This window comes from Danio rerio, chromosome 23 (genome assembly GCF_049306965.1).
Source record: "Danio rerio strain Tuebingen ecotype United States chromosome 23, GRCz12tu, whole genome shotgun sequence".
Classification (NCBI taxonomy): Eukaryota; Metazoa; Chordata; class Actinopteri; order Cypriniformes; family Danionidae; genus Danio; species Danio rerio.
The window spans coordinates 43,764,439-43,836,527 of NC_133198.1; the positions used below are offsets into that span (position 1 = coordinate 43,764,439).

Genomic DNA, 72,089 nt, shown 5'->3' on the forward strand with positions numbered 1-72,089 from the left:
ATTAAATAAATGAATTACCTGTTTGTAAACATTCAGGATGCGCGCACAGTGAGATTGCAGAAAACAAATAGGTGTGCTAGCATTTACAGCGAGGGAATGACATTGATGCAGTACAGAGTTTGTTGTTGTCTTAGAAATAAGTTATATTGATTACATGTTATTTACATAATGCTTTCAGCGTATTATAACAGCTTGTCACCCAGTGATAAGCACAGTTATTCTGCAAAATTAACGTTAAAGTGAGCGGCGTTTACCTGACAGGTCCATTTGCCATAGCACCCTCCCAATGGATATTGGATAAGACGAAATCGCCAAGCACCCAGCCCGAAATATACAACAATCTCATTGAAGTGTGTAGAAAAAACGTTCCATGATTACCAGATTCAAAACTTTGTAGTGCTAAAAATTATTAGCACTACAAAAATTATCGAGATTATGCCTAGCCAAAGACAAGGAAAGAAGATGGAACTGAACAAGGCCTGGGTAATTAATCATCAACAAGCAAAACAACTGCATTCTGACAGCGAACTACACCTGTACGGCAGAGTATGTGAACGTACATAATTACATTTCATTCTCAGCATTCAGTTTCCGCAGCTTATTTCACCTTATTTGCCTGTTTTTGTTAAAATTATTTCTGCAATCAAAAGCGAGTATTGTGTATGATTTAGCATAACATGGACTTACCTAATATAACATGAGAACTGCAGGGTCGAGCATTTTTAATTAGGTCCTCACTCCATTCAGCTCCCTTTCAGTCAAAGACGTCTGCGGTTGACATTAAAAGCAGTGTTTTGTAATATAAAAGTTACGTTTTTGGCATCTTACTGCAAAACACGACATGTTTGCTATTGCAATCGGTCTTTTTTTGCAACTGGGACCCACGTGACTTCATATGTGACGTAGGTTGATATTCCTCTATACTAAGACTATATATATATATATATATATATATATATATATATATATATATATATATATATATATATATATATATATATATATATATATATATATAGGACTAACATAACTTGTCAATTAATAAAATTTATTTTTAATGATAGCACTTTAGCATAAACAAAATGTACAGCCTTTGATATATAATATTGTCTTTAAATAATATATTTAATTATAACCATTGGTAATGACTACATATATATATATATATATATATATATATATATATATATATATATATATATATATATATATATAATTTCTTTATTTTTATTATTTTTTTAAAACCTTTTTTTAAATACCTAAGTGCAAAAAAAATCTAAACAAATTTGCTTTGCAGCCGATACGGAGTATCGATTCCTCATCATGGTGATCAGCCGATACCACGTACCAATTCTGATGCTTCAAGCTATGACTTTGCCATTGTATAAAGCTCTTTTTCCCTCTAAGTATGATACTTAAGTGGAGATCTCTTCTTACCTAAGAGAATAAATGATGTTGCATTTAATCCCTCAAACATGTCTCGTATAAACATTTACTGTGGACATGTCATGTCAGAGGCAGCTTTACAGAAAATAAACAGTTCAATTCAATTCAGTAAACTTTAACTGAAACAATTGGTCAGAAAAATGACTAAACGCAATCACAGTGCAAGTGATGGAAGAATAATTTAACGAGTCTCAATCAACAAACAGTTTGGAGAACATATTTGATGCATAAGAAGTTAAAATGTGTCTTCCTCTGCTTGTAAACTCGTAAACCAACACTTGTTATCTGCCAGATTGGCAAGTACGATCAGGTTATGAAATGAGATCATCTCCGGCGGATCAATCGGAGCATCTCTTAAATTTGTATTTACTCCAGAATATTGTGGCAAGATATAGAACTTCCAACTTGTATCTTATATATTAACTGTACAAGCTAATCTTTAGTAGGAAAAAACATTTGGTCACACTCTTTTTTTCAATAACTAAGACACAGGGCCGGATTAATCAATGGGCATTACGGGCACAGGCCCAGGGGCCCGTCCGCTTGTAGGGGGTCTACTTAGGATAAGTGCAAGTAGCGCCTCTCGCTGGAACAAACTAGTTAAGCGGTTCCCGCTTAACACCGTTTGACAACATAACTAAAGAGCGCAACAGACAGCAGTCTGAGTGGCGTATCTTGTAAGGCGCATGGTAACATCTTTTGACACGACTGATCGTGAACCCGGTTCGGATCCACCGTCTGATGAACACGTTCTTCTTTTTTTCCCAAACTACATATCAGATTTTGCCTATTCTTTATCACGAGGAAGACAAGTAGGACTCATTAAATATTATTTATATAATATCATATAAATATTATTTAAACATGAAATCTAACTTTAAAAGTTATTTATAAAGTAAAGATGATTAAAGATTAATTGGAGCTTAGCAGACACCCACCTCTCCCATGCGCAGTCAGTGCAGAAAGGGAAGAGGCGGGCGCAAAACAGGAAATTAAACAGCGTGAGCTCCCTTAGAAATTTAAAGGAAAAGACACACACTAACAAACACCTCAGGTATACTTACTAACACATTAGATAAAATACATATTTTGTGTGATTCTATACTTGAAGCGAATTATAATTTTCATACCTGTTACACTTATGTCAAAATATTTCTCTTTACTGTAAATGACTATAGAATTTTAAATGTGTAACACCTGCTTTCATTAGACTTTTTGTTTTAGCTGTTATATACTATAATGTGTTTCTGTTACAGCATATTATTTACAGTAAATAACTAAACTAAACTATTATGCCTCATATGTTTCATTGGCAGTTTTTATTGATCCCTAAGATATGATTGACTTGGATTTAAGTTGCTACGATTTAAAAATATAAATTGCAAAAATAGCTTAGATGTAGCTAAGCTACTTTTGCCATGTAGCTTTTAGCTTAGCTTGCTACATTTCCCAGAGGGTAGCTTTTAGTGTAGTTAAGCTACGTTTTAAGTAGAGTAGCTAATAGCTTAGCTCGCTACATTTTCTAAGTAGCTTACCCAACACTGATTATAAGTTTGTAGAAGTAATACATTAAATTAAAAATACCCTTAAATTTAAATTTTAGTTCTGCTTCCTTGAACTTGAACAAGTATATTAAAATCCTCTAACTTTCACTAGTTGTATTAGTATTTTTGTTTTCAAAGTGTGCTTTAAATGCTTTAAAAATGAGTTAAATACTCTTAGTAGACTAGAAATATATGTACTGTTTACCATTTGTTTAAAAAAATGTGGGCAATACATTATAGATTAATTGTATTTAACAAATATTACATTAATCATTTTTTAATTCAACTATAGGGGTGCGACTAGGTATGGGGCCTACAAGACATTGTGCCCAGGGGCCTCTGAATTTATAATCCAGGCCTGCTAAGACGTTCAATAAACTACCATTTAGCTGCTTATTAATAGTTAGCAATGTAGTATTTTGGTTTAGGTATTGGGTTGGATTAGAAATGTAAAACAAGATCATACTTTATACATACAAATAAACAGTATATCTTAATAAAATGCAGGTAGTAAGTTAGTGGTAAACGGTGTAAATTGTTACGCAAACTAACGTGTTAGCAAACATTTATTTGACTAAGTTAGCTGCCCTCTCCAGACTTTTACAAACCCTTTCTCTTGGAGTGCTTGACCAAGGATGTTAGTCAGTAAGAGGATTGAGCACAGGCCAGAGATTTCCACTGGCCCTATTAACAGAAAGTGGTTTCACCTTTCTCTCAGCCTGTTCCACTCATAAAATACGCTACAAACACTCCATGGGATAATTAGCTCGTCTTTGTCTACACAAAATGCCACATTGTATGGTTTTCGTGTATATAGCAGCGCAAATTCGACGCGAATACATTTTTAAAGTGTACACTACATAGTACACAACTCTCAAGTACATTTCTGAGCACAAACGCTTACCGTAGAATTAACAGAAGAGTGGGCAGATATTGGAGTAATTTGCTTGTACTTTTAAACTTAACAGAGCTGAGGTAAAGCAAAGCTTGAATCATTTGTCAAAAAAAAAAAAAAAACTGTGGAAGGCGGACAGCTCTCTCTAGTGTTCCCGGGCAGTATTGCATAATACTTCTTTATTTATAATGGAATACAAGGGAAATACCTTAATCAAATTGATGGCAAATTTAAAGGTTTAACCTGGAGGAGTTTGATGTAAAAGTGAAAATTTTAAGAGAAATTATGAAAATTTTTAACAGTACATTTCCTAAACATTGGTAAAGGAGACAGTAAATGCAAAAACACATAGTTTTTATTATGATAGTATTATTATTTATAGTATTATTATTAAAATGTAAAAATTTTAATAATAATAATAATATTAATTAAAATAATAATAATAATACTTTTTATTTATAATTCTCTTTTATTCAATTTAAAATGCTATATTTTAAATTTGAGCTCTTTAGATTTTCAAATCTAAAAATAGCCTAAAATACACTTTTAAGTATTTCTTTTATCACATTTGATCAAAATAGTTCAACTACTGCTTGCATACATATTTTATATGACAATTTTATACAAATAAACTATTATTTTCCACTTAAACAGGAAATAACAGATTTATACTGTCAAGTAATTGTTTTTACAGATCATTTTTTATACATTAATTGCCTGATTATATATAAATGTTTTATTGGCTGATAAAAAGAGATTCTCAAAATCCCCTCTGCAAAAAAAAAGTATGTGTGAAAGACATATTTAATGGAATATTTACTTTTTTACTTAAAGTTACTTTAAAAATATAACAATCCTGAATCCTGTCCTAAAAGTAATGTAACACATTTGTAGTCATGTAAAGTAATATGTTACTTTAAAAACTAACTTTGCCTAACACTATTTTTTTTGTACAATATATTTATTACTTTTCCCAAATTGCATATCACAACAGATTACACAATTATAAAATAATAATCATGAAGACGCAGCTAACTTTTTATCCCCTATTCTCCCTCACATCAACCCATTCCTTTCAAAAATTAATAAACAAATAAACGAGAAAAAAAATTATATGTTTAAATCAGGTAAAGAGTGTTTCTTGAGTCTATGTCTAGAATATGATACTCCCCATAGTCCTAAGCTTGTTCTTTTTGTAGTAGACTGCTAACATTCAAAATAGTACTTCATGAAGTTATTAAAAGGTCTCCAGATATCTTCAAACATATTTTGTTTCTTTTTGACAATGTATGTGATCTTTTCCATTGACATATGTGATGCCATTTCAGTAATCCACTTTCCTATTCTAGGTTTATTTATATTTTTCCAATTAAGAACAATAATACGTTTAGCTTGTATAAGGGCCTACTCACACTATGCCATCTGTACCGTGCCCAGGCCCGTTTCCCGGATCGTTTGAGAAGTGTGAGTGCGCTGAATCGGACTCAAGCACGATACACTTCTATGAATCTGACCTCTTCGCTTTGTAAGAGAAGGATCTAATGGTATTTTGGTCACCCAACACTACTTACTGGCATGCTTTGGTAAAAGTAGAAACTTATAATTAAAAAAAATTATATATATATATATATATATATATATATATATATATATATATATATATATATATATATATATATATATATATATATATATATATATAGTTGAAGTCAGAATTATTAGCCTCCTTTTGTTTTTATTTATTTTATTTTTTTTATATTTCCCAAATTATTTTTAACAGAGCAAGGATATTTTTACAGTATGTCTGATAATATTTTTTTTTCTGGAGAAAGTCTTATTTTTTTTATTTCAGCTAGAATAAAAGCAGTTATTAATTTAAAAAAAACAAACATTTTTGGGACAAAATTATTAGCCCCTTTAAGCAAATTTTTTTTCGATAATCTACAGAGCAAACCATCATTATACAATAACTTGCCTAATTACCCTAACCTGCCTAGTTAACCTAATTAACCTAATTAAGCCTTTAAATGTCACTTTAAGCTGTATAGAAGTGTCTTGAAAAATATCAAGTAAAATATTATTTACTGTCATCATGGCAAAGATAAAATAAATTAGTTATTAGAAATGAGTTTTTAAAATTATTATGCTTAGAAATATATATATATATATATATATATATATATATATATATATATATATATATATATATATATATATATATATATATATAAAATTGTAAAATATTTATTATAATTTTAAATAACTGTTTTCTTATTGTATGTAATTTCAAATAAAATTATTACTCCAGTCATCATTGTTTTTATTACTATTACCACTGCAAATTAGTATTAGGAAACAACAATAATAATATTAATAACAATAACAACAATATTATTATTATTATCATCATTAATAACAATAATATTAATAACAACAACAATAATAGTATAAATAATAATAATATTAATATCAATAATAATCTCAACAATAATATTAATAATAATAATAATTAATATTAGACTGATTTCAGAACGATCATGTGACTCTGAAGACTGGGGTTATGAAGCTGAAAAATCTTTAAAATCACTGGAATAAATTATTAAATTAAATTATATACTACTGGGCGACACAGTGGCGCAGTAGGTAGTGCTGTCGCCTCACAGCAAAAAAGTCGCTGGTTCGATCCTCGGCTCAGTTGGTGTTTCTGTGTGGAGTTTACATGTTCTCCCTGGGTTCGCGTGGATTTCAAAGACATGCGGTACAGGTGAATTGGGTAGGCTATATTGTCCGTAGTGTAATGAGTGTGTCTAAATGTGTGTGTGGATGGTTCCCAGAGATGGGTTGCGGCTGGAAGGGCATCCGCTGCATTAAAATGTGCTGGATAAGTTGGCGGTTCATTCCGCTGTGGAGACCCCGGACTAATAAAGGGACTAAGCTGACAAGAAAATGAAGAAATGAATATATACTACTGTTGAACAGTTATTGAAATCTTTAAAGTCACTGGAATAAATTATTAAATTAAATTATATACTACTGGGCGACACAGTGGTGCAATAGGTAGTTGAACAGTGTGTGTATAACCATTAACATTTCATAATTTTTTTCTGTACTTTTGCTGCTTGTTCAAAATACTCATTTAAAATGAATTGAGAACACTATTTTTAACTGGGAAGGGGGGGCGCTTAATTGCTTTATGTTCAATACACTTACATTTGTTAAAAACAATTAAGTGAACTTAAGCGATTTGTGTTGAGACAACACGCAGGAATTGTATGGAACCCAGCATTTTTTTACAGAAAGTTCTTTGCAGAGGTGCAATAAATATTTCCAAGTGGTACTTTAAATAATTGCCTTTCTGTGTCACAAACTGACTGACCTTTAGTATCTATTCGTGCATAATAGTGTGGGGGAATGACGCAATGACGCTGCATTTCTGTGTGAAACAGCAAACAGCAGCATTCAGTCTTCTACCTCCTCAGCTTTTAAAGGGGACAATACAACTGTGACTTGAAAGACAACAAAACATCAATATCATAAAAGCAAATAATGCAAATCATAAAACGCATCCTAATTTTAAACAGCAATCTTTAAATGTATTACATTATTTAGAGCAGCTCTACTACTCACACTTCCCCTCTGACGTCACCTCATGAATATTCAGCGTCTCGTGTGCATAAGCAGTGCCTGGTACTCAAAGAGATTAAGTTGACGGTCTCACTCACACTGGAGAATACATGAACAGTTCACAAAACAGGTAAGGAAACATCGCGATATTTAATGCTTTTATGACAGTAACTGCACCAAAGATGTACAGTGATCATTATACTAGTATGCTACATTTATACAGGGAGATAGCTGTCCAAACTTGTCAGATAAACAACTTACGGTAAAGCCTAATGCTGTGGGATAGATGTCAATAAACGTTTTCATGTAGAAAAAAAGCTTTAGAGAATTCTAAATTAACTTTTCACACTCCTATTTAAATGGGGTTCCCCTCTACAACAGCAGTTTCTAGTTGAATATTATTTAAAATAAATAAAGTTACATTATTTTATCTTAATAGACACAATTGTAAAGAGCTTTTGGGTGTAATAGATACAAATGCTTATATATTTACATTAATAATTCGCGTACTGTTTAAATGACTGTACTTTTACATTATTCAATTCGATATTGATCTTTATCCCCTTTGTAAATGGCACTAAAGTGTTGTTGGAGGTCTGTTATGATGACATGATGAGTTCTGCCGCAAGTGGCGCTGCGGATTTTCCACCATCATCAGCGGATGGTACCGAGGGGAGGAGGCGACCATCTCCCGGACAAACCTCCGCCAAACCGGCCTTAAACCCCCGCGGCAGCCGCTCCGCATCATCCACTGCGTCAAAGCCAGGAGCAAAATCCACTAAAGGACGTGAAGGAGAGCAGGACACGCGTGTGGTGAAGCTGAGGGGTGCGGCAGCTGTTCGTGGTGCTGAAACTGAGGCGATTTTGGAAACCGAGGAGCGGATTGACCGCGCTCCGCCACCGGACACCCGCCGCGCGCTGCGTTTTCCGTGCGTAAAAAGAGACTCGTCTGCGGAGAAACTCGACGGAGCGCCCGGTGGCGTGAGGGGGGGACAGGCCGCTGCGGGAGGAGAGTACGTGGGCTGCGGACCGGCCTTCTGGGGCGGAGGCTGTTTGCAGTCAGAGCTCATCCAATATCACATTAACAAGCGCTTGAGGAAAAGCGGTAGGATGCAGCGGCAGACACCGGGAGAGACGCAACCGGGATCGGGAGCGCAGGCCGAAGAGGTTATGACACAGCAGGATGAAGCCCTGCAGGAGGAGATCGAAAGGCTGGAGGACGAAAACGACGAGCTTAAGGTTTGAAAGCCATGCCGTTATTGTGTAACAGGATTATTTTGGATATAATTGCAAACTGTATAAAACGTCGTCATTGTGGGGAAAAGATAGATAGATAGATACACTGTAAAAAATTTCCAGGTTTTCACAACAAGTTACTGTAATTTTTCACAGTAAATTACATTAGTATCCCTTCACAGTATTTAACTGAAAAATTCACAGTAATATGTTGTATTCATAATTTTATTGAGAAATTACGGCAGGTAGCATGATTACAGCAAATTACTGTGAAAAGGGCTATATCTTTTGCACGTTAGTTATAGAAATTCAAACCTTTTTTAATTCAACGTAGAAATTAATACAAATGAACTTTTAACAGATAATAACAGAATGTTATAGCCCCCAAAACGATTTGGTTACCAACATCTTTTTGGTTGTACTGCACCTTTATTTAATTTTATACAGTTAACATAGAATAGGAAATAATATTTAATGAACATAACTGTGTGCTTAGCCAAAACATAATCAACTGGAATAAAAAGTAATTAATTAATGAAACCAAAGACTGTTAAACAGCCAACAATTATTTCAATGTCAGGGTAAATGTCTGCTTTAGACGGTTTCATGAGTATTGGGCACCTGTCATCGCCTGGAGGTCACTAATCTTTAATTTAGAATTAAATATATATATATATATATATATATATATATATATATATATATATATATATATATATATATATATATATATATATATATATATATATAAATTTATTTATATAAATAAACCACAGATTAGAGTTTTAACCAACTACATTCTAGCATGAAAAACAGTTAAAACATCATTTTCGGACGCATATAGAGCCATCGAAGACGGGGCAATTGTCCCAATGTCTAGCCTGAAGACAGGCGCCTCTCGGCGGATACATGAGTAATGAGCGCCGTTACCGCCTGGAGGTCATAGATCTCCGCTACCGGCAAAACACACTTAAAATTACACACAATCTTTACTAACAATCCACAGATTTGAGTTTTGAAGAACTACATTCTCGCATGAAAAAGTGTTAAAACTTTATTTCATTACATATTACAAGCAATATTTATAATATTATGTGCCTTCTCATCCACCATTACAGCTTAATGCAGCTTGGTGCAAAATGAATCCTGGGAGGAAAAAATAATAATTCTCAATTAATACACTCCAAACGAACTTTATTCTTATTGTTGAAATCAGATATATGTAATATTTTGAATGGCGAAGAAAATAATTGACTTTATATTTCAATCAATATATTACTTTTGCACTGCTTCGGTTCAGGACTCGTGTGACATTGAATCAGATTCAGAAATTTTATCAGACGTGTTCATGAGCTCATAGTCATCAACAAGCAATTCGTGTACAAGCAGTACACGAACCAAGCAATATGATGAAATATTAATGAATTATATGTTTGCGTCTTACAATATTATACAAAACGGAATCGTTTTCAGGCGAATTCGACTCTTTACTGTTCACTTAAAGGAGCCGAATTCAACTCTTTACTGTTCATTTAAAGGAGCCGATTCATTTAACAGAACTGACTCGACTCAACCGCAAACAAGCGCCATCACCAAAGACAACTCGTCAACTCTTCACCCAACGGATTCATCCTAGGTAAGTGTTAAAATATGGCTTTTGTCCGTTAAATGTGTATTTCTGTATAGTGCATGTCATTTAGCAGGAATTTACCGAGTACTTCAGTTGTACTCGCACGTACAGGGTTTAAGCGCGCCTTTTTTTAAAACAAGAAATTAACGACGCCAGATGGTGATTGTAGTGTTTTCTGAGGTATTAGCATAACGTTAACGTTAGTTCCTGAAAAAAGAAAGGGAATTTTCTTTAATTAACTTCTTGTTAACTGCATTTTCTGTTTCAGTACAAGACTGAAGTAAAGGTGAAATGACTAAAGTTAAGGTAAGCTCTGGCCTTCACTTAAGTTAACGTTACGGTTAGTCACCATCATGTAAGTTACGTTAATTTTTTTCACTGTAACGTTAACGTTAAGTTAGTTAAATAAACTCATTATGAAACAAGTCTTAACTGTTTTATTAAATGAGGCTTATAATACAATTCAGTTGTATTCTTTTAAACTAACACTAACACAGTACATATTGTATATTTCTCACTGGTGTTAATGCAGTGCTAACATTTACTAATGAGAACTAATTGTATATTGTCACTAACTGTAGATTTTATTTTTTGGTGTTCAGGTGTACCTGATAATAGCTGAAGTGTGAGGTGAGTGTAAATTCTGAGCACACAAATATAACCTAAATTCATTATCACAATCTAAACCTATATATATATATATATATATATATATATATATATATATATATATATATATATATATATAGAGAGAGAGAGAGAGAGAGAGAGAGAGAGAGAGAGAGAGAGTATGTGTGTGCGTGTGTTAGGTTGAGTCTTATTCTAATCTTATTATATTCATATTTTTTTGCAGCCACAGCCATTGATGTTGAAACACTGATGCTACCAATCAACCCTCGCTTGATTATTAAAGGTAATGTTGATGCCTTCCTCATTTTATTAGATTTTTAAATGTCAGGTTTTTTACAGATTTGTTGTGAGCAGTTTCTTGTACAAACTCTTTTTCTTCTTCCAGAAGTTCCACCAGTACCTCCAGTAGTAGTAAATATTAGACAAAGATTTTTTTAAACTATAGTTTTTATTTTTATTAGCAATTTTACTGGGCATGTGTGTTTGTTTGCTTGGTTTTCAATAGGCAGAGCATGGAATGTCAACTTTGTTTCTACAAAAAAATGTAATTATTCACAAACACCTCTAATTTAGTCCTTCTTTACCCCTTTTAGTCTTATTCCTTGGACTCGGAGGGTCGAGTGGTCATGGGACCTCACCTGGATTTCACAACTGACTTTGGATCTGGTCTGAAACTGAAGTATGCTGAAGATGCCTTTTGCACTCTGGAATTTAAGGTAATGTCAACAATAAATATTGTAACTGAGGGCTTGTTTTGGGGGGGTTAAACAAGGAATGTATAGGAGCACAAGTCATGACTCCCCTTGTTATAAAGGGCCGTGTTGCAGACACAATTTGCTTGTCTGTGCTGGAGACCAGAGGGGAAGCTGTCTTTAAAAGGATGGGGCTCTTATACCATATGTGAAGTTACCTATTCAGGTGAGTGGATTACATGCAAGTCATTGCAAATGCATAAATAGTGGGAATTTTTTACTGGGCAGCACAAATTAAGTGAAACTCAAAAAACGTTGAAAAATATTTGGAATATTTGCAAAAAACTTGATTGAAATGAATACAACACAAGTGCTGTATCACTTCAATCAAGTTTTTTTTTGCAAAATTTTCCTAATATTCAAATCATGAAAAATTAGCTTGATGCAAGAAACATCCTGCTAGTATTCAAGAGCAAGTACTGTGATGCATGTGTTAACTTTGCAATAAGTGTGAACCCAGCATTAGATTATAGTCTGTAAACAAAAGGTGTAAATCAAATCAACTGTTTTAAAATGCTCTGCCTAGGTCATTAAAACCACTATTTGTTGTTGGACTGTTCTTGATTGTGTGTTTGTGATGGAAATGTTTTTCAGATGTTTTTGTTTAAATGATTGCAGTTTGACTGAGCTACAGTATTGTCAGCATGTTCAAACTGAGCTAACAGTAATTTTGCTCTGTAGTGCAGCAGTAGTGTCCCAGTAGTGTTGTACGAAGCTAACTGTTTGTCTGCTCTTTTGCTTATAGGTTCTTTTTGGGAACCAGTTTGGAGATGGAAGACAGACAAAGTCAAAGAAGCAGAGAAGACACATCAACCAGCAAGTGTGTACAATGATCAGGAAAATTATTGACCTTGAATAGACGACTGCCTAATTTAGCAAGAAGTTTTGTCTCTCTCTCTCTCATGTGTGTGTATATATATATATATATATATATATATATATATATATATATATATATATATATATATATAAAATGAGAGAGAGAGCGCACTCTGAAGCACTGCTTTTTATATGTATGCTACATATGATGTCAGATTTTTTTGTTCTTATGTTCTTATAGTATTTTTTGAGGCTTCACCTTCACCTTTTGAAAGTTTTCTAAATGTTTACACAGATGTCATTAAGCTGTTAAATAAATCTGTAAAATGTATGTGTGTTTGTTTTTATTTTGATTTTAGAGTCTTTTCAGATCACCCAATAATGAAGATTCTGTCGTCATTTACGCATCCTCAGGTTGTTTGGACACAAAGAGGAATATTTGATATTTTTATTCCTGTGTTTAACAAAAAAAAAACGTTTTTAACAGAGCTGGAACAACCTGAGGGTGAGTAAATCAAGATAGAATTTTCATTTTTGTGTGACCTAAAATTGCTTTTAAATTTTACAGCACCAAACTGTTAAATTACAGTAATCCGGGATATAACTGTAACTTTACAGTTAAATCAGGTATTTAAACTGCAACCTACTGCTAAATCACAGTAATCGTTTTGCAAATTCACAGTAAAATATAGTTAATTCTACAAGATAATACTGTGAAATTACAGTAACGGACTTTATTATCTACTGTAAAGTTACAATATATGGTTGTAATTTCACAATAATTTTATGTGACAAAACCACAGTAAATTACTGTGAACTACCTCACAATAATTTACTGTGAATTTACATACAGTAATTTACTGTGAAAGTAATGCAATTATTAGCCAGTAATTTACTGTGAATTTAAGGTCAAATTTTTTACAGTGTAGATAGATAGACAGACAGACAGACAGACAGACAGACAGACAGACAGACAGATAGACGGTTGGATGGATGGATGGAGGCAGACATAGATCAATAGATAAATAGACAAATAGAAAGATAAACAGACAGACAGACAGACAGACAGACAGACAGACAGACAGATAGATAGATAGATAGATAGATAGATAGATAGATATAAACAGACAGACAGACAAATAAATATATTGATTAACCGATAGACAGACAGAAACAGATTGATAGACAGAAAAATACACTGAAAGATAAAAAAAAATAAAGTAACTGCCAGCCATCCATACAGACAGACAGACAGACAGAGGCAGACAGATTAATAGATACATAGACAAATAGAAAGATAAATAGACATACAGACAGACAGCTGGATGGATGGATCGATGGATGGATCGATAGAGGGATGGATGAAGGGAGACATAGATAAATAGACAAATAGAAAAATAAACAGACAGACAGACAGACTAACAAACCTGTCACCTGTAAAGAGGTTTGATAATAATACTCTGATGTCATCATTATCTCAAAATATTTTGACTGAAAGATGCTCATGTGACTTTCATAAAAAAATGCTTCCTTCTGAAATTGCTCATAACCATACTAGAAATAAAATATTGTAACAATTTAGTTCCTGTTGGAGCACAAAGCATACTACAGTTATGAAAATGGCCTTGGTATATGCAAAATACGCCCTCAAGAGTTTGGCAAACACTCGTTACATGTTATTTGTGGAATATTGCGCTGTTTATTAAAACAATATGGAAATGTATTTTCTTCTTAGAGCTGCAATAATTGTAGAGCAGAAAGCTAAAAAAAAATAAGCTTTTAATAACATTTTATTTTTATAAGGGATTTTTTTTATATGGACTTAAAATATAATAACAATATGTTCTGGTATTTATTGTGATAACAATATTAATAATGACAATCATTTATATGCATCGTCAAGAGACAAAAAAGTCCCGAACCTAAATGTATACGTTTTCATATATTTTTTAATAAAAAAAAAAATACACCAAATGTTTTCAACCTTGCTCCTGCATGCCTATTATCCTGCTGAGCTTAGCATCAACCATAAACAAACACCCTCACCCTGAAACAGCTAATCAAGCTTTTCAGGATCATATAAAATACACAAGCAGATGTGCTGAAGCTGGTTGGAAATACACTTTGCAGGGCAGAGGGCCTCCAGCAGCAGATCTCAAGATGTTGGTGTTGTGATCACACACTCTAATGTTATTTCTGTTTAATACCTACTAGACTCTAGGGGCGCCATCACACATAAACAACATACTGTATTTGCATTACAGAGGAAAAGAAGTGATGGAAGAAAGATGATAAATTGTTCAAACATGAGGACAATAAACAAATGCGTGTGGCAATATATAGATTATTTGTGTTCAAGTAGTCCCAAGTATTTTAATAAGACTTGGGACCGGCCACTTTATTAGGTACACCTGACTAGTACCGGGATAAACCCCCTTTTGCCTTCAGAACTGTCTTAAACCTTCGTGGCATAGATTCAACAAGGTACTGGAAATATTCCTCAGAGATTTTGGCCCATAATGACATGATAGCATTACGTAGTTGCTGCAGATTTGCCGGCTGCACATCCATGATGTGAATCTCCCGTTTCACCACATCCAAAGGTGCTCTATTGGAGGCCATTTGAGTACAGTGAACTGATTGTCATGTTCAAGAAACCAGTCTGAGATGATTTGTGCTTTATGACATGGTGAGTTATCCTGCTGAAAGTAGCTATCAGAAGATGGTACAACTGTCATAAAGGAATGGACGTGGTCAGCAACAATACTCAGGTAGGATGTCGCGTTGACACAATGCTCAATTGGTACTAATCGGCCCCAAGTTGTCCAAGAAAATATCCCCCACACCATTGCACCAGCAGCCTGAACTGTTGATGAGGCAGGAAGGATCCATGCTTTCATGTTGTTGATGCCAAATTCTGACCCCACCATTCGAATGTTGCAGCAGGCATGTGATTGGCTGATTAGACATTTGTGTTAATGAGCAGTACCTAATGGCCGGTGAATGTATATTTATAATGGAAATCTAATTGATCTAGCCTCTATCGGTGTATTGAATACTGTAAAATGTTGATTTCTTCTTCATTCTGAGATTTAAAACCACATTGGGTTTCAAAAAAACATAGTTTTGTGTATTTTCAGTACTCGAGTGATTATATACTATAAAGTCGTGCTACTGTAATTGTTTAACTTAATTTCCAGACACTAAGTCCATTAGCAACAGAAGACATACAACAACAGAACAATACAAACCAAACAATATAGATTAAAAAAGACGTGCAATGCTTCCTCAAAGGTGACTGATAACACACATCATTTTTAATGGTCTACAGAACAAACAATCCATACAATGGCTTGCCTAATTAACCTAGTTAACCTTGTTAAGCCTTTAATTGTTACTTTAAGCTAAGTACTATATCTAGAAAGTTCTTAACAATTATTAAAACTATTATGTTTAGAAAAGTGTTAAACATCTTTCTATTAAACAAAAATTGGGGGAAAAAATAGGGGAGCTAATAATTCACAAGGGCAAATAATTCTTTCTTCAACTGTACACCAGTATAATGCAAAACAATAAGATATCACTAACCCCTCCACCCATCCACCCACCCATCTTTTATTCTTATTAATAAGCATGCTCTGGTTTTTCATAGAGCACGATTGAAGAGATGCGGACGGAGATGGAGGAGATGCGCGACACCTTCTACGAGGAAGACACGTGTCAGCTAGATGAAATGCGGCGTGAGCTGGAAAGAGCGAATAAGAACTGTCGCATCCTTCAGTATCGACTCCGCAAAGCAGAGCGTAAACGACTACGCTATGCGCAGACCGGAGAAATCGACGAGGACCTCCTGAGGAGCTTAGAACAAGATTTAAAGGCAAGTACCCATGTTTTTATCTGGCATTCAGAGATAGTTCATGATTAATTATCCGTCCCCCAGGGAATTTACATTTAATTACTAACTTGTCATTTATCCAAAAGCATCAGTGCATTTATTACAGTCTCCCCCGAGTAACCTAAGGTTAAGTGTTTTTCTCAAGAGAACAACAATGATATTTATGATATTTAACCACAGGTTGCCAAAGATGTTTCTGTGAGACTCCACCATGAGCTGGAAAACGTGGAGGAGAAACGAACAAAGACTGAAGATGAAAACGAAAGGCTGAGACAGAAACTTATCGAGGTGGAAGTCACCAAACAGGCCCTGCAACTTGAGCTAGATAAGGCCAAAGAGGTAGGGGGGATACAAATGCATCTAAATATGCTTTAATATAACTATATATATGTATACATAGATATATGTCTGTTGTATCCAGTCTCAGAAACGAAGAGGAAGCAAAGATGCACAAAAGCCTGAGAGGAAGACCCAGACTCCTACAGAGGTAAGAACAATGCAATAACGTTGATCAGTATGTGGTCGTTTGTTTTAAGCGATTAAAAAGTGATGAAGTTTCAAGGTTATGCCATTATTTGGAAAGATATATAAAGTATTAAAACAAAATTTCAACCAACAAAAATTGTATTCACCCAAAAATAACAATTCACTCACCCTTGTTTGAAACCTGTTGCAAAGAATAATGGAAACCTGTAACCAATGACTTTCATGGTATTCGTTACAGGTTTCTGTGCATAAATATTGACCTTTTAAATGTCTATTAAATGTCTCTGAATCTAACATCCACATACCTTCAACACAACAGGAGGACAGTGAGGACCTGAAATGCCAGCTGGCCTTCATTAAAGAGGAGGCTACCTTAATGAGAAAGAAAATGGCAAAAATCGACAAGGAAAAGGACCGCCTGGAGCAAGAACTTCAGAAGTATCGATCCTTCTATGGGGATTTGGATAGCCCTCATCCAAAGGGGGAAGCTGGTGGTCCACCCACTACAAGGGAATCAGAACTGAAACTCCGCTTGCGGCTGGTGGAAGAAGAGGCCAACATCCTTGGACGAAAAATTGTGGAACTGGAGGTCGAGAACCGTGGTCTGAGAGCAGAATTGGATGATCTTCGTGGGGATGAATCCTCTAATGGGGGCTTGTCCGGTGCGGAAGGAGGAATAGGGCGCGAACAGGGTTCAGAGCTGTCGGAGCTGAGGCAACAACTGCAGTTGGTGGAGGATGAGGCCGAACTTCTGAGGAGGAACCTCGCGGATGTAGAGGAACAGAATAAGAGAGTGACAAGTGAGCTGAATAAATTGCGCTTTAAAGAGGGTACAAGGCATGCTTCAGGTAGTAATGCAACAGGTTCCAATAATGGTGGAGGAGACAGCTCCAAATCTGAGGCCTTGCAGGAGGAGCTGAAGGCGGCAAGGAAGCAGATCAATGAACTGAGCGGGAAAGTGATGCAACTACAATATGAGAACCGTGTGCTGCTTTCTAACATGCAACGATATGACCTAGCATCTCATCTAGCCGTGACGCCACGTGACAGTGATGCAGAAAGTGATGGTGGTCCTGCAATCGGAGGACGTAGAGGAAGTGATGATGACTCTTCCTCATCTCGCCTCCCTCCCCATCGAAAACGCGAGGGTCCAGTTGGAGGAGAAAGTGACTCGGAGGAGGTCCGCAATGCTCGGTGCCTCACGCCAACTCGTTCGCTTTATTCTCCTGAATCTGCCCGCCTCCTCTCACGCTCCATACGGGACAGGCAACAGATGATTGACATCCGTGCTGAGGCAGAGCGATTGGGACGGACCATTGACCGTCTTATAGCCGACACTAGTAACATCATCGCAGAGGCTCGGGTCTTTGTGGCTAACGGCGATCTTTTTGGTCGTATGGAAGATGAGGATGATGGTGGTCGGATCAGAGAGCATGAGCTACTCTTCCGCATCAACTCTCAAATGAAGACCTTCAGGAAGGAGCTCCAAGGGTTTATAGACCGGCTGGAAGTCCCAAAACCTGAGGAAAGAGATTCAGAAGAACCATTATCTGTGAGTCTGGCAAGAATCTGTGTGTCTATGTGAAGAATATGTATTGTTTGTGTGCAAAAATTAATGGTACGCTTTAAAGCCGGTGTCCTGACATTCTATTCTACCCATCAGATTACGCTAGCAACACTTTATTTAAATGGTTCTGAGGTAGGGGTTATTGATTAGGTAGGTTAGGGCAATATTACAGCTTCATATCGCACTACTCCAAATTGACTAATATTTACACTGGTAGCAAATCTGATGAGTAGCATATTGCGTCATCAAAATGTGCTACCTACTTTTTGAATGGGAGGCAGAACAATCTGACAAGGTAGGACAAATCGTCAGAACACCGGGTTGTCCAGAATTGTTTCTGCAGGACCACTGTTTAACAGAAATTAGCTCAAAACCTAATTACCGAAACAGCTAATCAAGTACTTCTTCACACACTTCACAAGGTTTACTCTTAAAAAAAGAGTATCTTTATAGACATCAGTGGTTCCAAGAACCTTTAACATACAAATAATTTTTCCATTCCACAAAAGGGTCTTTCTAGTAGTAAAAAACTATATAATTTATCCCCACAAAAATGGTTCTCTTCAGAGCTATTTTCCGAAAGTTCTTTGGGAAACCAAGTGTGATGCTTCTTTGGTGTCACTATTGCAACATTAAATTTTTTTGACCATTGGAGTCAAAATTTGGATGACATTGGTCCTTCTGGAGCAGGATTGGGCACTTCTGCTTCATAAAATAAAACTTTGGTGGAAAGCTCCTAAAGCACAGGCTCCCAACCCATTTCAGCAGGTATTTAGGCCCAACCTGGATCAAATGCACCTACCTGTCACTTTCTAGCAATTCTGAAGACATTGATTAGCATGTTAAGGTGTTTGATTAGTGTTGGAGCAAAATTCTACAATAAGTGCCACGGTCACACTAGAGTTTGGGTACTTCTGTTGAATGGCGTTGTGAAAAGGGCTGGGATTAAGTAAGATGATTAAACATTAAAAAATCTGGTCCCTATTTTAAATTTCTGTCCAGAGTGGTCATGTTTTGATCGTTGATTGGTCTCACGCAATCACGTGATTTGATTTTGCAGGTCAGAGTTCACCAAGCTAGAACTTTCCAACACAGCGAACTTGGGCTGGAACAATGAATGGATTAAATCGATTAAAATCGATTACTACAAGCGTTGGCAACAAATTTCATAATCGACTTAATGTGTCGCGCGACATGGGGACGTTTGATTATTAAAAACAAAACAAAACAAAAAAACAGTTTAGTGGCAGTAAAGAGCAGAGTGAAAGCACTCTGCCTCTCTCGCGCACTGATACAGAGTTTGGTGCCTCATAGACAGGGTTGAAGAGGAAGAGAGTTCAACAGCTGGGTGCATCACTAAAGAATCCTACTTTTGTTCCGTTTTGAAGTGAGGACCGTAAAGTTCCTGGTGCTGATGTTTTACTTGTTATCCAGCTTGACAAGCAAGACCAGTTAGTGTTAGCTTACAGCGGCAACTTAAAAATTTAAACTCAAGACGTGTCATATTATCACAATTATGCAGTGTTTATGTTTTAGACATGTAAATATACACAACTACTAGCAGAACAGTACATTTAGAGTTTGTAAAACACACCAGGGAGTCTAACAATCCATTCAAATATAATTTGCAGATGTGATTCATTCATATCAGACAAATGCGCAAGCTTTTTTGAATAAGGGGTTGAAAATGAATGCTCTTCTTGTTTGTTTGGTTTTTTTATCCGATTCATCAATTAATCGAAGAAATTATCAACCGATTAATCGATTATTAAAATAATCGTTAATTGCAGCCCTACAGCGGACTGCAAAACTTGTCACATGAGCTTGCGTTTCCGGTTCTTTGCGTTCACATGCGTATGAATGGAAGTCTATTGGGCGAAAAGTGCAGTGTGACCGGGGCTAAAGTGGACCACTGTCCTAAAGAAGTTTAAGAAAGAAGTCTCAAACACAATTACTTGAGGGCTACAGGTCTACACAATTTTTCTCCAACCCTAACTAAACACACCGGATCCAGCTAATCAGGGTTTCATGATTACTAGACTTTATTCAAAGGTGGCCCTATACCCTTAAATAATGCACTATTCGAGGGAGCATCCATGTGTAGTGGCGTCCAAAATTATTTCCGCAAGATGGACCCACAGCAGAGTCCTTTGTTTGTAGGTCTCTACTTTGTTTTATTACTAATAGACATATGGGAAATTTCAGAGACATCATTATAGAAACGTCAGCAGGTTAGAGCTGGTTACTAAATTTCATAACTCAGGCTCATTCTGAAAATGTTTCTGGAGACCAAGAATTATGTAGCCGAAGGTACATACAGGTACAGCGAACGCTACGGGGCGGTTTGTCGCCATTCATTTTGGCGCTTACCGGCTGACTGCTTACCTTCATGTGGATGGCTTTCCCGCTGCAACCAGTTTATCCAGTTAGCTCATCGTATACGTTGCCGGACTTGAGACGCAGAGAGGAGCTGACCACGACACCGATGATGATCAGGGTTTGAGTCCGGGGAAGAGCGTTTCCAGATATCAGATAAGACAAAAACAGAATCCAAAAAATAATCAGACAAGAATCACCAAAAATCAGACAAGGGCTTTTTTTTTCTGGACAGCTTTTGTAAATTTTTGGTTGGGTTTAGTAAAGTAAGCAGGTGGGCGGTGGGTCAATTGGTAAAATTGGTTGGGTTCAGGGAAGGAGGAGGGTGGGTCAGCCGATTGGCCGGTCGCCCAGTCAATCATTCAGCCAGTTGGACAGACGGTCATTCAACAGCAGCCTCTGGTGGGTTCACATGGGAACAGCACGGGCACAAACGGCACTCGTGAGAGGCATTTGAGATGCGAAAAAGAGCACAGCTTCTCACTGATTCGCGTAAACAAAAACTGCAAAAATAAAGTACCTCCCGGGACTTATTTCACGGTTTCCAGAAACGTCCACAGGGCTACATTTTCAGAATGAGCCTTGGTTAAAATCTCAATATGTATGTGGTCCTTCAGGATTTGAGTCTGAGACCACTGTCCTAAAGCCTTCCCTGCTGGAAAATCCAGCTGAAACCAGCCTAGGCTGGTTGGCTGGTTTTAGCTGGTCAACCAGGCTGGTTTTAGAGGGGTTTTGGCCACTTCCAGGCTGGTTTCCAGCCATTTCCAGCTAAAACCAGCTTGACCAGCCGAGCAGGCTGGGAGCCCAGCCAAAACCAGCTATGTCCAGCTTAAACCAGGCTGGTCAAGCTGGTTTTAGCTGGATTTAGCTGGTTATTTTCCAGCCTGACCAGCTAAGACCAGAGTGGAAATGACTGGAAACCAGCCTGAAAGTGGCCAAAACCCCTCTAAAACCAGCCTGGTTAACCAGCTAAAACCAGCCAACCAGCCTAGGCTGGTTTAAGCTGGATTTTTTTAGCAGGGTAATGGACAATGCAGACCTTTATTTAAATTCAGCATTTAAAAAGAGAATTAAATTACAATGCACTGCAAACTAGCACCACATATTTCAAGGTTTATTTCCTGACTGCTTGAACATTTAACAAAGTAACAGAATAGTTTTATAACTTGCCAAGAATTGTAAACTATGCAAATAGAAAATGTTAATGGCCATAATGTCTGAACCTTTTTCTCTTTCTTTCTGATCCTGTCTTCCCACGCACCCTTGTTTTTTAATGCATGTTTGTTAATCCTGTCGATTATTCACCCCAGATGTTTCAGCCCATCATTTTATTCATCCTCATCCTAGTGTTGTTCTCCTCGCTCTCTTATGCCACCATTTTTAAACTTGTATTTCTTTTTACCCTCTTTTTTGTCCTGTGATTACCATCCTTCCACTCATTAGCATAGTTTCGCCCTTTGTTTTCGTTTGTTTGTCAATGTTGTGTATGTCACCATGGTCGAAGAATCTCAGGATGGTCACTTTCCAAGCACAGACAGCACGCTTAAGCACAGAAGACTGCATAAATGCTGGAGACTGTTTTACCCAAATCACATATATATGGCTGCCGTTGGAAGGTACATTATCAAGAGTTTTATTTTTGCAACTAAAGACTACTATACAACATCAGAATATCTGCGTTTGTGAAGACATCAAGACCCTTAAACCTCTGGAAACGGCATTACCAAGAAGGCATTTATTCAGAACTATGGCTACAAGTCACAATGATGCTTGCTGTGCAACCAAAGATTTTGCAATGGAACAGTTAAGAAACCATTTTAGGGTATATCAGCCAGAATTCCAGTCACATCAGCTGGAATGACCGCCTGTCAGAAGCATGCAAAGGTGAGTAACTAATGAAAAGTGTTGTTGTTTTTTTATCTTTCGAGTGAGATGCTAATTTAGCAAATTTAGCTAATTAGGCTAAAAGTGCTCCCGCCAGAGCAGGAGATCGGCTTAATGGATTTTAAAACAAGGTAAAACACAACTGTTTAACTCTAGATGAGTTGTAAAATGGACCTACTTTCAAAAAAAAGTTAGCATTGGACTGAAGAAGCAGGAATCTTGGACTGATTTTCAAGAACAACGATGTTGCATCAACAGATATAGAATACAGATTATATAAGGTTGCAACTTGAACCTGAACCAAAATGTTGCACATAAATATTCATGTGACATGCTAAAGAACAGCTGTGGCTTGCTTGTGGATGGAGTCCAAAGCTTTACCTTAAGTGATTTTGTACATGATATTAGTATGCACAAATTACCTTCTCTATTGCACCAGAGCAGGATCAGTCTACTGCTGAACGTGCTCCTCATGCCTGCAAGCATGTCACAGAGCGGTTGGGATATATTGCCCCATGATGATCAGCAGTTTGAACATCAGAGCTATTTATGAGTTTATTCAGATTGATGGCATCTTCAATCTCAGTCTTAGAAGACGGATTTGAGCCTTCTTAAGTAATTGGCAGATGGAAATCCATAATGAAAATCTGTGGAAACACTGAATTACAATTTATTGTGATTACAAATATTTGTTTTGGGAGATAACACTAAAAAATAATCATATTTTTTAGAGCAGGTTTCTTTTAGGGAATGTTTAGGGAAACTTGCCAGCTAAAAGAACACTGCGTTTCTTATATTTCATAGTTTTTAATGATCTAAGTGTATTGGCTGCTTCCGAAATCGCATACTTCCATAATTCTTTCTAAAAACAGTATGTGAGAAGAGTAGTATGTCCAAATCCCTATCTGCACCACTGCCTCGCCCTATAATCATTTAGTGAGGGAAAATTAAATTGAGAAAAGATTTTGGGGTGGTATGAGATGAATTTCTTTGCGACTTAACATGCTTAATGTAATTATACCTTTTACTACTTCATACTATTTCAGTTGTGTTCAGAACTGCGAAACTGTATTTTTTGAAGCATGTTGATATCTTTATGAAAAAATATCTTTAATTTGTTGATTGAAATATTTTCCACATTTTATCACTTGCCTGTTATAAAATATAGTTGGATTGAAGGGGGCCGCACAAAAGTTGAAGCCGCATACCCATCAGTAAATGTGCAGTTGCGCCCCTGACTGTTTTTCAACTGTGAGCGTACAGTGCACACATGCAAAAACGCGAGGCGCAGCAGGCGGTTAAAACGTGAGGCACGCAGGGCGCATAAGCAGGATGCAAAATGCTCATGGCCATTAGTAAATCATTCAGTTCGATTCGTAAATCGTTAGTTCAATCAATCGTTTAGTGTAATCGGCCCCTAAAGGGACTAAACCAAAGAAAATTAATGAAAAAATGCAATATATACAATAATAATCTATTTATTATGGACCCACCGATCACTAAAGCAGTCTTTAAAAAAAGAAATAAATAACTGTACAATTCATTTTAGACAAGCTTTTAGTTGGTCAATAAAAAAGCAACATGTCAACAATGTGCCTTAAAACACTTTTTCAGACCAGCATGGGTTGTTGCTAGAGCGGATACGTTTGCGGCCAGAAGTTAACAAGAATTATTTCTATTAGTTATTAAATTTCTCATTTGTTGTATTTTATTAACGTCTACCCCCACCCCAACCCTAAAACAAACCGTCACAGTAATTTAAAAACAGTTGTTGTATCGAGTATTAGTTATGTTATCTATTAAATTACTCAATAAAATGTATTTTTAAAGGGCCATGACACCCCCACTTTCAGTTTAAGTCTACTTCAGAATTTTTTCAAAAGATGCATGATTAATGGGCGTGGAGCTCAGCGAGCATAGGGCAGGAGTGGGCGTGGCCAGCAGGGGAGAGAACAACTGCTGTTGACACTTAGCTCACAAAATGAGACACAAACCGTGAGGAGACGCATGAGTTTATAGTTCACAAAGTTAAAATGCAAAGAAATAAACAGTAATTTAATGCCCTGCAACATTTGTTATTCGTAATATTATATACACATAACCATAATTTATATCATTATAAAGATAAGTGTGTTCATGTAAACAATATAAATGAGGATTCTCCCTCAATCCCCGGGTCTATTATAGATCTGAATGCAGACTCAGTGCAGCAGGTCTCCTGACCTGCCTATTTTAACCATTAGCCCTGCTGGTAATCTGGAGGATTTAGGCAAACACAGCAGCACAGTGATGTGTCTGAATGTGAACGAACTCCTGATAAAAGTCAACGTCCGCCATTTTCCAATTCTCGCACTGCTCTCCCGACAAAAATGTTTGCAGCACACACACAGCTTTGCTGTATGATCGGCCCAGACAAGATCGCGGGGAAAAAACATGCAACAAACCCCGTGGATCATGGAAACAAACACATACGAGCCTTCATGAACGGCTACAGCGTGCCGTGGGTCCGTGACTCCGTGTCTCACAGCTTGCTTGAAACTGGCAGGTCTGTCTTGCCTTCGGAAAGCATGTGCTCTCATGAATAATTAAGCAGCCGGCTCTTCTCATAGGATAAGAAAACTCCGCTATGAATAATAATGAGAAACCGACGCGTCATCATTGCACTTGCAGTACTGCGCCACGTCGCCGATTTTGATCCCGCCTCAAAAATCATTTTAAACCCGGAAGCTGAAATGAGCTGACAAAAGCTCAAAATTATCCAGTTTTCCCCACAATTAAAGCTGACAGGTGCTAACATTGTCTTAACTGATGCTCAACACACACAAATCTGTTAATATATAAAAAAAAGTTCTCCAGGGTGTCCTGAACCTTTAACACCCTTTAACCCCACCCCAACCCTAAACCCAACCCTCACAGTACTGTAAAAATATTAATTATTGTAATACAGTGTCATAAAAAAATACTGCTTTATTAATGTGCATATTGCACTTCCGGCCTGCCGCATACCCGATCTAGACTTTACCACCAGCATGCCCATAGGCTATGCAAATGCAAATTAAACAATGTGGCTCAGGATGTAAAACTTGACATCTGGCCCGGCAGAAACTAGCAATAAAAACTTGCGTGAGACTTGCGCCATATTGTGCCAAGTCCCACAGTCTCTCCATCTCAGTGGCTTTTGCTTTGTTGTTTTCTTCCTGCATTATTGTGCCCGGAAACTATTTGAGTCAGCGGCCAATATTAGGGCTGAACCATCGGCCGTCTGTTTATTGCGCAACAGCCTCATGCGTCAAATAAATACAAGTGTGAGGCGTCCATTAGGAACCGCGGACAGCACACTTAGTATCTGCTAATTCCGTCGGTGGTATCTTAAAAATAAAATGAACAGTGTTTTGAGAGTCACAAATAGCGCAGTTGCCTGTTGGCATTAGAGGTTGAAACAACTGGAAAAGGAGTCACAAGACCACAATCTGCCAAGCCCTAAAAGCAGACTAGCAACAAGGCAGTTTGACAGAGATAGGGGAGAACTGGGCATTTTAAAATAGACATGTAAACACTCTCCTTCTGCCTTTGTAATTTTAACCTAGAATGTCAGTGACGTCGGTCTCCTGCATGGAGACCATGAATGCTGGAATAAATCTGACATTATGACACCGGACACCTGGCAGGTCTGACGTCGCAGGGGTAAATACTTTAGTGACTATAAAGCCCCAGGGCCCTCTCAGGACTACAGTTGTTTACCCCCGAGCTCCGGACAGGGCCATAGGGCCGGACAGAGGAAACATTTAGGATCTAATACACAGGATTTTTAACATCACGCTGTGGGGTACGAACATCAGTGGTCTTTCCACAGTTACACGCAGGAGCAGTCAAAGGGGAGGTGGTACTGAAACAGGAGTGATCTTCATACATGCGACAAATCTGTACGTGAACAACATACGTACGTTCTGGAGCAGCTGTTTCAGAGCATCGCAAGTTTCTGGAGGAACCAATAATAAGATCTAACTGGTAAGGATTGAGAAAGCACGTAGGCAAGAACAGAAACCTCTACTTTTAAATCTCTTAAAGTATGAAATAATTGCTAATAACTCTTTTGAAGCTACAGTATTTCACTTTTCTGTGATATTTAACTTGGGTTGACGTTATTAGATCTCCTAACATGAAGAGTCTTAACATCCTTACAGCTTACACTATGTATTTAGGTTACTACCTCTTGTGAATAATTGATGGAACGGTCACTTAAATATCGTTGGTAATAGTACTATTTTAATCAGTTACATTTGTGTTCAATAACAATACATGCTTGTTGTAAAGAAAACACATACCAACCCTTTATGTTTTAAAGCTTATGATGTATATCGCATGGTGTATAAATAGTCTCCGTCCTTACATCATCTGGCTGTTCATTGCGGAAATTCAATGCCTTAAACTGGGTGTCAAGTTCCCTTATACCTGTCGTAAATCAAAGCTGTGCTGCAGAAAATCTCAGTGACGTTACCATGGAAAGGATGCTACTATTTTAAGCTTACCCAAGCGGGTAAAACTTCCCGCAACTGTTTGGAACTTTCACCTCATCCTTAGCCCAAAAGAAATGGTAAATCTCTAGACTAAGTGTTTTTAAATCTTGCAAGGGGAAACCGTTTACTCCTACCGTGCCCTTGATTAAGATAGATCAGGCTCTGGGGAGACTGAACATGATATAAAACTGACTTCAAAATCCCTGAAGTCCCTTTAGGTAATTTGAGCATGTCTAATGAAGTTGGTGTCTAAAGAACGTGCTGACAATTTTGACAGGTAAGAGCTACTTTGAAGGACAAGGAATGCATATAGAAAAGCGTCAAGAGTTTTAAAGCAGGTGTCCAGACCACACAGCTGGGATTTTGCTTCCTTCTACGAGTCTATCTGAAATGCAACAGAATAAGATTTAACTTGAAAAAACAAACTACAAAGCCACGGTGGAATCCCCCAGAAATACCGAACTACTCTCTGTTTCTGTTTCTCAGTGATGAATCTCTTTTTTTGTCTTTATAGAGGTCTTGGTGGACTTTCCAACGTGGTCACTCCAGTGACCTTTCAGAAATTGCTGCATAGGTTTCTGAGCGCTCATAGGCTAAAGAATGGCCACATTGGAATTGCACCGTGGGCTGGAGCCTGGGACTTGCGTGTGGGGTGGAGAGAGAGCTGACCTGCCTGACAATTTTGACTCAGAGATGCAGGAATGGGAAGATCAGCTACAGGATATGCAGAAGAAGATTGAAGAGGTGAGACAAACTTTCATCTGCAGTGATGCTAGACAAGATCGACTTCCATCCTTCTCTATATGTAGAGTCCTTATTTAAAAATGTCATTGACTATAAACACTGCATTTGTTTTTACTAGTTAAACAACTGAGTTTTCCCATTGCTGAATCCTTTCAGACGATCTCTGGGTCTGACAGGAGCAATATCAGCTTAGCTTAGCATAGATCATTGAATCAGATTAGACCATTAGCATCTCGTTCAAAAATGACCAGAGTGTTGATAATTTTCCTTTTAAAGATAGATAAATGGCTGAATCTGGTGGAACTGGTGGAACAGAGGCCAACTAATGGCGTGCTGTGCAGGTAAACCTCACTTCTCTAAACCTGACAAATGCTACAGGTCATGGTTTTTAGCCTTCTTGTTAGAGCAACCGACTCCCATGCGGAGTGTCGCCGGTTCAATCTCAGCTCGAGGCGAGTTGGGTGGTGCAAGACTGGCGGGGTTATATTGGTGCCATGAACTACATGGGAGTGAGGTTTAGGGGGGTGATTGTAACAGAGGCCAGCTAGTGAAGTGCTTTGCAGATAAACCCCATTCCTCTGAACCTGAAACGGTGCTCTAGCGACTAGGGCTGTACAATTAATCGAAATCCGATTTCGATTTTGGCTTTTAACGATTATGAAAAACCATTAATCGAGATAAACGATTATTCCATCACATACTGCCCCCTTTCCAGTTGTACACGTGTGAAAACTCTTTGCCTCTGCAAAGCTCAGTTCCACGTGAAAATGACTAAAAGCATGTGCTGTAATGTAACTTTTGCAGCACGGGATGCGCATCATTCATATTTTTAAAAGCGCAAAAGAGCACGTGCTGTTGTGTGTGTGCGCGCCGTGCTTAGCCTCGGACAGATAGCGTTTGTGTGTGTGTTTGCGCGCGTGCCGCGCTTAGCCTTGGACAGCAGAGCACACACACATCTCACGTGTCAGAGCGCAGTGTTTAGTGATTATTCATATTAACCCTCATTTGTGTAATAAAGAAACAAGTTGAGAATCAAAAGACACGAGAAAGAGAAACCATATCAGAGCCGCACTATTCTTAAAATGACAGGGTGCGGTATTCCTGCTGCTGCCGACTGTTTTTTTATTAATTAATAATAAAATTGAAAATACAGTGAAGATGCTTAAAGCACAGTTTTAACATAACAGATTTAATAACTCATTTCTAATAACTGATTTCTTTTATCTTTGCTATGACGACAGCACATTATATTTTACTAGATGTTTTTCAAGATACAAGTATTCAGCTTAAAGTGACATTCAAAGGCTTAATAAGGGTAAATAGACAAGTCATTGTATAACAGTAGTTTCTTCTGCAGACAATCAAACATATGTATTGCTTAAAGGGGCTAATAATATCGAGCTATTAAAATAGATTTCAAAATATTCAAACCTGCTTTTATTCTAGCTGAAACAAAACAAATAAGAAGAAAAAAATATTATAGGAAATACTGTGTAGAAATCCCTCCGTTAAACATCATTTGGGAAATATTTATATATAAAAATAAATTCACTGGAAGAGGAATATGTTTGACTTCAACTGATAATCGTTTTGAATAATCGTGATTACAATTATGACCAAAATAATCGTGATTATGATTTTTCCCATAATCGAGCAGCCCTACTAGCGACAGACACTAGAGACCATGGACTTTAGCCTACTTGCTAGAGCAACCGACTCCTATGCAGAGAGTTGCTGGTTCGATCCCAGCTCAAAGCGGGTTGGCTGGTGTAGGACTGGCACAATGATGTTAAACAGTGGTTGAAAATTTTGCAACCATGGAAATGATTCACAACTATTTTCAGGCACTTTCAGATGCTAATAGTCTTATTTAATTCAGTGATCTATGCTTAGCTAAAAGATCTACCGCCAAACCCAGAGATCATCTAATTGTATTCAATGGTTAAACTCGACTGTTTAATTCTAGGGGAGATGTAAAATGGGTCTATATTCCAAAACAGATCTAACATCAATGCAATTTTGTAAATACTACAGGCCACAGAGTTGTTGATGTTTTGATAGTGGCCGCTAAATAAGATTGCGTTTGACTGAAAGAATCCTGACCCCCTGTTGCCTAAATTGGCTGCATCTCTTGGATTTAATAATAGTTGCTTTGCTCTCCATCTGGAATCATGACTTTGACAGATGTTTACTAAACCCAAAGGGAAGTGTCAACAACCCAAGAACGTACACAAACTCTCTCTCACACACTAAAACACACAGAATGCCAAAGCATTCATGTTGAAATAGGCCAATCAAGTACGTTCCTATTGGTGGTTGAATTAACCCCTGGGCAAGTAACCCCCTTCCCTCTGTTTGACCCTTTTCTAATGGAGAAACCGCATGTTGTTTATTCATGCAGTAGATTATGCAAGTTGTATTTGCTGACTTGTGCATTACAGATATTTTTCTTTTATGTTGGTGAGCAAAGAAATCACACTTCCCCACTGCTTTGTCTCTAATATTGTGTATTTATATTTCAGTTGTATAATGAAGTGAAAGCCAGAAGAGAAGCCAGTGAGTCCAGCACAAACAACAAAAGTCTGGACATTACATTGCTACCAGTCAACTCTCAGTACAGCCAACAGGCCAATGGCTATCATGAAGCTCATGGTCACCCCAGCAACAATCTCATGATTCGTCGATGCAATGAAGTAAGAGCGGATCCTTCAGCTATGCAAAGCCTTGGGTTTCACCACTCCAGTGATTACTGTAATGGCTCCAATAATTACATGCTTGATTCCATGAGCAACGACAGCCATTATCCTGCCAGTTGTCACGATTATGCAAGGAAAGATGCCACCCTACAAATCCTTAATGGATACCTCCAAAAGGGCCAGTATTTTGGAAAGACCCTAGGAAACAATGGGGCTCAAAATGCAGTGAGTATTTTACGATTGATCAATCTCTCTGCATCAAGAGTATATTCTTGCATATATATATATATATATATATATATATATATATATATATATATATATATATATATATATATATTCACCTTACTTACCATTATAACCCCTCTTTTTTGCACTTAGAGCCCCAAGGTATATCCAGTTACAAACAGTTATCAAAATAACATGAAGACTAGTCCTGTGACAAACAGGTAAATCATTCTCCGAATCCAATACCAATTTGAATCTTGGTCTTGTTTCTAATCTAAATATCTAAAAATCTTAAATTTTGAGCATTTTCAAGACGAGTCAGATGCTTTGTTTTAAGTAATAATAAGTTAAAATTAAGTGTTTTTTTTTTTTAAACAAGCTCAATTATTTGCCAGTCGGAGGTAAGCAAAATTACCTTTGGAACAAATAAGAATATTTCACTTACCCCCCTGGCAGATTATCTTGCTTGTTTTAAGGAAAAACTCACTTAATTTCGACTTAGTATTTCTGAAAACGACACAATATTTTAAAATTGTCTAGAAAATCCTTCTTCATTTAAGATATTTGGACTACAACAGGGTTTTTCAAAGTCTAAGACAGTGGGCCTCCCTTTTGACACAACTTATCCATTGGTGCCCCCCTCCTCCCAAACACACACACACACATATGTGTATATATAAAGACACAGACAGATGTCAGACTGTTAACTCACTTTTATCATCTATTGCTTGAAAGTGCAATTATTTACAGAGTAATAAGAAGTATTTTAATATAACGTTTTTAAAACTAGGATGATTGTTCAATATGAATAGAACAGATCCAAGAACTGTCCATCCCAGTCAAAACAGTCGAAGTTTAGCGGGTCTCATGCTGTCATTAGCCAAAATATCTTGACAAACCACACATAAAGGTCATGGTTCATCAGCTGGTCCTGTCCACATAAATCCTAAACTCAAATACTGATCATCATATCGCCGTCTTTTGGGTTTAAGCCCTGAACTTGAAGGCTTTGAATCGGGGGGTCTCAGAAACCGATCCATTGTATTAGCAGGCATATACCTGTATTGGCGGGCTTGCCAAACAGAAGCGAATTCACAGCTATGGCCTTCTGGGTAAAAAAGGTTTTCTTATTTTTGACGTGTTAATTTTTTTAGCTTTGTTTAATTAAAACGTTTAAATATAATAAGAAATACATATAATAATTAAACTTAATAATTATATTTTTATTATATAATATTTTTTCCCGCACCTCCCCTGACATGCTCTGGCGCCCCCCAGGGCGCCACACTTTGAAAACCCCTGGACTAGAAACAAGACAAAAACTCTGCAAGAAACGCATGATTGTGGTGTTTCTTGCTTTTGGTGATGCTTATCTATAACTACTACTACTTGTTTTATCACTCCAGGACTGCCTCTTGTGTAATATCGGATGAGTTTGAGGAGGTTGAGAACAAGAAGAACAAGAAATCAAGTTGGGATGACTGCCAAACCCGCCATGTTAGCTGGAAAGAGCCTGTTTCATCAAATGACCTCCCACCCAAAACTTCCAAACTGTCAATCAAAAAGAGAGATGCTTCACCTGTAAGCTCTCGAACCGCTTACCAAGAATCACCACAGCAACCTGACAGAAAGTGCCTCTTGCTTGACAAGAAAGCTGAAAGCCCATCTGTGTTGCGCAAGTTTGGTGCCATGTTGCAGGAGAATGAAGGGAAAACCCTGATAGAGGATGGCCTTGTGACCAAAGTTGTCTCCAATGATCCTCCAAGGCACACAAACACTCCCATTTGCCAGAGCAAGTTTGACCCCAAGCGGGTATCCACACGTCCCGTGCAGAAATGCCTCACAGACTGTGATGTACTGGCAGCAAGACTGGAGCCCAGCCAGGAGCAGCCTCGGGCAGCTGGTCCTTCTAGAAACCTCCTGAATGGAGACAGAGACAGTGGGAGGGGTGGTTGTACTCTTGAACAGCATGGCCTGTCCTATAACTTAAGCCCATCACCGTCTCACCTTAAATCGGGTTATCAGAAGGTACCTCCAGGGTCTAAATCCCACAAAGCAGGCTTCCAAGGGGAGGATCTACTTTCTGAATACCAGATGGTGGAGAGCATTCTTAGAGCAGGATCTCAAAACTTAAGTAAGGTACAGGCAGGGATCGGTGTGGATAGAATGAGACAGGGAAGTGACAACTTGGAGCAACTTCTGGAAATGATGGAATTGGAGAACAACAGAAGTCAGAAGGCCACATTCGCCCCGCAAATGGACACAAAGCAGGTGAAGAGCTCATATAAATATTATCTACACACATACCAAATTACAGTGCAATATTAATCTTTGTCTAAATCATGATGCAATTATAACACATCACATGCTCTAAGCCAATGTCCTGAAGAAGGTCCTGAAGAACCAATTTCCCAAAGTGTTCAGTTAAGTGTTCCACCACACCAAGGGCCTGTACCATTAAGCCAGATTAGCTGGTTAACCAGTCAAGTTTCAGTTTTGTCTGCACCAATACTGGGTTAATTTAGCTTTGCATTGTAAGAGACCCTGGCAAGAAAGAATAATTAAAGATGACCTACCTTTATGGTACCTAAATTGCAGGTTTGGTGCAATGCACTAGGCATGGTTACCTTGAACCGAACCAGAAGTGCAGTTGTCCCCCCTCCACTTTCCTCTGAAATCCCGCACTAACACTGCATCTTTACATTCCGAGCCCAAGCACGCTTGCCTCATCAATAATACGACTGTTCAGTTTAACAGGAAGAGACGCGCTCTCGCTTAGCATAGTGGACATTGCTCTAGTTATATCGTTTAAGTCATTTGGGATGCAGTAACACACAGTCAAATATTTTGCCGAACAGATCCACAACTTTTGACTCTCATAGATTATCATAAAGATCCTTGTGCTGTACAAATTAGAAGGTTTGGCTGAAGGTGCAGCTTAAGTGCAGCGAGGGGTTTGCATCTTTAATAAATTATGACAGTTAGTGTTCATTAAAAAGTAAGAATGATTAATAAATCCTTATGAAAGTAGCGTTGCGTCTTCAGTTTCAGGATCAGGTACGCTTTGCACTCACACTACAAGCATACCGCACCAAAGCCCAACTGAACCACACTCTTCCAACCAGGCCAGGGCCAGCCCGCTGAACTGCGCCGATTCAGAGCATTCACACTTGTCAAATGAAAAGAGAAACACGCCTGGACATGGTTCAGTTATCATAGTGTAAGTGCACTCTAAAGCATTCAACTGTGTAGTGCAAGGGTGCTCAACCATGTTCCTGGAGATCTAACTTCTTGCAGAGTTTAGCTCAAGCCCCAACCAAACACAACTAAGCAGGATCTAAAGGAGGACTTGATAATTAAAGACAAGAGTGCTTGATCAAGATTACCGCTGAACTCTGCAGGAGCGTAGATTCCCAGGAACATGGTTGAACACCCCTGGTGTAGTATTCTGAGTTTAGTGTCATCTCAATTGGAACACTAACTTTTTACTAAACAGAAATTTAATCCGTTTCCCTGAAAATATTTGTCCGATCAGTGAAATAAAGTACAAAACTACCAAATAGTACCTGTGATGAGTACAACTGCATTCACCATTAAAAGGTAGCATAATCACTTACATAGAAGAATTTTGTTTGCACAATCCAAAATAAACAAAGTAATGCAACCTCAGTGCCCAGTAGCTCCACCCCTTCCTCTACTTAAAACTGTGAGTGATAAGTTCATGAAATGTTCACTATTCCACACTTCTGAAGACTGATTTATACTTCTGCGTTGAGTGATCATCGTAACCCATGGCGCATGCCTTGCTCGTAGTCGTGCAAGTGAGTTTTTATGTTCCTCTTTGTTGAGTTGTACGGATGTTTGTTTTTCTGAACACTACCTTAATGTACAAGTAGCTAAAACTTGCTTATTCAGAGGTATAAATTGGTGGATGAGCAACAACTTTAATCATAAGGTAAACAGAAAACAAAAGTTTCCATCTGGAGCTTCTTTATTGGACTCGATACTCTTGCGTCATCGGGCTCACAGCTCTCGGCACCACCTCTACCAAGCTGACCAATCACAGAGCTTGCACTACCCTGCTGAAAAATACAGCTTAAACCAGCCTAGGCTGGTTGGCTGGTTTTAGCTGGTCGCCCAGGATGGTTTTATAGGGGTTTTGACCATTTCCAGGCTGATTTCCAGCCTGGTCTTAGCTGGTCAGGCTGGAAAATGACCAGCTAAAACCAGCTTGACCAGCCTTGTTTAAGCTGGACATTTAAGCTAGTTTTGGCTGGGCTCCCAGCCTGGCTAGGCTGGTCAAGCTGGTTTTAGCTGGTCATCTCCCAGCCTGACCAGCTAAGACCAGGCTGGAAATAGCTGTAAACCAGCCTGGAAATGGCCAAAACCCCTCTAAAACAAGCCTGGTCGACCAGCTAAAACCACCCAACCAGCCTAGTCTGGTTTAAGCTGTTTTTTTCAGCAGGGTACACTTTGTGACGTGTAGTTACATCTTTTGAGAGGTGTGCGTCAGCCATGCCAAGGGCTTTAAGACCACGCGAAGACTGCGCCAGACCAAAGGCATGCACTTGATGCAGAAGTATAAATCAGCCTTGAGTGTACAAAATAGTGTAGAAAAGGGAGCAACAATGTGATTTGGGACACACCTCTTGATCTGACTAGGTTAGAACTCAACTCTGCAGGGTAATGTGTTCTCCAGGATTGAAACTGTGCTCTTTCCCATTCTCTGCTACATATTCAGTTTTTTCTAACTAACCAACAAATAAAAAAGGGCATAATATGTTGACACAAAAATCGAATATACTTAACTAATTGTTGATCATGTATCCATGAAGATACTTACATTAAAACTTGTTCCCTTCCAGGTCCAACGTGAGTCGTCTCCTGTCCACAGCAGTAGCAATTTTTCACGTCCTGCTCGACCAGCCAATCAGCGCCGTCCATCTAGATGGGCTAAACACAACCCACCATGCAAGATCATTCACACAAGCCCTGGCCTGAAAGCCAAACGGTTCTTGAATTCATATTCGCAGCACACAGAAACCATCATCATGTGACCGACCAGGATAGAACACACTTGAACGGACACTTCAAAGGACACTTAACGGAAGAGACAAACCTTTGACATTTGTAGAACACAATCGACTTTTTTATATATACAGAAGCATCACCACAATGTGATTTCAAAGAATCTTATTGCAGCCCACTCGGATGGCCCGTGGCGTTTTACTTAACTTCAAAAGGACGATGTTTTCATTCAACTCTGCGCTGTTTGAAGTGCTTTGGAAAGAAACTCCAGTGGAGATTCTCCGACCTGGTGAACTTCTGTGCCTATGAACCCTTCATTGCCTTTTCATTTCGTTCTGCCATTTCTCATTCGGTTTTGTATTCTTTTATTCTTCTTTTCTATTCTTCCTGAGTGCTTTGTGTACAGTGCATTTCATGCGGTGTCATGTAGGGCATTTTTGTAACCGTATACAGTGCGCATGTATGCTACACGCATAACATGTATTTGAACATACATGGCAACGACTTCTTGAGCCTTATCTATTATGCATTATCTGTACAGGTGTGTGCAAATGTTTTGATGTTCTGTCCATTTCGGTCCTGCATTAGTGCTTCATAATATTGACAAGTCATAATGGCTCATGATATTTTTATAAGCCTTATTTGACTGCGCCTGACGTGGGATGTAACTATGTAATTTTTCTTTTTTGCGGGAACATGTCTGTATTCTCCAGCCTTGTAAAAAAACAAACGCCAAATGAAGTGAATTAACCTTTCGACATCTGTGACAAGTATATGATTTCTTTTGACCATATTATAACGACGAAATGCTTTTGGAATGTTAATTTAATGTTGTGATATGATCCTTACAACAACAAAACAAGTGATGCTTTGTGTTTTCCCTTTCTCTGGATAATAAACACAAGTGCTTTGACAATTTAGCCCAATCTGAAATCTTGCTTTCTGGATTTAGCGCTGATTGCTAATGCTACCGCTAATCTTCCTTTTCTGCTTTGTGTGCTGTTACTTTTCCTTGCAGTCTGGCTAGCTGGTTTTCACCTGGTGGACAGACACACAACAAATCCGCCGACTCATGGAGTCTCCTGAGAGTCATAAAGACATAGGATTGGTTTCTATTGACTGGACCACATGACGGGAATGTGTTAGCATCCACTCTGAACACGGCGCTAACCACATGTTCCCACAACCATCCACAGTAACTGTTGCAATGGCATGCAGCATGTATTCTTCAAACTAAAACGTGGCAATTCCCGCTTCATCATTCTCTAAAAACCAACATAATGTGCTTCACGTCAACAGTAAAACAGCCTCTCTTTAATTAGCTCCTTGTTAAGCAGCATTAACATCGCTCTTGCCCTATGTTACTAAAAGCTATCAGGAAGCATCCTATTCCTCATTCAGAGTCCTAATGTAACCCACTCTTACTGAGCTTTGCTCTCTCTCTCTCCCGGTCACTCGACCCGCTGCTGAAATGTTGCACCTGTGCCTGAAATAGGAAGCGTGACGTTGTTTTGGTGCCAGAAATCTTAGACCCGTCAGTGGAGGGCTGAGGGGGGACTATGGTGTCCAGGGGCCATTTCTTTCTCCCTTACTCTGAATCTGTACATGTAAATGAGTAATAAAGGCTTTTCTGCATCATAATGAGTCCCTTGAAGCATGTTATGGTATCTTAATGAGATCTTTAGATGTTTATATATGACCATAAAACCACAAGAAGGGCAAATCTTTTAAAAATGAGTACTTTACTTCATCTGAAAGCAGATACATAAGCATTGCATTGATGTGATATATGATATTTGGCCAATCAACAAGTAATTAAACATCTGTAATCAGGGTTCTCAATATATATATATATATATATATATATATATATATATATATATATATATATATATATATATATATATATATATATATATATATTGAGAATTTTTTATTTAAGGATGTTCAAATTATGTGCTTTGCAAGTCATATTATAACTAAAAAGTAAGCTTTGACAGACTTACAGTAGGAAAATTACAAAATACCTTCAGGGAATATGATCTTTACTTAATAATCGCATGATTTTTGACCCACACAAGGATTTTTTTTAGCTATTCCCACAAACATACCAACATAAGATTTGTGATCCAGGATCACATATGAAGTCTGCACAATATATGTGCCATGATTTATTTTGATTAATCTGGAATTATTGTTTGTTGCACAACAGTGATAGTTCACCACTCACACATTGTGTGGTTCAAACTGCAGTCCCTCTGGTTTCCAGCTCTGAACTTAAAGGTCTAACTCAGGGGTGTCCAAACTCTGTCCTGGAGGGCTGGTGTCCTGCAGATCTTAGCTCCAACTTGCTTCAACACACCAGCAAGAATGTTTCTAGAAAGCCTGGTAAGAGCTTGATTAGCTAGGCCAGCTGTGTCTGATTGGGGTAGGAACTAAATTTTGCAGGACACCGGCCCTCCAGGACCAAGTCTGGACATCCCTGGTCTAACTAATCCTGACATGTTTTCCTCAAAAACAGGTGAGTAAAATATCTCTAAATTTTCATTAGGGTAGTGAAGTAAATAACCACCTAAAACCAGCTACAACCAGCTTGTCCATCCTGGTTTAAGCTGGACATAGCTGGTTTTAGCTGGTCATTACCCAGCCTGACCAGCTAAAATCAAACTGGAAATGGCTGTAAACCAGCTTGGAAGTGGCCAAAATCCCTCTAAAACCAGCCGGGTTGACCAGCTAAAACCAGCCAAACAGCCTAGGCTGGTTTAAGCTGTTTTTTCAGTAGGGAAGCTAAGGTAAAAGTGCTCCTGCCAGACCCAGATATCAGCTTAATGCAGTAAAAATAATAAAACTCAACATTTTATCTATAGGGCATTTGTAAAATTAGCCAAAAATTTCCAAAAAAAAAAAAAAAGTGTAATGTCTCTTTAACTTCCACCTTCATTACTATGAAAACCTGAATATTTTCCGAGTAATGCTTGCCAAAACCTGCTGATATTATAGAGGATGTTTGCATGTGATCTTTCAGTTGCCAAGTAGAACAGTCTATTCTTTAAGATACACTGAAGTTATAGCAATGGCAACCCCTTTGCAATGGCTGCTTACAAGGAATGATAACAAGGCAGCTGTACCGTCTCCATGACATCACAAAGACGTCTCTGAGGTATTGGTGAACTACTGATGTCTAATCCTGCACAACAGCACACCGACCATTTGGCTATATAAAGCACAGTAAAGGAACACTGGTCTCAGATCATCTCGGTCAGCGTCATGTATGGAGATCTGCTTGAATGTGTAAGAGCTGCCCAGTAACACACTTGTGATGTCAGAGAGGAAAGACGACCAGTAAGAAGTCCTTTAGATGTCTTGCAAAGCATCTCCTCCTGGAGTACATTACATAATAAAGAGAGATGTTACATCCAAAATAAATGATCAGATTCTGGTGCTGGAGAGTCTAAAAATCTGGACATTAGAACACAGAGGAAGGATCCAATATCTACAGCACTGAAGCTCGATAGACATGCCAGCTGGGACTCGAACCAATGACATTCTTGCTGTGAGGAGACAGTGCTAACCACTGAGCTACATAATTTGCGATCTAAAAAAAGGTATAGGGCTATGTTTTCAGAATGAGCCTATGTTGGATTGGTGCTTCTACTGCGACCTCTGAAGGTGTTCCCTGTCGGACTTGAACCTCAGTCTGCTCCGCTCTGCCTCCCAAGTAACGTACATTATACATTAATGTAGCCCTATATACATTTTTGGAGATCGCAAATTATGTAGCCAGAAGTACGTTTGGCTGCATTTTATCTTTAAAACGAACGCTTCGGGCAGTATGACGCCGAAAGGCCTTGTCTGGAGGGGAAAATGTTTAAATCACATGCCATGGAGGTGAAAGATGCATTTATAGAGTTAATCAAAAATGTGTTACATAATCTCCAGAGCCTGTGATTATTTAGCCAGTAATGCATAAATATTTACAAGTGAATGCCTGGCAGACACAAGAGAACGGTGTGTCCTGTTGTAGACAAACCAAATATACTGGCATGCTATTGAGTTAAATAAACCTCAGCACTCAGGGGAATGTTGTTAACACGGCCATTCATTTAAGAAGATCATAAAGATCATTACAAAAAATAAGGTCAAGAATCTTGGTGTGACTCTGGAGTGAGATCTGAGTTTCAATAGTCATGTCAAAGCAGTCAGTAAATCAGCATACTATCATCTCAAAAACATTGCAAGAATCAGATGCTTTGTTTCCAGTGAAGATTTAGAAAAACTTGTTCATGCTTTTATCAGCAGCAGGGTGGATTACTGTAACGGCCTCCTCACTGGCCTTCCTAAAAAGACAGTCAGACAGTTACAACTCATCCAGAATGCTGCAGCCAGAATTCTGACCAGAACCAGAAAATCAGGTCACATCACACCTGTCCTCAGGTCTCTACACTGGCTCCCAGTTACATTCAGAATAGATTTTAAAGTATTATTACTGGTCTATAAATCACTAAATGGCCTAGGACCTCAATACATTACAGATATGCTCACTGAATACAAACCCAACAGATCACTCAGATCATTAGGATCATATAAACTAGAAATTCCAAGAGTTCAGTCAAAGCAGGGTGAATCTGCCTTCAGCCACTGTGACCCTCACTGCTGGAATCAGCTTCCAGAAATGATCAGATGTGCTCCAACATTAGGCACGTTCAAATCAAGACTGAAAACACATCTGTTTAGCTGTGCCTTTACTGAATGAGCACTGTGCTGCGTCCGACAGATCGCACTATCATGTTTTTCTCTTCTTGTTCATTCTTTTATATCACATTTTACCTGTTTTTATGTTTTTTTTAATCAGTTTTATTATTTGTTTTTATTTATTTATTTTTTTACTTGTTTCTTTAATTCTTGTTTATGAAAAGCACTTTGAATTGCCACTGTGTATGAAATGTGCTATATAAATAAACTTGCCTTGCCAATGTCCACTATAGCACTCCTAGTGGCAACTCCGAGAATGCAATAACTACACTGAGTTTTTGTTTTGTTTCTAGTGTAAATAACTAAAAACTTAAGAAGCATTTTCTAGACAAGCAAAAATATTGTTTTGTTTTTAGAATTTTTTTTTTAAACAAGCAGAATAATCTGCCAGTGGGGTAAGCAAATCTGTATTCAAAGAGAAATCTAGATTATTTTACTTACCCCATTGATTATTTTGCTTGTTTTAAGGAAAAACTCACTTAATTTTGACATTGTTTCTGAACACAAGACAATTATTTTTACTTGACTAGAAAATGCTTCTTCATTTAAGACTTTTTTTGATATTTGGAATTGAAACAAGACAAAAACTCTAAGTAAGAAAAGCTTTATTGTAGTGCAAGTGTCTTAAAAATGGTGAGATACGGATGCACTGTATGAATGTGATTTTGTGAGTTTTTTCTCCTGCATCAGGTCAGGGTGAGAGTTTACTATGGTACTATAATATTATTATTAAAATTTTTTAGATGAACTAATTCGGTAAGAGCATTTGAACACTATAATCAATCTTTTGTTATTACTGATGTGTCCATATACTTTAAAAATTCCCCATAGAAATGCCAATAAACAGTGCTAACCTAATTATTTAAAGGTGCAGTAGGTGATTGTCTTCAGAAGCATTTTTAGTTGTGCTGGTTGAAAGTCTCTTGACAGTCTAATAGTAATGATTAAAGTAAATGATCTAAATGAATTTTTATGTATTTTTATATTTTGGGTGAGGCATAAAACAAAAAAATGTTCATCCAATTAAATAGAGTCGGGCCGACATCTCTCATAATAATTCCGATAAGTAGCCCAATCTGTCTGTCAGCAACTGCAGATTTGAACAACTGTGCAGCCTTTTGTACACAGCTCCGCCGACCGCCGTGCGTTCACGAGAGAGACCATGCGCGATCGGTAAAAACCTGCTGAATCAAAACCTTTTAAAAACCTAAATCAATATAGGAGTTACCTTTGCACGCTGGAGAAAGGATGACACCATGTCTGAAGGATTTCTCTTAGACAGGTATTGTTTTAAAACTGTTTTAGCTTCACGCAAAGCTAATGTAATTGTAGATGTTGTTGTTACAAATGGGTTATATCTTCAAAGAAGTGTTGTTCAGCCACTAAAATCTTCAGATGAAAGATTGATAAGACTATTTTTAGTTTCATAAGGGACCTTTTACAGCATAGATAATGTAGATTTTAATTAGTTTAACAACAAAACACAAGTAAACACCGCTATTCCGCCTATAGTCTCTCCCTATATTGTTTACCATGCAACTCTAATAATCGCTCTGAAATAGCATGTCAGTTTGGCTTGCACGCCGCCGGAAAAGCACTAGTCGCTTTTAACACATAAGAGAGGGTTCTTTTGCTGTGCTCGTGTTTAAAGGGCCATGACACCTCCCACTTTCGGTTAAAGTCTACTTCAGAATTTTTTCAAAAGATGCATGATTAATGGGCGTGGAGCTCCGCGAGCATCGGGCAGGAGTGGGCGTAGCCAGCAGGGGAGAAGGGGAGCGAACAACTGTTGTTGTCAGTCAGCTCACAAAATGAGACAAACCGTGAGGAGACGCATGAGTTTATAGTTCACAAAGTTAAAATGCAAAGAAATTAACAGTAATTTAATGCCCTGCTACATTTGTTATTCGTTATTTCATATACACATAACCACAATTTATATCATTATAAAGATAAATGTGTTCATGTAAACCCTTACCAAAGACTTCTACCTCAATCCCCGTATCCAGCAGACTCAGTGCAGCAGGTCTCCTGACCTGTCTATTTTAACCGTTAGCCCTGCTGGTAATCTGGAGGATTTAGGCAAACACAGCAGCACAGTGATGTGTCTGAATGTGAACGAACTCCTGATAAAAGACAGCATCCGCCATTCTCTAATTCTCGTGCTGCTCTCCCGACAAAAATGCTAGCAGCACACACACAGCTTTGCTGTATGATCGGCCCTGACAAGATCGCGGGGGAAAACATGCAACAAACCCCGTGGATCATGGAAACAAACGCATATGAGCCTTCATGAACTGTCGGTCTGTGTCTCACAGCTCGGACTTGACTCTGGCAGGTCTGGCAGGTCTCATGAATAATTAAGCAGCCGGCTCTTCTCATAGGATAAGAAAACTCCGCTATGAATAATAATGAGAAACCGACGCGTTATCATCGCACTTGCAGTTCTGCGCCACGTCGCCGATTTTTATCCCGCCCTAAAAATCATTTTAAACCCGGAAGCTGAAATTAGCTGACAAAAGCTCAAAATTATCCAGTTTTCCCCACAATTAAAGCTGACAGGTGCTAACATTGCCTTAACTGATGCTCAACACACACAAATCTGTTAATATAAAAAAAAAAGTTCTTCAGGGTGTCCTGAACCTTTAAGGAGGCATGGCTCTAGACGACAGGAGAGGGACTGTGATTCAGAGATTTATGCTAAGCTGTTAGCATTGTGGAAGATCACCTACTGCACCTTTAACTTATTTGTGCTTGATTACTTGCACACTTTCAAACTCCCACATTTCTCCCTACTTATTTAATGCTATTAACATTTGAAACAAGATGTCTTTGTCCTAAACTGCATCTTTAAGAGTAAGTTCACCACGAAAGGAGCATTCTCTCATCATTTATTCACCCTCAAGTCTTGGAAAAATCTAAACCCATAAGAAATACATTGATCTTCCGAACAAAAAAGATCTGTTAATCTTCTCCTCTGTTGAATATTTATTTCCCTAACACTCAGAAATTGTTCATTAAGAGATACTGTGTGATGTGAACTGAGCAGTTTAATAAGAATTTGGTTTTGATTTAGAAGACAAACAGATTTAATTTCAGCTTTTATTTATCATGCGTATTATAAATCTCTGAGATATAATTTGAACAAATGGGCAAAAACATGAGAGTGAATTAGTGATAACAGAATTTTAGTGTCGGGCTGAACTAAATGAGATATCAAAAATGTTTTACTCTTGACAGTTCGAAGGTCTTTGCAGCAATCAAACATTTAACTAATTTTAAATATAAAAGAAGCCTTTACTTGATAAAGCTCTAAAAATGGCCTGTTTGGATATGAAGCTGGATGAACTATCATAAGTCAATCACTAATAGCTAAATACACAATGCAATATAGTTCTGTACAGAGATCATTGCCATCCTCCGATGAATTTGAAGTCAAAACAAACACCACTTTATAAAAAAGAAAAAAAAAGAAGAAAATAAATCCCTGCAAGCTCTGAAAGAGATTAACCCTCAGTCAGGTAAGTTAAAGTAATACAAACAATTAACCTAAAAGTAACGTAACACATTACTTACCATTAAAAAAGTAGTGAAACTAGTTATTCTTGAGGGAGTAACTGAGTTTTGTAATGCATTACTTTCAAAAGTAACTTTTCTCCTCATCCAACACTAGTGTATAGCATCCACCGGGATGACGCGACGGCAGCCATTTTAGCGCCAGACCGCACACCACACACCAGCTGATTGGTGGAGAGGAAACAGAGCGATAAAGCCAATTATGATATGGGGACGCTTAAGCCTGGTTTATACTTCTGCGTCAAGTGACCGGTGTAACCCACGGCACATGCAATGCGCGTAGCCGTGCAATTATACTTCTGCGCGCTGTCTCTGTTGGTCTGCATTAAAGGGCCATGAAACCCCCTCGTTTCAGCAGGGTGTTTTCACACCTCTACTTTGGAAAAAGTCAGAAAAGTGGGCGTGTCCAGCTCTGTTTAGGGGGGAGTGTCGGAGGAAGAAAAGAGGCTTGGTGTGGGAGTGTCTATTTGGGCGCGCTGAATTTCAGAGTCAAAACACACAACCACAGCGGACAATGTGACTGTGTTTAAATGGACATCTGTAGTCAAATTATTTGCCAGATTATTAAATGGTGGACTTTAACTGCAGTTTGGCTCTTTCATTCAGGGAATTCCTTCATGTCCCTCCCGACAAACGTGATATTTGATTCGAGGAACTGCTCTAAGCGTGTATTTTTCATGCAATGTTTGATACCGCACGGCGAATGAGAGAAAAAAAACTCAGCATTTCCCGGAAACTTAGATGCACACGGCAGGTAGCGTCAGAAAGCCGCGTGTGTTATTCCGGTCACACAATCCAACATGAGGTTATAGTTTGGTTGTAACTGTTAGTGCTAACTTGTTTACACTCGGTGCCAGAGGTGTGGACTCGAGTCATGTGACTTGGACTCGAGTCAGACTCGAGTCATGAATTTGATGACTTTAGACTCGACTTGACAAAATATAAAAAGACTTGCAACTCGACTTGGACTTGAACATAAATGACTCGGACTTTGACTAGGACTTGCCCCTATTGACTTGTAAAGACTTGCTGCTTCCCATGAAAAGCCCAACGATAAAAAAGTATGTTGACATGGACCGCTCTCTCTCTCTCTCCGTTTATGTGTGTGTGTGTGTGTGTGTGTGTGTGTGTGTGACAGCATGCCGCGTGTGTGTGACAGCATGCGCGCGCGCGTGTGTGTGAGCATGCGCGCTTTCGGCATGACGTCCAATCGAAGCACGGTAGATTGTTTTGATTCGACAGTATCCAACGTGACTACTATGAGGCGCCGGAGTGGACAAAATCAAGCGAACGCAGAGAGAATTTGAATTTGAACTTGAGATCGAGCCAATACTCGCGTGCCAATACTCGCTCTCTCTCTCTCTCTCTCTCTCTCTCACATACAACATACACCTCTCTCTCTCTCTCTCTCTCGTGCATTCAGTCTCTTTGCGTTCGCTTGACTTTTGTTTACGATGGCGTCTCATACCTTTAGTGCTTTTGCTCTCACGGGATCCTCGTGTTAAACTGACCCTTCGCTAAGCCACGCCCAAAAACTGCCACCCACCAATTGCGGCTTACCAATCGTAGCTACGGGCAGAGGCTCTGTCAAGCTTTCGAGCGAGGGAAACAAGCCAAATCGTTGCGCAATTGGATTGTGAAAATCTGACACCCGCTATCCTAAAAGTTTGGACTGGGTGGTGGGATTTTTTTCCCTTTTCAAAACCAAAGCCCAAGAGGAGAAATGCCAGCGTGGATCAAGCTGTGTGAGGGGCGGTAAAGGAGTTAAGCTAAGTTGGTTTTGTTTTCGATATTCACATTCAGTGATAGGTGCTAATAACTCACACTCCTCTTATCCTAAACAGATCTAAACTGTGTTTCTTATAAAAAAAATAAAAACAAAACAAAGCAGGTTATGTTTCCCAGCGGTCTTTTTCTTTTTTTCCACTCGATATTATGAGCCAGGGCTCGACAATAAGGACTGCCCGATGGCCCGGGGCCAGCGTGCGAGACACTCGGGCCAGTGTACAAAATGTTACTGGCTTGATCGGGCCAGCTGCTGCCTTTTTGCCTGCCAGATCGAGCCAGAGCTGCGTGCTGCGACTGTCTGTCAATTGTGTGCAAATACAATCTTACGGTGCTTTCACACATAGACGTTTGTTTCGGAATCTGTCTCGTTTCACCCGTTAGCGCGTTTTTTTTTTTTTTTTTTGGCATATATTCAGCAGTTGCGCTCGCTTCTGCGCCAAATCAATCAGTCCAAGATCGCCTGAATAAGACGCGGTCTCTGTCCTATTGAGCGGATCGATTGTAGCGAGAAAACAAAACAATGCAACGAACTAACGACCCAGGCTATATCACAGTGTATCATGATCGTGTAATAGCCATATATACGGCTATATGAAGAGGGAATGATGAGCAGGGCGAGATGTCATTCTTACCGGTAAATGCGAAAGTGAAAGCATGCTGAAATATTACCGAGAGCTGTTTATCCAGCCTGATCTCGGTTTATCCGTCAGGAAAATTGACCGAAATTACTATCTGTTAATTTTTCCATATTTTAATCGTATAATAGGCCTATGTTGTATTAGGCCTGTTGTTTTGTTCATTTCCGCACTGACAGCTCGAAAGAAAGATTTACATTGATCTGATGCAGTCTCGGTTCATCTGCTATGTCTCTCTATAATTTAAGCCTAAAATACAGAATTAAAGTCAACGTTTCTTTAATAGATTGATTAATTCAATTGATCGATTTCTACAAAACCTGACAATTGAAATGAGGCTCTGTATATATGAGAAAGTCTGACCTCGATTTGTATTCGGTGACGATGTCTGTGGGTTGTTAAAATTAAAGTGCACATTTTCACTTATAAAATATTCTATACACAATACACAAAAGTTTGGGGTCAGTGTGATTAAATATGTTAAAACAAGCTTCTTCTTCTCACCAGGGCTGCAATTATTTCATCATAAATACAAATTGTGAAATGTTGCACTATAAAATAACTGTTCAAAAGTAGTTTATCATTTAATTTATTCATTTATTCCAGTGATTTTAAAGATAAAATTTCAGCTTCATTACTCCAGTCACATGATCCTTCAGAAATCACTAATATTAATTATTATTATATTTATTAATGGTAATAGTTATAAAATCAATAATGTCTGGAGGAATTATTTTATTTGAAACTAAATACAATAACAAAGCAGTTATTTAAAATTTTAATAAATATTTAACAATTACACGTTTTTTACATTTATAAATATAGCCTTGATGAACTGAATAGTTTTCCTTAAACATTTTAAAAATTACCGTAAATATATATACAGAGTTATTAGCCCTCTTTTGTTGTTTTTTTCTTTTTAAAATATTTCCTAAATGATGTTTAACAAAGCAAAGAAATGTTGATATTTTGTCTGATAATATTTTTTCCTCTGAACAAAATCTTATTTGTTTTATTTTGGCTAGAATAAAAACATTTTTTAACCATTTTAAGGTAAAATTTATTAGCCTCTTAAGCTAATTGTTTTTCAGACTGTCTACAGAACAAACCATCAGTATACAATAACTAGCCCAATTACCCTAACCTGCCTAGTTAACCTAATTACCCTAGTTAAGCCTTTAAATGTCACTTTAAGCTGTATAGAAGTGTCTTGAAGAATATCTAGTCTAATATTATTAACTGACATCACTGCAAAGATAAAATAAATCATTTTTAAAAATGAGTTATTAAAACTATTATGTTTAGAAATGTGCTGAGAAAATCTGTTCTCTGTTAAATAGAAATTGGGGAAAAAATAAACAGGGGTGCTAATAATTTAGGGGAACTAATAATTCTGAAATCAACTGTGTGTGACACATACACACACGCACATTCAAATAGCGATTAACTTCTTTTTTTTTTTGGTGGGGCCAGTGAAAATTTGGGCAGGGCAAGTAAAAATCAGAACCACTGGCCCGATCGGGCCAGTAGAAAAAATCCTTAGCGTTGAACCCTGTGAGCACTGCTTAGTTTAAACCCTCGCTATTGTAACGCATATAAATACATACACTAATATTTGCTGGTAGGAAAAATCTATTTGTTCACTTCTGTTATTTATACTTTAATGTGCATTTCAATTTTTTTTCTTCCACTTAATAAATATAAGTGGATAAAGAGCACACAAACATGCTGACAGTAATAGGTACTGTACACTGTTATGGGTCAATGATGCTAATATTCGGCACAAATCCATCAGTTTCTTAGGTTATTAGATTATTTTATAATTTCACCTCTCCTGCTGTGCATGAACTATGCTGTTGAATGTTCAGCGTATGAGGTGGCTAGGCTAACCTTGCTTCAATTTTGATAAAATTATTTTCTAATCAGTTGCTATTATGTTGTGAATATACCCCTGTAATGTATACTGCAGTCCTCTTTTGTCTGGCTTTCTCAGATATCTCACCTGTTTGCCAAAAATGACTAATTAAATCCTTGGGAATGTCTGACACCAGCGCATACACACTGTAATAGATGTGCCAGGCATGAAAGCTTGACAGGCGTGGCAACAGTAACTAAGAAGGGCGAGGCTTAGCGAAGGGTTATTCCAAGAATGTTAATATGGTTTCTTTCTTGCTTTACTATTTATTAACAATACACAAAAAACTAAAAGGTTAAGGTAAATTCTTTAATAAATTCTAGTGTTTTTGAGTATTATACTTGTTGTATACTTGTATTTTACTTATGTTTTAGGCTAGTATTATTTATGACTTGTTAATTAATGCTTCATAATACAGTAGTATTACCAATAGTGAACAGATAAAATAATACAAAGTGTAGTTTTACTACAGTAAAGGTGTAGTGATTTGTAGTATAAAATACCCTATATTGTAAAATAATACAGCACTGGGTAATTTGTTTATATTACACTTGTGTTACCATAGCAATTATAGTATTACCACAACTGATCAATTGAAGTTCTTTACTGTAGTAGGCTACTGTTCAAAACACAGTACATGCCAATATACGTGTTCAGGGGCCCTGTGGAACAGCTTTCCTCAAAATGAAGAGGATGACATGGAAAATGTCCTCCACAATCTCATCAGTAAAGTGGAAGCCAGCAGACACTAGTTTACTTTATTTTAGCTGCCATGATAAAATGAGATTGATAGTGAGATTTATTTGAAGAGTGAATAGTACAGTAGGCTATAATACCTTATCAAGTGTTTCCTTATTTTTATCACAGTTACATTTCTGCTTGCATTAGTTTTTGTTTAAATGCTTTTAAAATAAAATGTATTCTTTACATCCAACATCTATTCCAGAGGTGCCTTATAGTGGTGTAAACCCCTTTACAAGGGGTGTTTCCCCTGTGTAAACTCTAGCCACCCCTGTGGCCAACCCGATATGATTTTGCTGTTGACATTATTTACTTAAATCTACTTACATAAATGCAATACAATGCAATATTTTAATAAATAAATAGCAGCCACTAAATTATTGTGGATTGGTTGGTGCCACTGACGTAGCTGGCCTCTTCTGGCCCCCCTAAGCAAATTTTCAGGGGGGCACCACTGGTCTATTCTCTGTCTTTAAGTGTTTGAAACTGAAAATATCTCATCATATAAAACAACCAAAAATGTTATGGTTTATTAGATTAAACATTTAATATGTAAGTCTATTTTAGTATTTTGGTTATTGTTATTAAACAGTGCAGCAATATGAATCATATCAAAAAGCATGAAAGGAAGAGGGAACACGACACAAATTGTGAGTTTGCATATAATCTCTGAGAGTGCTCAAGAAAATTTGTGTGTGAGCAGTGCATATTTGAGAGCGAGAGAAAATTTGAGAACTCGCAATCAGTTTTGTCCACAAACAGAGGAAATCCGTGCACGAGCATCACACAAGGTAGAGAGCAAAGCTCTTCAACGTTATGTGAAGAAAACAACTTTATTGTTTGTATGAAGTAGCCTACTTCATTAACAATATGTGCTACCATTTTACATTGCTGCTAGACAGATTTGCAACTCCATCTCTTTAGCACACACGAGATTCAATTGACAAAATTCCAATTTCACTCAATTTAACTTTGCAGCATATACAGGAGTTGGTCTACTGCTACCACATTGAGGTTATGTAATTTTGGTTAATCACAAGTTGATCACCGAAGACATAACATAGCACAACTAAACTTAATGAATTAGACAGCAGTAGACCTGCAATTTCTGTGTGATGTGAGGCAAAATGGAGTCTTTTTTTGGTGGAACTCGTTCTTGTGCATTATGCTGTGGAGACGAGACGCAGCACTGTTCAGTACTTTTTCAGAAAATTGCATTTGTATTTTTATATATCTGAGCGATGTTCTTTCATAAAAAAAGGTTTGTTTAATTAATACAGATCTTACAACCATACCTAATCTGTATATATTTTATTTTTCTGTTAAAAAGACTCGAAAAGACTCGAAAATCAAACTGCAGGACTTTGGACTTGACTTGAGACTTGTTGCCTTTGACTCGGGACTTGACTCGGGACTTGCCTGTCTTGACTCGGGACTTGACTCGGGACTTGAGGGCAATGAATTGAGACTTACTTGTGACTTGCCAAACAATGACTTGGTCCCACCTCTGCTCGGTGCAATAGTTTGTTTGATACGAATAAAATACGAACTGAATAAACAAAGAGCACTGGTCGCTCACTTACCAAATCTGTAGAGACAGGACAATCACCAGCAACTAGAGCCGCGTCCTCATTAAGAGGAGACTAAAGCGAATCAGGATCTCAGCGTTTGCAGATGAGAACAGCTCTCAGGTAAACAATAATCCTCCTTGGACACGCAAGTTATTGTTGTCGCGCGTCGCGTACACTGTTAATCCACACGTGAGTCTGAGCTCTCACAGAGAGAAAATGAAAACTAAACTTAACTGCAGCAAACTATAAAAGCAACACTTCACGCTTGTTTTGCCAACACAACGTGGCGTCTCTGCCATCTACACTCTGACAGTAATGAATATTAATGAAGTTGAACAATAGAGCGCGCTGATTGGTTTGAACCAAGCCTTACTCATGCATTAATGTATCACACTGTAAGACGTAATAAGACACACTCTGGCACAGACGCCCAGTCTACACACTGGAACACAGGCTATTATGTCATGGTCGTGACGCAGCTTCAAAAATTCGTTTCAAACCGGAAGTACGAATTTGCTTGAAATAACGCAAAAACAACCAATTTACACTTTTTAGTGAAATATAGGTGTCCTAATAGTGTTTTTAGCAGTGTGGAACACATATACGACTGTCAACAGCTCAAAAAATATGTTTTGGTGTTTCGTGACCCTTTAACACTTCCGAAATACTAGTTGGCAGTGAGGTGTAAATGTTCCTCTGTGTCGAGTTTCTTCGCAGCTGTTTTGCTTTTCCTGAACACTTCCGGGATGTACAAGTGGCTCAAACTCGCTCATTTTGAGGCAGGAACCGGCGGACGTGCAACAACTTTAATTGTGAGGTAAACACAAAACAAAACTTTCCATCCGGAGCTCCTTCATGGGACTCCACACTTTTAAACAATCGCTCCATTGGGCTAGCGCCGCTCGCGCGGACTCATCAGCGCTACCAAGCCAACCAATCACAGAGCTTGCGCTACGCGTTGTTGCGACGTGTAGTTACATTTTTTGAGAGGTGCACGTCAGCGACGCCGACGGCCACGGCGAAGGGCTATGCTTCAACGCCGTAGCATACGCCGGTGTTTGACACAGAAGTATAAATCAGCCTTTAGGAGGCCATGATGGACAGAAGCCAGTGAGCAGATTTGGCCAGGATGCCAGGGTGAAACCCCTACTCTTTTTTTCAAATGATTTTTAACGACCAGAGAGTCAAGACCTCGGTTTAACGTTTCATCCAAAAGACGGCGCTCACTGAGCAGTGTAGAGTCCCCATCAATGTAATGGGGCATCCCACACAGACTGCAGGTTTGGCGCCCCCTGCTGGCCTCACTAACACCACTTTCAGGCAGCAACCTAGTTTTTCCATGTGGTCTCCCATCCAGGTACTGACCAGGCACAGCCCTGCCCTGCTTCAGTGGGTGACCATGTGAGAGCTGGCTGCCAGCCAAAAGTGTTATCCTTTACTTGAATGTGTTGCAATTTGACCACATGATTAGAAGTTTAGCCCAGATTTAAATATTTTGGTGCTCTAATGATATTTGGTCACACTTTACAATATGGTTTCAATATGGGTGCCGCTTGTACAGTTCTTCTCAGCTGTCATCCAATCCATCCTCTGCACTTCAATGACCATCTGGTTCGGCTCAATGCCAAAAACGACCTCCGTAGACTACAGCGAATAGTCTGGACTGCTGAACAAATCACTGGCACTACCCTTCCTACACTTCAAGATCTCTTCCAGAGTGAGTAAAAGGGCTCGCAAAATCACTCTGGACGCCTCGCACCCAGCACACTACCTCTTCGAACTGTTACCGTCTGGTCGGAGCTTCAGAGTACCAAGCACAAAAACATCCAAACACAGGAAAAGTTTCACTCCTCGGGCCATCTACCTCATGCATTCCCCTACTGTGCAATAAACGTGCAATCCTTTCCCATACACACTTGTACACAGCACCCTATATCAATATACAATGCAATACTTTCTACATTCGCATTTGTACACAGCACCTTATAATCTGTATATTTATAACAAATTTGTACATACAATTCAACATCTAGATTTCTTGACTAACTGCATCTGTTTAATGTTTATCATCTTTTTTCATATTTATTTTGTGTTGTCAGTAGTCACTTTATGTACACTGAAAGCTTCTGTAGCCAAAACAAATCCTTGTGTGTGTAAAGCACACTTGACAATAAAACTGATTCTGATTAGTTAATGTATTAGCTACATGAACTAATAATAAACAATACAGCATTTATTAATCATAGTTCAACCTTTACTAATGCATTATTAAAATCTAAATTTGTGCATGTTAACATTACTTAAAGCACTGCCAGTTAACATGAACAATAAACAACTTTATTTCCATTAACTAAAGTAAAAAATATATATGTACTTTATTTTTCATTGTTTGTTCATGTCAGTAAATACCTAATATTATACCTAAAAGATTAACTCACATTTACTAATACAACCTTATTGTAAAGATATTATTATTATTATTATATATTATTAATATATATATATATATATATATATATATATATATATATATATATATATATATATATATATATATATATATATATACTGTATATATATATATATATATATATATATATATATATATATATATATATATATATATATATATATATAACATTATTATTTTTTAGTCCGATATAATTCATTTGTATTTTGTGTCTTGTGTTTTTTTTATGTTTTTTTTTGTTGGCCTATAACATCTGAAAAAAAGAACAACAAATAAAAACTAGCCCTTTTACTAATTTGGGTAAATTCATATTCTAAAGTAATGGTGATTAATGTACAAGGCTTCTTGTGGAAAGAATTAATGAAGCGCATTACAAAACCCTTAGACTGAAAGTTCCTCATTGACGAAAGCACATTCACATATTACAGCAGCAAAAACACCTGCAGGCAATATATTTTTACACCTACAGGCCTCACATTACTGACCGACACTTTTACTGCAGTTATGTCATCAGGAAACGTTGCTCTGGTGAAAAAAAAAATGGAATGGTCACTAATGGAAAAAACACCTGGAAGAAAAATAGTTAAAACAAATATATTCATATATATATATATATATATATATATATATATATATATATATATATATATATATATATATATATATATATAWATATATATATATATATATATATATATATATATATATATATTTATATTTATATATATATATATATATATATATATATATATATATATATATATATATATTTCTTTTTTTTTTTTTTTTTTTGGTGGGGGGGTGGGTATTACAGTTTTAATATGCATTGACATTCATACATTTTTGGGCCAAGTATGGCAGATTCAAAATACCTGAGGGTTTAAAATATATATAATTGTATTCAGAATTATTGCGTTGGGGCAAACGCCACCCTCTATGGACGCACCAGCCCTGGTTGTTATCGCAGAAACGCTTCCTGGTACATGGAGCCAATCCGCGAATCTCAGTATATTATGTTAGCTGACCAATCAGAGCCTCTTGAGGGCGAGCTTTTGGACGAACAAGGAATTACGACAGTAGCTTTGAGTAGCTGTATATAATTGAAGTAATATATATATATATATATATATATATATATATATATATATATATATATATATATATATATATATATATATATATATATATATATATATATATTTATATATATATATATATATTTATATATATATAAAGCATGTATTTTACGAAAGAAGCATGAGCACACATTGCTTTGCACCCCATTAACACAACCAAGCCGTAAAAATACACTCTGGACCACCCCTTTAATAAACCAGCCTGATCTCACAAGGAAACGAAAGGATTTTAAGTTTTGTCAGTTTGGTGGCTAATTTGTACGAGTTCAGTTGTACGAAAATGTACGATTTTAAAAAGGAGGCGTGGCACCCAACCCCACCCCTAGCCCAAAATCATAGTAAATTGTACAAACTAGATCACATGAATGCATACCAATTAGCCACTAAATAAAAAAAGTTACGAATTGCAGTGAGATTGCTTTGAATAAACTGTGATGTACAGCAATGAATTTGTGTGCTGTTATTACGATGATATGTACTCCATATCTAATAAGATCTGTATAACTTACACATGTTTAGCAAATACATTCTTTTTAAGCTTCCCATTGAAAAACAGCTAGCTACAATGGCTGCTTGAGGTTTGCAGCTTTGGAATGACGTATATTTTGTGAAGATTACTCATGTTCTTTTTGATGTAATCTATTCGTAAACACTGAAATGTTAAAGTCAACCCAAGCTCATTCTGAAAACGTAGCCCTGTGGATGTTTCTGGAGACCACAATTTACGTGGCCGGAGGTACTTATGGCTGCATTTTATTTTTTTAGCAAACGCTACAGCGCGGTGTGACGCCGCTCCTCTTCATGCTCGTCGTGTAGAGGGCTTACCCGCTACAATCAGTTTGTCCAGTTATCTTGTCGTGTTATCTTGTCGGCGGAGCGGAGGTCCGGAGGAAGAGAAGCAGGTCGCGGCGACGACTGGGTTCGAGTCCGGGGAAGAGCGGTTCCAGAAATCAGGTAAGACAAAAAACAGAATCGAAAAAATAAAGCAAATGGGTTCATAAAAGGGCGAGAATGCAGTGAAATTCGAAAACGCGGTCAAATCAGCCGAGGGCTTTTCTTTTTCTGCACGGCTTTTGTTAATCATCACTTGGGTTTAGGGAAGGAGGAGGAGGGTGGCTTGGTCGGCCGAAGTCATTCAGTCAGTCAGTCAGATGGACAGACGGCCGCTCGACAGCAGCCTCTGGCGTCTTTTTACGTGAGAACTGCACGGGCGCGAACGGTGCACGCTCGCGAGAAGCATTCGAGACTTGAAAAAGTGCGCACATCTGCCACTCGCAGATTTGCGAAAACAAAAACTGCACATAATATTATAATAATATATAAAATAATACATATATATATATATATATATATATATATATATATATATATATATAATATTTACCTTAAAATAACAATTAATAAATTAAAAACTGCTTTTATTGTCGCCGAAATAAAACAAATAAGATTTTCTCCAGAAGAAAAAATATTATAGGAAATACTGAGAAAATTTCCTTGCTCTGTTAAACATAATTTGGGAAATATATGAAAATATTCACAGGAGGGTGAATAATATTGACTTCAACTGTATATATGTTGCATATAGGCAGGAAATAATTCTCAAAATTTAGTGTGCATAAATTACAGGCATTAAACATGCTGTAAACCCAAATTGTGGGCTGAGACCATGTCATTATACATCATATTAGCAGAAAAACTGATCTAAGATCTGTTGTAAATCTCTATCTGAAAGTGATGGTCACAGGTGCTGGCAAATGCCAATTAGAGGCACAAGGCTCCAGAGAGTTATTAATCGCTGTAATAGCTGATAATAAGGTGGCAGGAGCTCTGAGGGTGTGGGTTAACTGACAGTATGAAGGGGATATATTATGCATGCTGGACATTGCATGACTGTGGCATGAACAGGTGGGTCAGGCACGTGTGCTCCTCACGTTGATACCCCATCCCTCTCTGACCTGCGGTTTAGGGTCACACACACATGCACATATGCAAACACGCGCACATCCTCACTCAGTACTGAAATAGACATCCAATAAAACAGAGAGACACAACAGAGAGTGAAATAGAAAGTGTGTTTGCGTAATAGAGTACTGACACATACAGTGGATCCAGTGAAGGGAATGTAAAAGTTTTTACAGAATGGGAACGTTGACCAAGAAATCAGTAATTAATAAATAAAATAAATTAATCGAGTGAAGTAAATGTAAAGATTTTTATAAAATGGGAATGTTTCACAAAAAAATCTTAATCAAATAAAAAAAATAAATAAATAAAATAATTTACTATTATTAGGATGTAATTGAATACTGATATATACAGAAGATTTACACTCACCGGCCACTTTATTAGGTACACCTGTCGTTAACAAAAATTTCTAATCAGCCAATCCCATGGCAGCAACTCAATGCATTTAGGCATGTAGACATGGTCAAGAAAATCTGCTGCAGTTCAAACCGAGCATCAGAATGGGAAAGAAAGGTGATTTAAGTGACTTTGAACGTGGTATGGTTGTTGGTGCCAGACGGGCTGGTCTGAGTATTTCAGAAACTGCTGATCTACTGGGATTTTCACGCACAACCAAAAGAGAAAATATCCAGTGAGCGGCAGTTCTGTGGGCACAAATGCCTTGTTGATGCCAGAGGTCAGAGGAGAATAGCCGGACTGGTTCCAGCTGATAGAGAGGCAACAGTAACTCAAATAGCCACACGTAACAACGGAGGTCTGCAGAAGAGCATCTCTGAATGCACAACATGTCCAACATTGAAGCAGATGGGCTACAGAAGCAGAAGACCACACCGGGTGCCACTCCTGTCAGCTAAGAACAGGAAACTGAGGCTACAAATCGTACAGGCTTAGGAAATTGGAAACATTGGAAAAGTGTTGCCTGGTCTGATGAGTTGATTTCTGCTTTGACATTCGGATGGTGGGGTCAGAATTTGGCGTCTACAACATGAAAGCATGAATCCTTCCTGCCTTTTATCAACAGTTCAGGTTGGTGGTGGTGCTGGTGGTGTAATGGTGTGGGGGATATTTTCTTGGCACACTTTGTGCCCATTAGTACCAATTGAGCACCGTGTCAAAGCTACAGCCTATTGTTATATTTTTAAATAATTTATAAGTGCATTTTATTTGTTAAGAGAGCATATTTAAAAGTGCAATAAAAGATGGTTAGTGTTGTATTAAAAGTACTATAAAATATATGTTTTTAAATATCAAAGTTGTATCTTAATGTACAATTTAGTTCAACGTAATGATGTGTCAAAATAGCACAGTCAAGATCATTTACTACATCTTAAATTTACTTTAAGCGTTACTAAAGATGAACTATCAGCACATTAAGTACAACATTAGTAGCCGAAAATAGAGCACTTCAAGTGTATTGTAAAAATTGCACTAAGTAGACTTAAATAAAACGCTTTTTACTCTTTTTTTCACATGGGCAGTGGCGTAGCGGGGCCCCGCGTGATTAGGGGGCCCCGCGTCGTCGTGATTTTCAATAATTAAAAATCCACCGGCGAACGCAATAATCAAACTCTTGGGAACAACTGTGGTCGGAACCAAAGTTCACAGGTCTGTGTTCTCTGAACACCTCTCAAGCGGTGGACTACTTCATTCTGATTGCTTGCCGCCAATGTTGCCAACTTAGCGACTTTGTCACTAGATTTAGCGACTTTTCAGACCCCCTTAGCGACAAATCTAGCGACTTTTTTTTGTGTTATTGGAGATTTTTTTTAGACTGTCATTTGTCCATACTGTACCGTCCCTACTCTTCTCAACGAGCTGCGTGTGATGCCGCCGGCCCCTCCCCCGCCTCACAGCACTGACAGGCGGCCCAGTCAGTCCTCATACAGCAGCCTCTCCCACCTGCAGCCCGAGAGCAGATCACCCCTCTGCGTACCGACGACAAATGATTTAGCACAGGCAGTGTGAAGGTATTTCCCTTGTACAGTCAAACCGATGTACTGCTACTTTATTTTAACAATTTAATTGGACCGTTTATTCTTTTCTTGTTCACAATCACAGATATTAGTGACAGTTTCTGAACTTGTCTGAGTTTATTACATATGAGAGATTACTGCACATTCACTACATATCTATAATGACATACTGTATTCAAACAGCAATACATTTAGTTAAATAAACATGCTTATATAAAGTGTAGTGCAATTATAAATACCCCTTTATTAACCATAGGCTGTTAAACAAACAGAAACGGTAGAACGTGATGACGCCAGTGATATGCAAATTGACGTGTGACGTATCCCCCCCCCCCCCCTTTATCAGGGGGCCCCGTCAGCGATCCCTGCAGGGGGGCCTCTGCATTTTGCGCTACGCCACTGCACCTGGGTAATACTGTAAAATGTGTTCAAACATGTGTGTAATGCCTGAAAGGGTAATTTGAAGTAGTACACTTTATTGCTATATAAATAATATAAATAATTTTTTTAAAAGTTCAGTTTAATTTATACTTGTGAAAACCATGTAACTAACTTTGAACTATTCTATAGCATTCAAACTATACTTTTAAGCATTACACTTATAATATTTTTGAGGTAGTACATTTTGCTATACACTAAAAATTCTACTCAAATATATTTTTTAAAGTTCAATTTAATTTTTACTTACAATAACTATGTAAAAGCGTGCTAACTTTGAACTATTTTACAATGCATTTAGATTATACTTTTAAGAAACACATTTATAACATATTTTCAAGTAGTACAACTTTATTGCTATATTCTAAAAATCAATTTCAATATCAGTAGTATTAAGTATACTTTCACAGTTGTTTCTTAAGTATTACTTAAGTAAAAGTATACTTTTATCTAGAACATTTAGAGTGTATATATTTTTACTTTATTTAGTACAAAAAAATAAGATTGTACTTAATTGTATTTCAGTATATTTTTAGTGTACTTAAGTACCTGAGCTACCCGAGTATGGCTACTTCCAGCAGGATGATGCACCATATCATTAAGTGCCAATAATCTCTCACTGGTTTCTTGAGCGTGACAATGAGTTCACTGTACTCAAATGGCCTCCAGTCAACAGATCTCAATCCAATAGGGAACCTTTGGTAATTTGGTGGAACGGGAGATTCACATCATGGATGTGCAGCCGACAAATAGGCAGCAACTGTGTGATGCTATCATGTCAATATGGAGCAAAATCTCTGAGGAACATTTCTAGTAGCTTATTAAATCTATTCCATGAAGGATTAAGGCAGTTCTGTTTGCAGATACTAGTAAGGTGTACCTAATAAAGTGGCCGGTGAGTTTGTGCATTTTACAGGTATGCGCATACATTAACATCTATGATCTTGGATAGAAACATAGCAACTTGATTCTGACTTATGAAGACAAAAGTCATGACCAGAGACATTTCCACACTTACAGTGGTTGTTGATATTGACAACTGCTTGTGGCGGTGATAGCTGATCATGGGAATATCTACTCAGACTTCTAAAATAGAGAAAGGTCACTAAACATCCCTTTGAAAGGAGACACTCATCCCAGAGTCCTTTAAACTGCGGGAAGGACAGACACTGGATCTCAAATGCTAATAAGATGGACATACTGTACAATAGGAGAGATGTCTGAGAGCAAAGGCCTGCTATTTAATAGAAATAGCCTGTGTTTGACTGACAGTTGAGGATAGACAGGGCATGTTTTGACCTCCACATGATATCTAAAGGACATTAGGAGATGACAGGCAGGAATGGGGGCTTTCAGGAGATCAAAGGGAGCCGGAGAGTTAAATGGGCCAATTGAAAATAAAGAGCTCACCCAAAAATGTTAATTCTGATATTAATTATTGAGCCTCGTATTTCGATCCAATCACCAAATTTTTTTGCTATCTTTATACATGAGTTGGGAGCAGTGTTGTCTGTGGAGAATCAGGAAGCTCTTGGATTTTATCCAGAATATCTTAACATGTGTTTTGAAGATGAAGAAAGTCTCAGGGGTTTGAACCGATATGATGGGGAAGTATGAATTTTCATATTTGTGTGAACTATTCCTTTACCTCGCTGACCAGGGGCGGACTGGCCATCTGGCAATTCTGGCAAATGCCAGAAGGGCCGGACCACTCTTTAAATGTGGGCCTGTCAGCTATTTAAAAAAAATATATATAATTGTTATATGTATTGTTTTACATGCAGGCAGCTTTTATCTCTTTTGAGATATGAGTATTATGATGATGATGATGATACTAGTAATAATAATAATAAATGTTAAGCATTGGCCCAATCGACAATGATCGGCTGGTTTCGAGATGGGCTGATCCAATTAGAGGTTACGCAGGTGTTACCCGCCTCCGGCTGAAGAGACCCAAACGGGTAAGTGAAATGTTTAAACTGCAGAGAAGTAAAGACACAAATCAATACGTAGTGATGGTGAAATGAAGCTTTCTGAACCAGTGAAGCGCTCGACTCAATTGTATCGGAAAAAGGTTCGTTACTCGAAGCTTTCTAAATCAGAGCTCGATGAGGACCTCTTCTGGTGAAAGTGTGGGAAAGCACTGTGTTGCCATAATGTCAAATGTTCACAACTGACCAACTCATTCATGTAGTAATACAACAACAGCAATATAAACAAATTACTCAATTACTGTAGTTTTTACACAAGATATATTACATTACACAACTGATGATTGTAGTAAAATCCAAGGTATTGAAAAGTTTATCATAACACAATTAGTCCCGCTCCAAGCGGGAATCGAACCAGCGATTCCTGATTGGTAGGCGAGTGCTCTAGGAGGACGCCATGTGAATACACTTTAGTATTGTTCAAAACCTTTTTACTAAAAAATACTATTGTAGTTTAGTTTAATTACTGGTGTGTGGGACTGGTGCAGTGCTTTGAAACAAATGTATGTAATAGACGCCAATTCTCTCGCTATACACATCACTAAGAGGGTGTTTAAACCTTTGAATCAAAATTCGAAGCAGTCACGTGGGTAAAGGCGAAAATGAAGCTTCGGACGTCACTGATCACGTGATGATGGCAAAACGAATAAAGCTCCGGTACACTGCTTCACTGCGAGATGTATCGTTTTTTTAATACATGCTTCGAAGCCTCGGCGCACAACGTCACATCACTATCAATACGAGCTCTGACGGTCTTTAATGAACTCTGAATTCTTCAAAAGGAATTACAAAACCATTTTTCCTACTAAATGAAACATAACAGTTTTGGCTGTCACCATTGTAAACAAAAAATGAGCAATAAACTCTATGTAACTGAATGTCCATCTCTATAATAAAGTCCTTGTATTTTTGTGATCCGATGGCATATGTACTGATTATTTTATCAGCATTTTATATACTGGAAACAGCAAAAACATGAAATTCAATGCTAATATTTCTTTAACTAGTCTGCCTTTTTGTTTCACGTTGTTTCACATGGGCCGCCACCATTTTGGCTCTAACTCACACATACTGTGGTCGCCATTTTGGCTCAACACTGCTACTTTTACCACCCATTCATCTTACGACGATTTCTTACAATAATTACAATTATTCACACTTTAAACTCTTCACACACACTCACAAACTCATTTTGTGTACATACTTGCTTATACTGCGATGTTTCTTTGCACATTAGTTGACAGATTACACAAGTTAATTACTAGTTCACTAAAATCACACAAAACAAGCATTTAATCACACAAGACTGTCGAAATCTGCATTCACATGTGTAACGAACCCATACTAACTCATTTAACTTCATTTTAAGTGTTTATGCAAACTATTATTTCTCTTACCTGCAGAAAAGTAAAGACACAAATCAATACAAGCTCTGATGGTCTTTAATGAGCTCTGACCCGAGCTGCTCTGTCTTTTATGCATGAAGCGCCCTCTACAGGATATACAAAAAATAACTTTGGGATTAGCCCAACAATACATTATAGTTATTGTATTAAAAAAAAATCCATTTAATCAGCTAAATTTTTGTAGGGGGGTCCTTTTTTCATCATTTATATATATGCACACATTACATATTTATTGACCCTTTACACAGGCGTAATCAAAATCTGGCAAGAATGTCAAATAAACAGTCAGAGATGGACCGTAAAAAAGGAAAGGTGGTGCTGAAAAGCTCAGAGAAAGCAAAAAAAAAAAAAGTCTCTAAAATCAGACGCTGCCAAATGCATAAAATTAACTGAAATAGTGTCGAAAGGGCACATCGCAGGGGCGCAAGAAGGTCGTTTTTTTCGAGCCTCGGCTGAGTTAGTTGGTGTTTCTGTGTGGAGTTTGCATGTTCTCGTGGGTTTCCTCCTGGTTTCCCTGACAAGTCTAAACACATGTGCTATAGGTGAATTGGGTAGGCTTAATTGTCCGTAGTGCATGTAGATGAATGTTTGTGTGTGTGTGTGTGTGTGTGTGTAGGGGTTTCCCAGTGGGTTGCAGCTTAGAGGGCATCTGCTGAGTAAAACATATGCTAGATAAGTTGGCAGTCCATTCCGCTGTGGTGATCCCAGATTAATAAAGGGACTAAGCCAACAAAAAAATGAATGAATGAAATGATTGCATGTATAAATTTGTTATAAATGAGCTGTTTTTGTTCCATTCACATACATTAAATGTTTAAATATCTATTAAATATGGTAGTGCTTATATTATTTCACCATCTGTACACCAATATAAGTAGTAAATGTGCGTGTCTGTGTATGGGGCTGTGCCGGTGTGGTAATGTGGCTACAGTGCCAGGGCTGATTTTTGGTCCCAGTCCACCCCTGTCGCTGACCATTATCTCCATTAACATTTGACTATCGAGTGCTGACTTTCATATCACAAACTAGAACCAGAAGCCCTCAAAGACAAAACTGGGATCTGACCATTTTTGTTGTCACGCATGAAGGCATTTAAAGGTGTTTATGGCCATTACATCTCTAGAAGATGTAAATATTAAAGAAGGTTGGGTTTGAAATGAGTTATACTGACTTCATCTGCTGCATGTTGTCAGGGATAATATCCAATTTCACATGAGGCTTGTTAAATTGCAGCTATTTCGGTAAATGCACCGTATTTGCTATTCATGCATGCAGTGGATTTCCGTGTTTTATCTATTCCGCTGCTATCATTTGCATATCAGCACCAAATTACAGCTAAAGCCCATCGGTTGCCTTTGATCTTGCATACAACATATTCCTGAAGGAGGACGGCTATTTTGTCAGAGAATGTTTAACTGTAATGATAATCTGCAGACTAATTTCTGCACATTTTTGTATGCCAAATTTGACAACATAACCTTCCAAAATGCAGATTTGATAAGTGTAGATACATTGAGTGAAAAATATAAACAAAAAGATGCATAAAATTAGCCGCCTGTCAAATATGATCACTCTTCATATGCATGCAATACATGCTTTCGTTTTTAAATAATGCATTCCTTATTCATAAACAGAAACAGTGTAGACATTTAAAATGTTACTAAATATTTAAACTAATTTTATTGATGCTTTGAATTACTTAAAGAATATAAGAGATGCTGTTGTCTTCACAATCATTTTTGTAACACGGGGAGTGACAGAGACAACTGAGGTTTGGATCCACATTACAGGTTTATTCGGAGTCAGGCAAGCAATGGTTAACACAGACGGAAACAGATGTATAAAGGAAGTCCAGAATCGTAGTCAAAAGTATCAGGCGAGAGGTCAAAAGGCAGGCGGCAAACAGGGACAAAAAGGCTAAGGTCAAAACACACGGAAGAACTTAATATTCTACAGCAGGGGTCACCAATCTCGGTCCTGGAGGGCCAGTGTCCCTGCAGGGTTTAGCTCCAACTTGCCTCAACACACCTGCCTGGATGTTTCAAGTACACCTAGTAAGACCATGATTAGCTTGTTTAGGTGTGTTTGATTAGGATTAGAGCTAAAATCTGCAGGACACCGGCCTTCCAGGACCATCTGCTGCAGTTCAAACCGAGCATCAGAATGGGAAAAAACGGGGATTTAAGTGACTTTGAACGTGGCATTGTTGATTGTGCCAGATGGGCTGGTCTGAGTATTTCAGAAACTGCTGATCTACTGGGATTTTTACGCACAACCATCTCTAGGGTTTACAGAGAATGGTCCGGAAGAGAAAACATATCCAGTGATCGGCAGTTCTATGGGTGCCTTGTTGATGCCAGAGGTTAGAGGAGAATGGCCAGACTGGTTCGAGCTGATAGAAAGGCAACAGTAACTCAAATAACCACTCGTTACCACTGAGGAATGCAGAAGAGCATCTCTAAACATGTCCAACCTTGAGGCGGATGGGCTACAGCAGCAGAAGATCACACCGGGTGCCACTCCTATCAGCTAAAAACAGGAAACTGAGGTTAAAATTCGCACAGGCTCACCAAAATTGGACAATAGAAGATTGGAAAAGCGTTGCCTGCTCTGATGAGTTTAGATATCTGCTGCAACATTCAGATGATAGGGTCAGAATTTGGCATCAACAGCATGAAAGCATGGATCCATCCTGCCTTATATCAACGGTTCAGGCTAGTGGTGGTGGTGTAATGGTGTGGGGGATATTTTCTTGGGCCACTTTCGTAAGGTGTACCTTATAAAGTGGCCGGTGAGTACTATTAACAAATTCGCAAGCATAGATAAAACAGAGCAAAGGTAAAAGTGAAATAAATATCTCTTTGGTTTCCTGAGACAGTCCTCAGTTATAGAAACTGAATAATCAAATGTAAAACAATATACTGTATTGTCTTCTTTCTTTAAGCTACATTCCCAAATGTTTTAAATTTGTTGTGATAATCACAGGCCTTAAAAACACATGCAATTTAAAGACTTTCAGTAGTTCGGTATTTGCATAAACCTCCTTGTCATGTCATGCATATGTCCAAAAAGTCGGGGTGACAGTTAATGGGTTAAAAAAAAGCCTGTCAATATCTCAACTGACAGACTCTCCAGACATTTCCATTTAGCGCTGCATCGCAGACAGGTTAAAAGAGGTTGCTGATGGCACAGTTATATCCACAGAACTGTCCTCACAACAGATATAGCAGAGTCCTGTGTACAATACTCACATCTGACAGTCACTCTGACGGGCTTCTGCGCTGATGACAGCTGGACTATTGAAAACACACACTCTGATTGGTTTAGACTGTCAGCTGTTGCCATGGTGTTTCAAATTATGACGAGACAGGTGCAGGTGAACAGGATAAAAAAAGTTACCACCATACTTTGCTAGCTGACTGATTACATTAAGCAACACACTAATATTTTCTGTGTTACAATTTTTAAGTTATATATTTAGATATGCAAAGGAGGCATGTTTTCATTAAAGGCATGCAAAAGGAATACATTAATAGAGGAATTACCAACCTACGTCACACATGACGTCACACGGGTTCCCTGTTGCAAAAAAAGAACGGTTGCAATAGCTAACAAGTCGTGTTGTGCGGTAGGATGCCAAATTCGAATTTTACTGCACACCACACTGATTTTAATGCCAACTGCAGACATCTTTGGCTATAAGGGAGCTGAATGAAAAACGCCAAATAAAAATGCTGGAATCTGCAGTTCTCAGTTTAAATCAGGTAAGCTCACGCTATGCTGAATCATACACATTACTCATTTTTCATTGCAGCAAAATTTTCAGCAAAAATAGTTAATTATGGTGAATTAAACTGCCGACACTGAAGCTTAGAAAGAAATGTAAAAATGTAAGTTCACATACCCTGCTGTACAGGTGCCGTTCGCTGTCAGAATGCAGTAGTTTTGCTTGTTGATGATTGAAGATTGTAGGGCCTTGTTCAGTTCCATCTTCTTTCCTTGAACAACAACAAACTCTGTACCGCATAGCATATCATTCCCTTACTGTAAAGGTTAGCGCTCTCGGTTTTTTTTTTTTTGCAACCTCGCTGTGCACGCATCCTAAATGTTTACAAACCGTCAATTCGTAAATTTGCCTATAGAACAAAATCTGAACACTAAAGGAAGTCAGGTACAAAATTATACGTTTTGGACTAATTATATTCAACGGTGTTCACTGAGAGCCCTTCCAGCTGCAACCCATCTCTGGGAAACATCCACACACACTCAGTTCTGTCGCCTTACAGCAAGAAGGATGCTGGTTCGAGCCTCGGCTGGGTCAGTTGGCGTTTCTGTGTGGAGTTTGCATGTTCTCCTCCGGGTGCGTGTGTGAATGAGAGTGTATGGATGTTTCCCAGTGATGGGTTGTGGCTAAAAGATCATCCACTGCGTAAAACATGCTGGATCAGTTAGTGGTTCATTCCACTGTGGCGAGTCCAGATTAATAAAGGGACTAAGCTAAAAAGAAAATGAATGAATGAATGAATGAATATTGCATATATATATATTTTTTTTTTTTTGCCAAATAAACAAATAAAATAAAAATATATAAATTAATTGAGAAAAAAATATACACTGTTTGAGGGGATTTGTAATATTGACCTTTATATATATATATATATATATATATATATATATATATATATATATATATATATATATATATATATCTAGAGATTCAGCGCGTTCCTCTAGTGAATTTGCGTAGGTTTCATGAGTGCGATTTTTCATGGTAGACTGGATTTGATCTAGTTTTACCTCGAGTGCTGAAACTGTGTTTCTAAAGTCGGCTAAGAGCGGCTCGGTGGTCCTCTAGGGGTTTTGCGATAGCCGACACGCTAACTTCTTTGCCCTCGTCTTCGTTTGCCTCCGTTTTCTGTTCCTTTTTGCTCAGTTTGGCTGATTTTGTTGCCATGATTCGCAGTTTAGTTGTGTACTGTAAATATATTGTCCACTTGGAAGCAAATGTAGAATAAAATGTGGGGTTTAAAGTAAATGAGAAGTGAAAAAGTGTAGGAGCGAGCCTAAACGCGTGTCTCCTCCATCCCCTCCTCCGGCGGAAGTCCCAAAGAATCATCTTTAAACATTTGAACAGAAATTAGGGCAAAATATACAGGGGCTTATAATTCATGAGGGCTAATAATTCTTTTTCCATTGTACAATAAACAGGATTTAAAAAGGGCTTGCACCAAAAACATTCACAGTTATATTAGCACCTCAGCATCACAAGGTTTTAAATTCAAGACAGCAGCTCTGAAAAGCGAATGAAGCAGCCCGGCGCCTGAGTGAATGTAAAGAGACAGTGAAGAATAGAGCAGCTCGAGAGGGTGAGAAAATCACACTCTCAGTCAGTCTGAAGGCTGGGAATGTGAACTCCACCAACAGCTGCTGTCAGAGAGAAGATTATCACCTGATCTCCATACTGTCCCTGAGATCCCGACCTCTTGTACATACAGTAGCAAACTTGTGGTATCATATTAAATAATAATCAAAATAAATCTTTGTTTTATATTAACATGCTGATGTATTCTACTTTTAGTTAGTTACAAAAATAAAAAATAAAGAATGTTGGCTGTCACTAGTGTATATAGGGTGGTGTGAAAAAGTATTTGCCCCTTTATGGCTTTTTTTTTTTTTTTTTGGCACACTGTAAAACCCAAAAAGTTCAGGTAACTCAAGCCATTTGAGGAAACCGATTGCAACATACCATTTAAGTTTAAAAAGTAATCCTAATGAGTACTGTGAATTTACTCTATTTAAGTTGAAGTAATAAGGAATTTAATTAACTCATTGCCTTCAACACTGATTTTAAAACTCTTTTCAAACGAGTAGAATTAACTTTCAGTAAATTTTTAATTAACTACACTCATTTTATTTGATAAAGTTGACTGTCGGGTTTTACATGCATGTTTATCAATTTAGTGTTTTAGTTAGATCATCAAACTTAATAAAATAAACTAAATATTAGTCAAAGATAACATAGGTAAACACATCATGCAGTTTTTTTTAATTAAGGTTTTTTATTATTAAGGGATAAAAAAAAATTGCAAAACTACCTAGTCCAGTGTTAAAAACACATTTGCCGTCCCTACCAAAACATATGATTTATCACAACTGAGTTCAATTTCTATAGCCAAACACATGCCTGAATTCTGCCAAACCTGTTCGGCAATCAAGAAATCACTTAAATAGAACCTGCCCGACAAATTGATGTAGACCAAAAGATCCTCAAAAGCTTCTCAAAAAGTGTACACGTTAAAAAACTATAATAAAAGTTGTCCGTCTAAAAGCATTACTCTCTATTCTTATATATAAGATAATATATATAAACAATATTGCAAATTTGGGTCAAACAATGGCTTAGTGGGTAGCACTGTTGCCTTACAGCAAGAAGGTCACTGGTTCGAGTCCTGGCTGGATCAGTTGGAATTTCTTTGTGGAGTTTGCATGTTCTCCCTTTGTTGGTGTGGGTTTCCTCCAGGTGCTCAGGTTTACCCCACAAGTCTAAAAACATGTGGTTCAGGTGAATTAAATAAACTAAATTGGCCTTAGTAAAACAAATGTTGGACAAGTTGGCGGTCCATTCCGCTGTGGGAACCCCTGATAAATAAAGGGACTGAGTCGTAGGAAAATAAATGAATGAATGATAGCAAATTTGATCAAATTCTTATAAAAAAACAAAAAAACAATGTGCATCCAAATGAACTAATAAATCCGTATAAAGCCAAGTATAAAGCTTTAAAATGAAAATCAAGAAGTATTCTGGGGCTGTGATCCTTAAATCATCCTTTTGTTTTTCATTATAATTGATCTTTTCCAAAACATGCAGTGTTGGTGGTGCTCCAGGAACGTGGTTGAGAAACACTGCCTTAGACAATGTTTTTGTTATATAAATGAAATGTTACACAATGAAATTTAGCAAGTTTCTTCATGAAGTCACTGCCAAAATGTATGATTTTAATATATGATAAAATATTAATGTCAAATTCAATAATCTGACAAAATGAAAAATAATTTAAAAATTAAATACAAAAATCAAGGTTATGCCCAGGACTCCATAATCAGCATTTGCTTGAACTATTTTTGATCTTTCCTAAACAAACAATCAAGAAATATTTACAACAAAACACGAAAATCACTTTATACGATTCGTGCTAAAGGTGCAATGAAACACAAACAGCTAGATGAGCAACTTTTTATAAAAACCATACAACACACACACTGCTGTTTTTAGATATTCAAACAAACCTGCCACAGCAGTACTATGGAGCTAATAATATGCCAAAACTGTCTGAATTTGAATTGTGTTCAATTGAATTATTGACAATTGTAATTTAACAAATCAGGAATTTTATATGCTGTTAAAATTGTTTTGAGCTTGAATTTCTTTATTTGATTTTGAATATCATAACAACTTGAATATTGAACATCTGAAATTTAAAGGTGCAGTAGGTGATTGTCTTCAGAAGCATTTTTTGTTGTGCTGGTTGAAAGTCTCTTCACAGTCCAATAGTAATGATTACAGTAAATGATCTAAATGTGTTTATATGTATATTTATATTCTGGGTAAAGCATAAAACTAAAAAATGTTTATCCAATTAAATAGTCGGACCGTCATCACCCTTAATTCCGATAGGCAGGTCAGACTGTCTGTCAGCAAATGTAGATTCCGACTTCTGTGCATGTGTTCATGCAGATCCGCCATGAGCGCGTGCCCGTCTGCATCACAAACGCATGCGCGTGAGCGAGGCAGATGCCGAGCCGGAGCCAGAGGCGCCGAAGGACAGCCGAGCTCGGGCCGATTACTGTAAAGCCAGGCGCGGGTATAATTTGCCCTTAAAGCGGCCACGCGGTCACGAGACAGACCGGGAGAAATCAAATGCTGAATTGAAACTTTTAAATACCTGAATCAATATTGGAGTTACTTTAGCACGCTGGAGGAAGGATGACACCATGTCTGAAGTATTACTGTTAGACAGGTAATATTCTGTTTTGAAACTATTTTATGTTAGATTGTGTTTCGTTATGAATGACTTCTATGCACAGACGTGTTGTTCAGCCACTGAAATCTCCCGGTGAAAGATTGACGTGATTATTTTCAGTTTCATAAGGTTCTTTGACAGCATTTATAATGTAGATTTATATTTAGTTTAACAACAAAACACCAGTAAATGGGGCTTTTCCGCCTAGCCTGCTTTATTGAGCTGAAGTTGCTTTTATATTCACATTGGGTCATTTTTGAACAATGATAGCCTTCCTATGCTGTTTACCATGCTACTCTGAATATTCGCTCTGAAATAGCATGTAAGTGTGGCAAAGTATTTCATGTAATTCCTGCACGGCGCTGGCACTAACTAACTGGCGAATGACATGAACTAGTGGGTTGTCTGTCGGCTGTTGAGACGCGTTGCACGTGCTCGCGATTTCAGGGGGTGTGGCTTTGAATCACAGTCCCTCCCCGCCGTCCAAAGATAATATGCTAAGCTGTTAGCATTTTGGCAGATCACCTACTGCACCTTTAAAACAACTTCATTTTTCAAAGCTGATTTTTTTTTAGACGTATTTTCAAACTTCAGATTTGTTGTGTACCGAATTCATAGACAGCAGGTATCCAGTTTGTAAAAATACAGTTTTAAATTTTCAAGAAATTCAGAACATCAAATTCATTATTCTAACATTCTAAACCCGAAATTCAGATCGTGAAATTCAGATTCAGATAAATACATTACAGATATGCTCACTGAATACAAACCTAACAGATCACTCAGATCTTTAGGATCATATAAACTAGAAGTTCCAAGAGTTCAGTCAAAGCAGGGTGAATTGGCTTTTAGCCACTATGCCCCTCGCTGCTGGAATCAGCTTCCAGAAATGATCAGATGTGCTCCAACATTAGGCACATTCAAATCAAGACTGAAAACACATCTGTTTAGCTGTGCCTTTACTGAATGAGCACTGTGCTGCGTCCGACAGATTGCACTATCATGTTTTTCTCTTTTTCTTCATTCTTTCATATCACATTTTACCTGTTTTTATGTTTTGTTTTGTTTTTACGCATCTTTATTATTTGTTTTTATTTTTATTTTACTTGTTTCTTTTATTCTTGTTTATGTAAAGCACTTTGAATTGCCATTGTGTATGAAATGTGCTATATAAATAAACTTGCCTTGCCTTCAGCAGAAAGTAGGTCAGGGGTGATCAACAGGGCAAACCTGTTTGAAAACAGTAATTATTATTCTGTTTTGAGACCTTTTTTATGCATTTAAGCATCTAAACACACACAAACACAGTTAGAGTGAAATAAATATGTTTTTCCAACTGACTTAAACCACATAACAGCAGCTTAGGGCAATAAAGAATCTGTTTACATTCACTCAAACCCTAGTGTAAGCTCTAGTGTACACTATAAATAATGATTTTTGAAACAATTCATTCCCAGGATATTAAAATCTCTTTCAAGTCGTTGACTGGTTAAAAAACAGACTGTGATCTGATCCCGGGGAATGACCCATACATACTTGCCGGCGCCGTGACTAGAGCACAGCAGAAAATGAGCCGAGATGTCATCAGCGGAGCGCGGTGTCATATGAAAGTTATTAATGATTACACAGACAGAATGAGATCATCTCGGACACAGCGCCAACGCGTTCGCCAAATACCATCAGCCAGACCCATAACATTGTCCTTAAATACACA

The 72,089-nt window shown here is 37.8% G+C and overlaps 1 protein-coding gene and 2 long non-coding RNA genes across 12 annotated transcripts; 2 read left to right on the plus strand and 1 right to left on the minus strand.

Annotated features, from left to right (window-relative positions):
* The first annotated feature begins 7,544 nt into the window (after nt 1–7,544).
* Nucleotides 7,545–37,638, plus strand: mtcl3b (MTCL family member 3b). Of its 7 annotated transcripts, none has more exons than XR_012398716.1 (8): nt 7,548–7,639; nt 8,093–8,748; nt 16,229–16,453; nt 16,652–16,810; nt 16,893–16,958; nt 17,277–18,509; nt 22,211–22,784; nt 27,816–28,045. XR_012398716.1 is itself a non-coding variant. In XM_005162410.6 (7 exons), exons 2-7 carry the CDS (start codon nt 8,119–8,121, stop codon nt 37,022–37,024), a joined length of 2,322 nt encoding a protein of 773 aa, XP_005162467.1. In that variant the 5' UTR covers nt 7,545–7,639; nt 8,093–8,118; the 3' UTR covers nt 37,025–37,638. The 7 variants fall into 7 exon arrangements, 3 of the variants coding, with proteins under 3 accessions (XP_005162467.1, XP_073795462.1, XP_073795461.1); XR_001797383.4 differs by having other exon boundaries at nt 22,344–22,784; XM_005162410.6 differs by lacking the exons at nt 22,211–22,784; nt 27,816–28,045 and adding an exon at nt 37,016–37,638 and having other exon boundaries at nt 7,545–7,639.
* LOC137489148 (uncharacterized) lies at nt 10,307–11,925 on the plus strand. Of its 4 annotated transcripts, none has more exons than XR_011008511.2 (6): nt 10,307–10,381; nt 10,644–10,681; nt 10,978–11,005; nt 11,229–11,288; nt 11,599–11,721; nt 11,820–11,925. It is a non-coding gene; the product is annotated as an uncharacterized lncRNA (long non-coding RNA). The 4 variants fall into 4 exon arrangements; XR_011008512.2 differs by lacking the exon at nt 10,307–10,381 and adding an exon at nt 10,456–10,555; XR_011008510.2 differs by lacking the exon at nt 10,307–10,381 and having other exon boundaries at nt 10,560–10,681.
* LOC141380565 (uncharacterized) lies at nt 15,872–35,915 on the minus strand. The gene is made up of 2 exons (XR_012398790.1): nt 35,813–35,915; nt 15,872–18,477 (listed from the first exon to the last, which is right to left on the minus strand). It is a non-coding gene; the product is annotated as an uncharacterized lncRNA (long non-coding RNA).
* Nucleotides 37,639–72,089: the final 34,451 nt, after the last annotated feature.

Bases quoted from the DNA above. Each gene is read 5' to 3' on its own strand.
- mtcl3b (XM_005162410.6), top strand. From the start codon at position 8,119: ATGATGAGTTCTGCCGCAAGTGGCGCTGCGGATTTTCCACCATCATCA. The intron at 16,454-16,651 runs GCAAGTACCCAT...ATTTAACCACAG, and splicing joins GCTTAGAACAAGATTTAAAG to GTTGCCAAAGATGTTTCTGT. The intron at 16,811-16,892 runs GTAGGGGGGATA...TGTTGTATCCAG, and splicing joins AGCTAGATAAGGCCAAAGAG to TCTCAGAAACGAAGAGGAAG.